Source organism: Rattus rattus, chromosome 8, assembly GCF_011064425.1.
Source record: "Rattus rattus isolate New Zealand chromosome 8, Rrattus_CSIRO_v1, whole genome shotgun sequence".
Taxonomy (NCBI): Eukaryota; Metazoa; Chordata; class Mammalia; order Rodentia; family Muridae; genus Rattus; species Rattus rattus.
The window spans coordinates 113,109,251-113,179,857 of NC_046161.1; the positions used below are offsets into that span (position 1 = coordinate 113,109,251).

Here is a 70,607-nt window from a genome sequence, read left to right on the forward strand (position 1 = left end):
GATAAAAAGTTGACTTGGTTTTTAAGAACACTTGGCGACACATCTGAAGTAGCACGCACAGCCTCTGTAAGATGAGGTCCGTGATTTCAGAGATGATGGTTTAAAGCACACAGAATCCACAGCTCTCTCCATCCTTTCCCCACAGGAATGGAAGGGCTCCGGCCAGGAGCTCATAGGAAAACCAGCAGCAAGGAGGAAGGAGAGGAGAGGGCTGGGGAGGGAGGTGGTGTCAGGAGCAAGAGGCATGGTCCCTACGAAGCCCAGAGGTGCTGTGCTGTGTGGCAGGCCTTGTCAGGGAGGCGGCAGTGTCTGTGATGATCTGTATGGAGCAGGGCATGGTCTCAGGTCTTCTGTCCCTTGGTCTGCACAGTTTCTGGATTTCTCCTTCAGTCGGTCTGCCTGGGTTTTCCTTGTAAGACTAAAAATGTTGTTTGTTTGTTTGTTTGTTTTTAATGAATGCAGAATTGAGGAACAGTTCTGACAGACTTGCTCGTTTAAATCATGTTGCTGCTGCTCCTTCAGGTTTGATTATTGATTAACCTTTGGAGACCTGCAGTTCCTTTGCTCACTGCTGTGACAAATTACCTGAAAATGAGGTCCATCTACACAATGGAGCACTACTTGGCTAGTAAAAACGACTTCACAAAATTCTTAGGCAAATGACTGGAACTAGAAAATATCATCCTGAGTGAGGTAACCCAATCACAAAAGAGCACACATGGTGTGCACTCACTGATAAATGGATATTAGCCCAAAAGCTCAGAATACCCAATAATTCAATCCACAGACCACATGAAGCTCAAGAAGAAGGAAGACCAAAGTGTGGATGCTTCAGTACTTCTTAGAAGGGGGAACAAAATACTCACAGGAGGAAATACGGAGACAAAGTATGGAGCAGAGACTGAAGGAAAGGCCATCCAGAGACTGCCCCCCCCCCAGGGATCCATCCATTACAGTCACCAAATCCAGACAATATTGTGTTTGCCAAGAAGTGCATGCAGACAGGAGCCTTGTATAGCTGTCTCCTGAGAGGCTCTTCCAGAGCCTGACAAATACAGAGGCAGATGCTTGCAACCAACCATTGAACTGAGAACAGGGTCCCCAGTGGAGGTTAAAGGACTGAAGGAGCTGAATGGGTTTGCAACCCCATAATAAGAACAACAATATCAACCAACCAGATCCTCCAGAGCTCCCAGGGACTAAACCTCCAGCCAAAGAGTACTCATGGGAGGACCCATGGCTCCAGCCGCATGTGCAGCAGAGGATAGGCCTTGCCGGGCATCAGTGGGAGGAGAGGCCTTTGGTCCTGGGAAGGCTCCATGCCCCAGTGTAGGGGATGCCAGGGTGGGGAGGCGAGAGGGGGTGGGTGGGGGGAGTACCTTCATAGAAGCAGAGGGGGTGGGGTAGGATAGGGGGTTGTGGAAGGGGAAACTGGGAAAGGGGATAACATTTGAAATGTAAACTAAAATATCCAATGAAAGAGAAAAGAGCAAGTTGAAGAAAGAGGGCACGCAGTCCTTCGGGGCAGGAGAGCCTGGTGGTGGGAGCTTCAGGCAGCCGGCCCTATCACACTGCACCCACAGTCAGGAAGCCAAGATGGCTGCTGGGCCCAGCTTGACTCTTCTTTTTAGGCTAGAGCCCCAGCTATAGATGGTGCTACCTATAGTCAGGTGGATCTTCCCTCTTCAGTTAAACCTTTCCAAACAATCTCTCACAGCACGCCCCCCCCCCCATGTGCCCTTTAGGGATTCAAAGCCATTCAACTTGACAACGGATGAAGCTCACAGGGCTCACCTGTGCTATGAAAATCTCGTTTTATCGCCTTTCTCTTCTTTGACAATGAGCAGTTTCTTCTTTTGTGGAATCCTGCCTGTTTCTGGCTCTCTTTGGAGTCTCTGGACAGTGATTGTCTGGAAAGCAGCAGCAAAGGGGCTGGCTGCCCACCTCACAGCAAGCTATACCAAGGCAGAGGTGCAAGATGGGCTACAGGAGCCAGAATGGGGCTCAGGCTGTGGGAGGCTGTGGTTGGAAGTCTTCAATTCCGGGACCAGCTGGAGCTGAATCTGTCAGCAGTTTGAGAGCTGGAGGCTGGGACGGCTGTGCAGGGGCCATGTGGGGAGGGTAGGTGGGATACACAGTCCTCTTCCAGGACAGGGTTGCTCTGTTCCCCACACAGAGGCTTGGTGTGTGTTTCCTGGGGTCCTGGACTCTGCTCAGACACTGGCCACCACAGGGCTTCTTCGTGGGCATCACAGAAGCTTCCTTTGGCCTCTGCACAGCAGACTTCTGCAGGCTTTGGTCTGGTTGGATCTGATGGTCAGCCATCCCCATTTCTCCCCAGATCCTACTGCAATTACAAAGACGCTATTGTATCCTTTCTTTCAGAAACAAAGTTAAAATCATTCCTCTCCCCTGGGAGCAGGTATGGCCGGCTGAGTGCAGTGATATTTCCCTGGGAGTCAGGGGAGACTTTCCAGGCTCCTCTGTTACATTCACTGACCTTGGTAGCAATGGATTTAGACCCTCACAGTACCCTCCTTGGTAGTTTTAAATCACAAAGGGCTCAGAAGGTGGGTTCTGATAGAGACTGCTTAGTGAGAATTTTGGTTTCTTTAAAAGTTCAGTTATGCTATTATGTGAATATGTTTTTATTTTAACCAGGTGTGGGATATGGGGCTGCTTCAGAATGTCCACAGCAGCTGACTCTGATTCATCTTGTGCTCTGGCAGTGGAGTGATTTTGCCAGCTGCAGATAGTTTACATTGGGAATTCTGGGGACTCTTTGGAGAGTATATAAATGCCAGAGCCCTGAGAGAGGAGGTGACTGCTGTCCTCTTTCCCCTCTAACCCTCTTTCTCATCTACCTAGTTTTGAGGAGTTGGAAGGGGTTGGGGTGGAGAAAGATAGTAGATAATAAGAACCCAAGAAAGTAGCCATTAAGTTCAGCTAAAAGGCTGCATTCAAACTCTGCCCTCCTGAGGCCTATGAACATTTAACCCCTCGCCTCGGTTTCCGTGCAGATCACTGTCTGCTGGCAGAGTTGGATACAGCCACACCCAATAATGGGACTAGGAATGTTGTTATCCTTACAGCAAAGGAGGCCAGAGGTTGACCTCTGTGCCTGCCTTGTAATGGGTCCTTCAGGGCACCAAGTGGGGTCAGCATATCAAGGTGCTATCCAAGGTGCCAGGAAGAAGGGGATCAGAGTAGAGACAACTGCTTTGATCTCAGCCCTGTTGGCTTTCCCCAAAATGATAAACTAGATAGGGTGCACCCAAAGCGATGGAGGAGGGGCACTTAGTCCCGGATTCATGACCTGTGGCCCAGGCATATAACTCAGGGAGCCCCAAGCTTAGTTGAAACATGCTAACACCTTTACTTCTTCAGAATTCTAGCTAAATCTAGCATTTCTTTGATGATGAATGTGGTCACCTGTGGCGTTGCCACCAAGAGAAGTCACTGACATTTTCTGTCAGGAGAGCAGAAACACCGTAAAGTACTCGCCACAGCTTTGAAAGCCCACTGCTCCCTGTGCTCAGGGTGTTCACCGGGAAATAGGGGTACACGTTTGTTTATGTTAGCACATTTTCAGCAGCTCATTTGATTGTCACCAATGACCTCCGTAACCCTGCGTCTTGCATTTGTGTTTAAGAATCCCCCATCCACGGCTTCATAGACTAAATAATCCCTGGTATTAGGAAATTTTAGACTGTTCCTATGTTGTATATGTCAGTGAGAGCTACTCACTGGGAGACTCAAAAGCCATTTGCCTGAAAGGGTTCTTATAACGGCCTCCACTCCTGGACTCTTAGACATCAGATGATAGATAAATACATCTGTCTCCAGCTTTTGAGAGGTTGTCTCTCAGTCAGGGTTTCTATAACATAACGTGGTTAGACACCATGACCATAAACAACTTGAGGAGAAGAGGATTTATTTTAGCTTACAGTTCTGTCACAGTCCATTGATGGGGGAAGTTAGGGCAGGAACCCTAACAGGACGGAACCTGGAGTTAGGAGCAGATACAGAGGCAATGGGGGTGCTTCTTACTGGCTTGCTCCTCATGGTTTGCTTAGCCTGCTTTCTTATAGCACCTAGAACCACCAGCCCGGGGTGGCCCCACCCACAATGGGCTGCCCCCCTCCCCCCCATCCCTCCATCCCCCCCCCCCGTCCCCCAATCACTAGTTATGGTAAGCACTCAAGGCTTACCCACAGGCCAATCTGGTGGGGAGTGTCTTAGTCATTGTCCTGTTGCTGTGAAGAGACAGTAAGACCATGGAAACCCTTATAAAAGAAAACATTTAATTGGGGCTTATTTACAGTTCCAGAGGCTAATCCATTGTCAACATAGTGGTGAGCATGGTGGTGTGAGTTGCAGGAGTAGCTGAGAGTTCTATATCCTGAGCCTTGGGCAGAGAGAGTGAGAGACAGAGTGGGGGTTGAGCAGAGACTGGATATGGGCTTTTGAAACCTCAAAGCTCACCCCCAGTGACACACCCCATCCAACAAGGCCACTCCTAATCCTTCTAATCCTTTCAAACAATTCCACTTCCTGGTGACTAAGCATTCAAGTATATAAGACGGGGTGGAGGTGGGGTGGAGGAGTGGGTAAAGGGGGCGGAGGATGGGGGGTGAGGGGGCATTCTCATTCAAACCACCACGGGGGTGGGGGCATTTTCTCAGTCGGGTTCCCTCTTCCCAAACGACTTAAGCAATGTCAAGTTGACATAAAACTACACGGCACGGAGGTTGAGGAAGAATTATTGTTTTAAGTTCAAGGCCGCCCTTGGTTACACCATGAGAGCTTATCTCAAACAAGAAACATTAAAACAAGCAAACAACAGAGACATATCTAAAGACAAAACAAACAGCAGAAGCAAAAGAATCTTCAGCAAGCCTCTCCTGGGTGCTGGGCACCATGCTGGCCATGGTGGGACCAGTCACCCTCAGTGGCAAGGACAGACAGATAGATGCCCAAGGCTTTGTCGGATTTCTTCATTACAGAATAATGTTATAATTCTGCTAAAACACTAAGGTTTCAAGACACCTTATTCATTATCTCATTGAACCCTTAATCCTTTGATGTGCAGGCTACAATTATCGGACACATTTTAAAGATCGGTAGATAGAGGCTCATCAGGCCTGAGTACCAGCCAAGTGAGTCCCCAGCCACGTGTCCCCTCTTCCCATGAGATACACTATCTTACACTCTATCCTACGCTCTCTCTTATAAACCATGGTTTGAGCTCAGCTCACTTATTTCCCCAATCGAATCCTCTCCTTGATTTGTGAGCTGCTGTTGGTGACTGTGCAAATGTCTCTTCTGATTGTCCTGGCCAGGACCATTCGCTTCCTCACGGTCTGCAGAGCTGGCAGGCTGTGCTTCTTGCTCTAACTCCAGGACAGACTCAGGCAATGCTGCTGTTTGCAGCTGTGTTACTCTGCAGGCTCATAGCATGATGTCTGGTCTGCACCGCCCTGTGGACCTCTGTCTGGTACAGGCATGGAGCCCTCATGGTAGCTAAGAGGCTGTAGCCACCAACCTCAGGCTTGGAATAAGGGGTAAGATGGCTGCAGAGGAGGCTTCCTGTGTTCTCTTACCTTTGGCTTTCTCCCGAGTTAGACAGCGAATTCCTGGAAGGCGGTAGCCTAATGTTTATGATTCCTCCCACAGTGCCCAGCACAGTGTGGTGCAACCACAGAAGACTTGTCAAAATCCTCTTCTCTCCCTTCCCCAACCCTCCCCTGCCTTCCCTGTCCTCCCTCCTCTCCCCTCTCCTCTCTCTTGCTTTTCTTTTTGAGACCCAGGCTGGCCCTAGACTGTCTCCCTCTGACCTCAACCTCCTGAGTTCTGGGACAGCCAGTTTTTTCTCTGTCTGGTTAAGACTCACATGCCTGATATTCAGGTCTCCTGGAGTTTCCTGGCGGGACTTTATGAGATACAAGAATTGTTGGTCTGTGGGTCTAGCACAGTAGCTGCCCATGAGTGGCAAATGAGCTCTTAGAATGTGGCCAGTGTTCCCAGGAACAAACACGCTGTTGTTACAGAACGCAAATGCAGATAGTACACAAGGCCAGTGGTTCTTGTACTCGGGGTAGCCAATAACTGTGCACTGAATGATTGGTGGACCAGGATGCAGCATTAGAAAGGGGGTGGGCCTGGAAGAGTGGACAGATCTGTATGTCTTTTGTCTTCTCAAGTGTAAATGACATCTGATGATGATGAAAAAAAGTGAAGGAAATGAGATGTCAAAGGCAGGTTAGTGCTGGAAGATGATGGCTCTATGTGTGTGCTGTGTATAGGTGCTATGTGTGGTATGTGGTGTGTGTGTATGTAGACATGTGTGTACTGTGTGTGCACATGTGTGTGCTGTGTGCATCTACTATGTGTGTGCACTGTGTGTTTGTACATGTGTGTATGTACTGTGTGTATACATCTGTGTGCACATGTGTGTGTTATATATGTGTGCTATCTGTGTGCATGTGTGTTGTGTATGTGCACATGTGTGTGCTGTGTGTACACATGTGTATGCTATGTGTGTGCACATGTGTGTGCACTGTGTGTGCTATGTATGTGTGCTATCTGTGTGTATGTGTGTTGTGTATGTGCACATGTGTGTATGTGTGCACATGTGCATGCTATGTGCTCATGTATCTACTATGTGTGTGCACTGTGTGTGCACATGTATGTGCACATATATGTACATATGTGTGCTATCTGTGTGCATATGTGTGTTGTGTATGTGCACATGCGTGTGTACACATGTGTGTGCACATGTGTGTGGTATGTGTATATTTGTGTGTATGTGTGTGTGCATGCATGTGCACACTGTGAGGGTGCTAAGGCAAGCCACCCAGTCATGGTCAGGAGGAGCCATGTTCCATTCTAGCTGTGAGGATGCATGCACTTGCCCTGGAAAATTGCAAATGTTGTTTTTTTAAATAGGATTTTTAACATCGGCTCAAATTTATTTAAAACTCCTTAGGCCAAACAAAACATATATCCAGGTCAGAACTGACCTGTGGGTTTGGTTCACAAACTTTGTCCTGTCCTGTAAGTTCTTACCACCTGCTGGAGGCTAGGGTGGACGTTAGAGTCAGAGGGAGTTGGATTATCTCCTGCTATCGTGAGTCCCTTCAGAAGGTGAGATTTGTGTTGGGAAGATGAAGTCGGGCCCCTATATCTCTGTGTCTGGGCCTCTGAGCAGCCAGAGAAGAAATATTTGAAGGACGGGGAGCAGCAGCCAGAATGCAAAATGTCTTTACTTTTTCAGTGACAATTTTCATTCTGCTCTACCCCAACCCCAGCCCCAGACACATGAGAGCAAATGTGTGGCAGAGGAAATTTCTTACAAATGACAGGTCTCCAGCATTCCATCTAGCTTGTGGTGTCCCCACACTGGTGCTCTTGTGAGCTGGGGCAAATGGTGCTACAGTTGAGTGTGGGGAAGAGGTTTCTAGAGCCAGCGGGTCATCAAAAGAGACTGTGTGAAGTCACAGGAAAGGCCTTGGTGAAGTCACTGTGCACCCAGGCTGAGATCGGAGCCTGATCTCCCGCAGATCCCCTCCTTTCATGAGCAGGCAGAGGGGTCACATTCCACCAGTGAGGGCGCTGCTGCCATGGAAACCCTGTGACTGACTGCTGTAGAATCTCCATCATGGTCAGAGTAACAAGACCAACAACAACTGGGACGCTATCTGGTTAATTTAGGTCTCCTATCCAAACAGTAGCCAGGCCCGACCCCTCTGAGATCAGACCAGATCTGGCAATTGGGAGCGTCCGGCTGAGATGACCACAGGTGGATTCATTTACTTCTGAGACAACTCTCTTGGCTGCTGAAGTCAATGTTGGTGATTCTTAGGATTCTCCCTGAAGATCAACCTCATCTGGTCCCATGGTGGTGTCTCTAGTTCACTGGAGCTGAGTAGGTTATATGAAGGCCAGGGAAGGGGGCCTTGTGAAGTCATAGGAAAGGCCTAGGTGAAGTTAGAAGAAAGGGCTTGTGAAGTCACAAGAAGGAGCTGTGTGAAATCACAGGAAGGAACTGTGAAGTCACAGGAAGGAGCTGTGTGAAGTCACAGGAAGGGACTGTGTGAAGTCACAGGAAGGGCTGTGTGAAGTCACAGGAAGGGGCTGTGTGAAGTCACAGGAAGGGGCTGTGTGAAGTCACAGGAAGGAGCTGTGTGAAGTCACAGGAAGGGACTGTGTGAAGTCACAGGAAGGAGCTGTGTGAAGTCACAGGAAGGAGCTGTGTGAAGTCACAGGAAGGGACTGTGTGAAGTCACAGGAAGGGACTGTGTGAAGTCACAGGAAGGAGCTGTGTGAAGTCACAGGAAGGAGCTGTGTGAAGTCACAGGAAGGAGCTGTGTGAAGTCACAGGAAGGGACTGTGTGAAGTCACAGGAAGGAGCTGTGTGAAGTCACAGGAAGGAGCTGTGTGAAGTCACAGGAAGGAGCTGTGTGAAGTCACAGGAAGGGACTGTGTGAAGTCACAGGAAGGAGCTGTGTGAAGTCACAGGAAGGGACTGTGTGAAGTCACAGGAAGGAGCTGTGTGAAGTCACAGGAAGGAGCTGTGTGAAGTCACAGGAAGGAGCTGTGTGAAGTCACAGGAAGGGAGTGTGAAGTCACAGGAAGGAGCTGTGTGAAGTCACAGGAAGGAGCTGTGTGAAGTCACAGGAAGGAGTGCACAGGAAAGGCCTTGGTGAAGTCACAGGAAGGGACTGTGTGAAGTCACAGGAAGGAGCTGTGTGAAGTCACAGGAAGGAGCTGTGTGAAGGCACAGGAAGGAGCTGTGTGAAGTCACAGGGAGGAGCTGTGTGAAGTCACAGGAAGGAGCTGTGTGGAAGTCAGGGGGAAGGGACTGTGTGAAGTCACAGGAAGGAGCTGTGTGAAGTCACAGGAAAGGCCTTGGTGAAGTCATAAGAAGGAAGCTTGGGGAAGGGGTGAACGTAGCAGGAAGGAGGACAGGGTTGTATGAAAGCTAGGGAAGAGAGCTCTGTGGATTCTGGGCTTCATGAGGTCTTGAATGTGGAGTTGCTTCTGGAACAACCAGGAAGTGTAGCACCTGCCTGGTTCTTGTTTTTGTTTGCCTGTTTGCTTACATGATTAGGAGGTGGCTTCTGACATTGCCTCTCAAACACCTCTAGGTAGGAAGGAGTCAGATCCTCACATTTCTAATTTGATATTGTTAGTCTTCTGATTGTAGCAATTAAGGAAAAACAGAGACAAGAGACACAGCAGTTTTTGTTTTGAATGAATGTATAGCTCAAACCATTTTCATTTCCTGTCAGTGATTTTTCACTTTTATGCCCAGGGATGGCCACACACCTCAGGTTTCTTTCCAATCTCCCGATGCTGATGAACTGACCAGGCCTAAACACTTAGTCTCCATTCAGAGCCAGGCCATTCCTGAAACCCAACGTCATCTCCACGAGTTGAAGCTGGGGTGCCTTCCCGGGGTATTCAACATCAGCTCAGCCAGCTGCCCGGGTTCCTGCCTGGTGCTGTCCTTGAGACTGTGTGAGCCTCCCTCTCCTCCCCTGTGGATAGCCTCACCAGTCCCTGGCTCATAACTCTGGCAGGAGGATCAACAACTTAATAAAAGCGAGTCCCCCAAACAGCCCCAGGGACACAGAGAACAGCAAGTGAACGTTCAGTTTCCATTCCTTAGCTTCTCTTCCTTCAAATTGCTGAGCCAGAAATTACAGGGGTGAAAGCCCTTTCCTGCCTTGGAGTTGTTGATGTGGAAAGAAAATCAGGATCCCCCAAGGGGCTGGTGCTGGAGCCTGGTCAGCTGGTGGCTTTGGAGACAGACAGCCTGGGACTCTGCCCGCAGTAGAAGGGACAGCTCAGCCCCCTGATGCCCCACGGATCTGATCAGGAGATGGTCTCTGTGTGCCTGGTGGCTCTGTGGCTGGGCCCTTCTCCTTCGTTTCAGAGGCTGTGCCCATACTGTATCCCTTGTTCTGTCTTAGAAAAACAAGGGTGTCTGGGTCCCACAGTCACAGAAACCTGCGACAATGGTGACATGTGGCTTTAATCTGTCTCTGAAAGCCAGCTCATGTGTTCCTTCCCACCCCAGCCAGATTTTCCTCATGACAGTTATTTAACTAAACCTGAGGAAAACGATACAGCGTCTCAACATTCCAGACTCTCTGCCAGCCCCAGGCTCAGTAGTGATGACTCAGTGGTCGGTGGTAAGGGCTGGAGGGGTCAGAAAGGGACGAAGGTCCAAAAACAAAGCTTGGCACATCCTTAGAAATGACCCAGAATCAGAGCCAGAGCAGTCATCTACTAAACACACACACACACACACACACACACACACACACACACACACACACACACACACACACCACAGCACACACACAGCACGGGACTTTTGCAGTTTAGTGGGGTCCTGCATCGGCTCCACCACAGGGCTCAGCTTCTCCTGGAGGCAGGATTAGGGAAATTGACCACGCTTACTCCACGCCATCACTGGGGGTGTCGGGCCATTGGGAAGCCATGGGACACTGGCTTGGGGGTCCCCAGGCCTGTGATGAGGCCCATCTGGTTCTCAGGCTCTCAGACACCTAGGCACCGCTGGGAGCCACTGAAGAGCTGAGAACAGAGTGAGGCTGGATCTAGCCCCAAGCTGGATGGAGGTGGGGGGGACACAAACATAATCACATAGGACTTACACACTTAAGGCACACTATGCACACTCACTGTTACATGACACACACACATATCAGGCACTTGCACGCACACACAAAATAAATAAACAAAACATATTAAGAATTAAGAAGCAAAAGACCTAGCTATGAGGGCAGCCCTACCCTTCTCCGGGGACTGTGTCTCAATTTTGGCCTCTCTCTACTCATCCCCTCTGGCAGCATTTTCCCACATGTGGTTGCAGGAACTCTCCCGCCTGTCTCCCCCTCATCTTCAGACAGAACCTCTGCAGCCAGGAGGCCTCCTCACTGCCCACACTTGAGGCTTTAGAATAAAAAAGCCTTTCATGCCCCTTTCTCGGGAATCTCCACTTTTTATCCTGACCTTACAATGTGTCCAAACCTGAGGGGGTGGTTTTCAAACCTCAAAAAGAGAAGAGCTCGTCTGGAAAACGGTGGCCTGTGCTAGTCCCCCTTCTCCTCTCAAGAAGCGACTTAAGGGAGGAGGGGATATTGACTCATGGCTTGAGAAGGGAGGAAGGCGGTCCACTGTGGCAGGGAAGCTCCGGCAGCAGGAGCATGAGACAGCCGGTCACATGGCATCCACAGTGAGGAAGCTGAGAAAGGACAGGAATTGGGGGTCAAGCCTCAAGGCCCACCTACCCCAGTGACCCTCTTCCTCCATCAAGACTTCCTAAAGGTCCTACAGCTGGGGCCAACTACTGAGGACCAAGTGTTCAAACACAAGTGTGGTGCCTATCACCCCAACAGGAGAGAGCAGCTGGGACCCCAACACTCGGGATGGGTGCAGTGGGGACCCCAACACTCTCAGAAGGGGTGCAGTGGGGACCTCAACACTTATGGGAAGGCTGCAGCAGGGAGCAGGGAGGGGTGCAGCAGGCCTATTATGTAATTTGACTCACTTAGAGATCATGTGGTCCCTCTGGGTGAACGGTAATCCAGTTTATCTTCTGAGTCACAGAGGCAGAGGTGTGTGGCTTCCATATTGTTCATGGCTTTTAAAGCTCAGACCTGGGCCAGGATGGCTGGATTGTGAGTTTTCTGCAGCTCAGGGAGGCTGTAGCTATTGGCCCATGGCATCTTCCCCAGGAACTGAAAGGCATCCCGGTGCAGGGTAGAGAGTGGGGATTAGAGAGCAGAGCAGAGCAGAGCAGAGCAGAGCAGAGCAGAGCAGAGCAGAGCAGAGCAGAGCAGAGCAGAGCAGAGAGCAGAGAGCAGAGAGCAGAGAGCAGAGAGAGAGCAGAGAGAGCAGAGAGCAGAGAGCAGAGCAGAGCAGAGCGGTTGCAGAGCTCTGCCTGGCGCAGCCCTTGCAGGGCAGACCATGCAGGCACCTGGATATTGAGATTCTGGCAGACAGAGAGGGAGGTCAGCTCAGGTTCTGCCCGTAGACTCTAGAATATTCTACATTACGATCCTCCCCCTTATCATGCACACTTTGTTGTTTAGCTGCACGATTGTCTTTGGAGATTTTTTTCTTCAGTTTGATCAAAGCCGCCTTTCTTTTCCCGAAGCTTCCTGTGTGTGGCCCCGCAGAGGGCATCTACTCTTGGCCATTCTGAGCCTCTCGCTCTGCACATTGCCAACTACCCCAGGTTTCCTGAGGCCAAGTAAGACTGACAGCAGGGTCCACCCCCACCCTTCCTGGCCATCTTAGAAGGGATTTATTTTTCCTAGGGGTATCCAGCCCTTTGAGAACACAGATTATGAATCCAACTTCAAAACACATCTTCTTTTTGTTTTTTTGTTTTCCTTTTAGAAGGAGAAAAATCCAAACGAATGTTCCCACGGACACTTTTGCTCTTGGTATTATCTGAGTGTTTCTCTCCCTGCCAGCTCACTGGGCCTGATCGCCCTGCTCTAAACTTTAAAAGAAAATGTATATAATTCCACCTTATCTAGTTGTTCTGTTGGCTAAAGGAGTTACCGAACCATGGAAAAGGGTTCTTCTCTCTCTCTCTCTCTCTCTCTCTCTCTCTCTCTCTCTCTCTCTGTGTGTGTGTGTGTGTGTGTGTGTGTGTTGTGTGTGTTTCTATGTTAGCTGGAAGAGGTGACCTGATCTAATGGTACTGGAGTTATAAGCAGCTGTCCAGTGTGGGTTCTGGGACCTGAATTCAGGTCCCCTGGAAGAGCAGTATGTGCTTCAACGGCTGGGCCCCTTGCTCTGATTTTCATACCGTGGCTTGGACTTTCTATGAATATTTTGTATTTGTATTTATTTGTATTCGAAATGGTAATAAGGACCATCGAATTGAAAGAAACGGGATCAGCACGAGATGGCAGCTGGAGGCACATGCGGATGTGGGGAGGTCTATTGTGAGGCATGGCGGGGTCACAGTTGTGTGGTGGCTTATCCAGAGAGGTCAGGTATGCCTCTAAGCATCAGTGAAGGCTGGCTAAGAAGTAAGCCAAGCTCTGAAGTAAGAGCGCAGCTGTCTGGGCTGTCATGCTCCCCTGGGAGCGGCAGCTATGTGTCCTGCTGCTGCTTCCTGTCCCTCGTGCTCTGTCCACTGCCATGGTGGTTCTGTGGTTTGGAGCTGGTGACTGTCCCGGGTCTCACACTATCTTTTTTTACCCCATTCTCAGGCGTCTTGGCTTTGGAGAAGGCTTCGTGTCAAGAAACGGTCAGTGATGGCCCTCTGCCTCTTGATGATACTGTCTGCAGTGGCTATCACTCATTTTCCTCCAGGACATCCAGCTTCTACCCCAGGACTTAGTCCCATGGAGCCTCGGGGGGAAATTGGTGTGTCTCACCCCAGGATTCAGCGGACTTTGAACTCAAGCCGCAGGCAGCCAGTGAGGAAACTGGGCCTCTGGACAGGACAGGCTTTGCCCAGAAATCCCATGTTGGTCTGTGCCAAGAAGCAAAGCCACAGAAGGCAAATGGACAGAAGCAGACAGCCACTGAGTGTCAGGAGAGGTGTCACTGTGACAGGAGATCTGACACTCAGTGCCCAGCATCGTGAGCTCCTAATAGAGGAGGAGGTCAGAGATGTGGGAGGAGCAGCTCTGAACCAGCCTAGCCATGATGGTTTAGTCCAAGAGACACAGAGCAAGACAGCCACCATGGTTACCCCACTCACAGGGAGCAGCCAGGCATCGATCCCGGCATGGAGAGATGCTGCTGCCGTGAGCTTTAGGCCACAGCCAGCAGACGGCACAGCTCCTCTGCCAGGAGCCAAGAACAACATCTTGACTGGGGCTGCCACCTCAGTGTCAGGGGCTCCATGGTGGCCTGGCTCTGCTGAGGACCTGCAGAAGTCCCCATGGTGTGGTACTGAGACCCCTGGGCTGGCCAGCACTGCAGCGTGGGAGCAGGTCCCACCATGGTTCACAGAACATGACGTGCAGACTCTCTGGCTACTGGCCCACGGGGAGGTGGTGGGCAAAGCGAGGGTCCCTGCCCATGGGCAGGTACTGCAGGTTGGACTATCTGCTGGGGATGCCCACCAGGACATCTCTCCTCTCAGGCTCAGCCAGCTCTGCTCCCAGGGTCTCTGTGGCCTGATTAAGAGGCCCAGGGACCTGCATGAAGTCCTGTCCTTCCACGTGGACCGTGTGCTGGGTCTCCAGCGGAGCCTGCCCGCCGTAGCCCGGAGCTTCCACAGTCCCCTTCTGCCCTACCGCTACACAGATGGCAGTGTGAGGCCCATCATCTGGTGGGCGCCAGATGTGCAGCACCTAAGAGACCCAAATGAGGACCAGAACTCTCTGGCCCTGGGCTGGCTGCAGTACCAGGCCTTGCTGGCCCAAGGCTGCAGCTGGCCAGGCCAGATCCCATGCCTGGGCATCCCCCATACTGAGTGGGCACGTTTGGCTCTCTTTGACTTTCTGCTTCAGGTAGGTGTGGTTGGGCAGTGGGGTGGAGTGTGGTGGAGTTAGGGAGTCCGAGGTGAAGGCCAGGATGCCCACTCCCCACAGTGCTAGCCTTTTGACCAAGCAACTGTTCTGATAATTTTCCTGCCTGTTTATCCTGTGGTACCCTAGAGCAGGTCTGTCTATCCTGTGATACCCTAAAGCAGGGATGGTCCATCCTGTGGTACCCTAGAGCAGGTCTGTCTATCCTGTGATACCCTAAACCAGGGATGGTCTGTCCTGTGGTACCCTAGAACAGGGCTGTCTCTCCTGAGGTACCCTAAACCAGGGATGGTCTGTCCTGTGGTACCCTAGAACATGGCTGTCTCTCCTGTGGTAACCTAGAGCAGTGCTGTCTGTCCTGTGGTACCCTAGAGCAGGGCTGTCTCTCCTGTGGTACCCTAGAGCAGGGCTGTCTGTCCTGTGGTAACCTAGAGCAGGGCTGTCTCTCCTGTGGTACCCTAGAGCAGGGCTATCTATCCTGTGGTATCCTAGAACAGGTCTGTCTATCCTGTGATACCCTAAACCAGGGATGGTCTGTCCTGTGGTACCCTAGAACAGGGCTGTCTCTCCTGTGGTACCCTAGAGCAGGGCTGTCTGTCCTGTGGTACCCTAGAGCAGGGCTATCTCTCCTGTGGTACCCTAGAGCAGGGCTGTCTCCCCTGTGGTACCCTAGAGCAGGGCTGTCTGTCCTGTGGTACCCTAGAGCAGGGCATCTTGACATTTTCCACTCAGGGACAGGATACATGGCTCAGTGGTTAGGAACATTGGCTGCGCTTGCTGGGCACCAGGACCTGGTTCTCGGGATTGTTTTGGAGGCTCACAGCCATCTATAACTCCAGTCCCAGGGGATCTGACACCATCTTCTGTCCTCTTCAGGCACCAGACATGCCCACAGCACACAGACAAACATTCAGGCAAAATATCTAAACAACAGCAAAACCCCAACCACTATCAAAAAAAAAAATCCATTTGTGACCCCGTTTTATCCAAGAAATTTACATGTGATCCTGAGTAAATGGGGTGTAAAATAGGTCATAAATAAACCATTTAGGGATGATAAATTATAAAGACATTTACTTTAAGCCATTCTCAGGTATACATAAAATCTTGTCATTTATTGAAGATAAAAACGAATGTGTGTGTTAATGAGAGGTACGTGCTTATTTACTTCTAAATAAAGCGTTAGACGTTGGCTTAGATCTTGATTAGGATTAGGGCATCTTCAATACCTCATATCTCGTAGTTGATTGACACTTTGATTCTGAGAATGCAGCTTTGATAAGTAAGTAGCATGAAAAGGCTGAAGAGGGGGCTGGGAGGGAGGGCTCAGTCACCAAGTGTGGGGGCTGGGAGGGAGGGCTCAGCCACCAAGCGTGGGTGCTGGGGAGGGAGAGAGTGCTTGCCAGGCAAGTGTGAGGACTGAGCTTGGATACCCAGCGCCAGCACAGCACTGAAAGACCCAGCCACGCAGTGCAGGCCTCTTGTCCCAGACTGTGTGGGACCAGGCAGCCAGGGCAATCAGTGAGCTCCAGGTTCAGTGGGCGTCCATGTCTCAAAATGTAACTGAGGAGGTCATTCAAAGTTGGCCTCTCACCCCCACACTCGTGTGCATTCACACATGCATGCCCACCTTCATGGCACACGAGAAACCCCCATGTGAACATGCACACACACATACACATGTACACATGCATGTACACATGAACACACATACACACACGCACGCACACATGCACGCGCTCAAGAACACACATTCATACAATAAATTAAAATTCCATTTTAATCTCAAGTTACAAAATCAGGACACCTCACCCAAATCCCATTGTTAAAATCCCAGGTCACCACTCTTTACAATTTTTGATGTACTTATTTTATTTCACATGCATGAATGTTTTGCCTGTGTGAATGTATGTTTACCACATGCATGTCTGGTGACCATGGAGGCCAGAAGAGGGAGAATATTGGATCCCCTGGAACTGTAGCCACAGATGATCGTGAGCTACCGTGCTGATGCTGGGGAGATCAACAAGTGATCTTTGAACCAACATGGAGACAAGAGGGCTGCATAATTTAAAAGAAGAGATAGAAGAGAGAAGAGGGGGCAAGGTGAGAAAGAATGGAAGGAAACTGTAGAGGGCCGATGCCTGTCAGCCTGAGCACTGAGCATTCGCTGTCCCCCACTGAGCTTCTCGCTTCTCTGCCTGGCAAGGGAAAGGCCCAAAGTTGCTGAGTGGAGGGGGTGAGGCGGGATCCCAGGCAGGGCTGAAGAGCAAGACGAGGGTCTAACTGCAGGCTGTGGGCACCGTCTGTTTAGTTGGCCTGCCGCGCACACGTGTGGCTGTTCTGGGCTTGCCCATGTGACACCGCCTGTAGGCAGGGAGCTTGAAGGATCTGGTCATTCACACCCACAACCAAGAAGCAGAGAGCAAGACATGCTTTGTAATGGCTGGTTCACTCTCTCTATTTCATACGTTCTAGAAATCCCTGTCCACAATGAGAATGGGACTTCCTCATTATGATGGACGGTCCCCTGAATCATGAGCCAGAATAAACCCTCTGTCTCCGAGGTTGTTTTTGTTGGGGTGACAGCAGTGGGAAAGGAAACCAGGGCATGCCCAATGGGCTGGAGGGGCTGACGTATCTTGGGGTTAAAGAATTAACTGCCTGCACTTGGACTCTTGTCCTAATGTCTGTCTGGGCCCTGCCTATGTCAGATGGTATCCCAGCCTGAACGGCTCTTACCTGCTAGACCATTGGTGGATGGACTCAACACCTGGTGAGGGTGTATACTAGACACCACAGTAGGTAGCAAAGCCAACACTATTCAGGAACAGACCCAGCCCCTCTCCATGGCAACCATACTGGCGGGATGCCACGTTTGCTCACATTCTAACCTTGAGCTGGCTGGGGAGATGGCTCAGTTGGTAAAGTGCTTGCTGTGTAAGCATTTAATAAACCAAGTGTGGCCTTGTGTGCCTGGAATTCCAGTGCTGGGGAGGAGGGACATCCCCGGGGTCTATTCAGAGAGACTGTTGGGTGGGGTAGGTGGACGAGGAACACATCTGAGATCGGCTTCTGGCTTCTATATGGACATGCATAGATATGTACACGCACGCACACACACACACGCACACACACACACACACACACACACACACGCACACGTTATTAGTGAAAAATAAAACTGAGCCATTGAGGTTCCTAGTTTAAGGTCACAGCCAGGGGACTGAGGCCCCGTCCAGCTTGGCTCCAGAGTTCTCTTCCCGTCTCACAGAGTCACTATTGAGTTGGCCGGGAATGGGGGCAGAAGGGGACGTTTCAGGGGAGCTGTGAAGCCGTGAGGCCCAGGGAGCAGCCCCTTGCAAAGCCCAACTCCAGCAAGATGCTCACAATAGCTTTCTGCTCTGCACAGAGCCCCTCTGTTCATCTCTGGGGCTGTCGCATGGGACCCCTCCTCAGCTGCCAGACTTTGCTGTGGGGATGGACATCTCTGCAGCCAAGGCACACACAGGTCAGCTGTGTGATCACACAGCACCGGGCTGGGATCACGCCTACCTTCCCCTAGTGTGCTGGACAGCAGTCAAGAAAAGCAGCTGTTTGGCTGACAGCCCCTTACTAGAAACCCCGGGAGGCCGCAGAATGTGCGTTTCTGCACGGGAACCAGAGGTGCTTTGTGACCCACGGCTGACCACAAACCCCAGACGCAGCTCACCTAGAATGGTCTACTATCAGCCTCCCTCACACTCCCAATCTGGGGGACCCAGAAGCCAGGAAGAAAGTGCTGGGGTCTGACACCTTCCCGTATTTCCCTGTGAAAGGGCTTTCTCTAATGGGTTTCCTAGGGAGTCTATTTCTATTCACTCCAGAGAGAGGAGGAGGGGGGAAGTTCCACTAAAGTCCCCCAAACCTGAGTTTACTGGGGTTGTTCACAGGAACATGGGGGAGGGGTTGGACAGTTCCTCACCCTCCACAACTGTTAACTGCTTATAGATCTGGGGGGTGGGGCTCATAAGCCTTGTGTTCTCTACCCCGCCTAGGGGGCTGTTAGAGACCCTCCTTGTGGGGACTCCTGTGGGTATTCACAACTACTCTTACCTAGAGCTTTCAATGACCATGTGGCACCTGGGGGACAGCTGCACACTTCAGTCTGCCTTCATGTGACACCTGGGGGACAGCTGCACACTCCAGTCTGCATCCATGTGACACCTGGGGGACAGCTGCACACTCCAGTCTGCATCCATGTGGCACCTGAGGGACAGCTGCACACTTCAGTCTGCATCCATGTGACACCTGGGGGACATCTGCACACTTCAGTCTGCATCCATGTGACACCTGGGGACAGCTGCACACTTCAGTCTGCATCCATGTGACACCTGGGGGACAGCTGCACACTTCAGTCTGCATCCATGTGACACCTGGGGGACAGCTGCACACTTCAGTCTGCATCCATGTGACACCTGGGGGACAGCTTCACACTTCAGTCTGCATCCATGTGACACCTGGGGGACAGCTGCACACTCCAGTCTGCATCCATGTGGCACCTGGGGGACAGCTGCACACTCCAGTCTGCCTTCATGTGACACCTGGGGGACAGCTGCACACTCCAGTCTGCATCCATGTGACACCTGGGGGACAGCTGCACACTCCAGTCTGCTGCATCCATGTGACACCTGGGGGACAGCTGCACACTTCAGTCTGCATCCATGTGACACCTGGGGGACAGCTGCACACTTCAGTCTGCATCCATGTGACACCTGGGGGACAGCTGCACACTCCAGTCTGCATCCATGTGACACCTGGGGGACAGCTTCACACTTCAGTCTGCATCCATGTGACACCTGCGGGACAGCTGCACACTTCAGTCTGCATCCATGTGGCACACAGCTGGGGGACAGCAGCTGCACACTCCAGTCTGCATCCATGTGGCACCTGGGGGACAGCTTCACACTTCAGTCTGCATCCGTGTGGCACCTGGGGGACAGCTGCACACTCCAGTCTGCCTCCCAGGCACATGCCACTGTCTGAATAGTGTAGAAGTCAGGTGATCCGTGAGTTAAGTTGGCATTTGAAGGAGGTTCATGGCCCCCAAAGCTAGGACCTAGAAGGCCTCAGCTGTCAGGACTCTTGTCTGAGCACTGTCTCTTCTCGGGGCCAACACAGTGGCTCCCATTGTGTCATTTGCCTCTGTCACAGCCTGCCCAACCCTGCCTCCTCACTGAGACCCAATGCTTTCATCTCAGTCCTCAGCAGCAGTCTGACACCAGGATCCCAGCAAGACTGATCTACCTGTAGGAGAGAAGGAAGCCATCCAAGGGAGCGTGGGACCCAATCCCACCGTGAAACTTTCGGGAGTGGTGGGAGATGACTGGTGGGTTCCAGGCTGGTCTGGGGAGGGTGAGTAGGCTAGGGTGCTTGTACTAACCCCCAACACACACACACACACACACACACACACACACACACACACACACACACACACACACACACGCCAAGTAGCAACTGTCAGTACTTTGTGAACACGTTTTGCTGTGTAGAAATCTCACTTTGCTCTGTGAAAATGATCAAGCTTTGCTTTGGGACTTGTGTGATTTTTTTTTCAAAAGGCCACCCCTGGCTTTGGTTATTTAAAAAAGTTCTCTTCTGTTTTCTTATGCATCTCGGATCCATCTGGAAGTATTTCGAGCCTAAATGTCCCAGTGCCATTTGTTGGAGACGAATTTCCTCCATTTGAAATGCTGCCTTTCCCAGATAGCCAGCTTCTTCATGTATGTGGTGCTATCTCCAGAGTGTTCTGCTCCAGTTAGCAGACTCACCATGCTTTCATTACGAGGGGCGTGTGTCTCTCTCACTGCTCATTTGCAGAATTTGCTGGGACAGTGTTTTCATGTGACTTTACCATTACTGTGTTACTTCTATTCTTTCATCCCCAAATCCTTCTGGGACTTCATTGGAATTAAATTAATTTTTTTGAACTGACGGCAACCCTAAAATGTACCACTCACTGGGCATGGTGGTGGCATACACCTTTAATCCCAGGACTCAGGAAGTAGAAGCAGGAGGATCTGTGAGTTCTGGGCCAGCCTGGTCTACATAGTAAGTTCCAGGACGGCTGGCTACACGGAGAGACCCAGACTCAAAACCAAACCAACCCAAACCAACCCAAACCAACTCAACCAACCAACCAACCAACCAACCAACCAACCAACCAACCAACCAACCAACCAACCAACCAACCAACCAACCAACCAACCAACCAACCAAAAACCAACTCAACCAACTAACCAATCAACCAACCAACCAACCAACCAACCAACCAACCAACCAACCAACCAACCAACCAAGCCTGCTTCATACTTGCCAGGGACAGGGTCCTAGTGCTCCATCCACCCACGTTTCTGAGAAGCATTTGCGTCTTCTTCAGTGGGTCTGCCCTGGCTAGTTTTATGTCAACTTGACACAAGCTGGAGTTACCTGAAAGGAGGGAAGTCAATTGAGAAAATATCTCCATGAGACCCACTTGCCAACCCTTCTCTTGATTAGTGGTTGATGGGGGAGGGTCCAGGCCACTGTGGGTGGAGGTAGCCCTTGGATGTGGCGGTCCTGGATTCTATGAGAAAGAAGGCTGAGCAAGCAAGAAAGCAGCATCCCTCCATGGCCTCTGCATCAGCTCCTGCCTCCAGGTTCCTGCCCTGACTTCCCTCAGTGATGGATGGAGTGTTAGCTACAAGTGTAAGCCAGATAAAGCCTTTCCTCCCGTGTTTCATCAGTGACAATGGCCCTAAGACCGGGTCTTCCTTCACTTTTGTCATTTAGTTCTTCTTGGATATTTCATCTCCCTGTGGCCATCAAAGACAGGATCTTTCCTTCCAGCATGCGCCTATGGTGGCTGCTCCCTGGCTGTGGAGGGGCTGTGACTTCTATATGGTCTTCCTGTTACCCTTCCTTACTAACTTATGTCATCCTCCACCTACCACGTGGGCAGGTGGGCAGGGAGTGGACGTGCTGAGGCCAGAGGTTGCCGGCTTTTGAGTTGCTTTCCTCAGGTGCCTGTTGAACTCATTGGCCTGTAGCCAGCCTCTCAGGCCTTCCTGGCTGGTGGTTGATCCCGGAGAGCCATTGTCTTCCCTTCCCCCACACCGCACACAGGTGCACACAGGTGCACACAGGTGCACACAGGTGCACACAGGTGCACACAGGCGCACGTGCCAGCAGGCCTAGGGAATCCGTTGGCTTGATTTGTTTTAAATTTTGTTCGTGTGCATGCGTATGTGCACAGGTGTGCACATGTGCGCGTGTACCTGAAGAATGCACTCTGGGAAAGGTAATGCTCATATGAAGGAAAGAGTGAATCCCACCCCCAGCAGAGCCTAGGACACTTGGGCTGCCAAGGAGGAAAGAAATCGAGGCGGGTCCCATCTGAAGGGCGTGGGCCACAATAATACCAGACATCTCTTCTGGAATCCGTCTGGCTTGGCCCAGAAGCCAGATGAGTCTAGTCAGAGGAACAGGGCCACCCACACCCTGTGCTGCCCCCACCCTCTGGCCTTCCATCTCCGTCAGATGGGCCTATGGCCTTCCTTGGCCAATTGCAGTGCCTTGTCCCACCCAGATATTCTGTTTGGGACATGACAGAGCCAGGCCTTCCCTGAAACCAGGTGGTAGGTATGATGGGCCAGTGACTACAAGCCTCCCTGGTGACCCTGGGACCTCAGGCCTCCTTGGTGACCCTGTGACCTCAGGCCTCCTTGGTGATCCTGTGACCTCAGGCCTCCTTGGTGACCCTGTGACCTCAGGCCTCCTTGGTGACCCTGTGACCTCAGGCCTCCTGGGGACCCTGTGACCTCAGGCCTCCTGGGGACCCTGTGGGCCTCCCTGGGGACCCTGTGACCTCAGGCCTCCCTGGTGGTGACCCTGTGACCTCAGGCCTCCTTGGGGACCCTGTGACCTCAGGCCTCCTTGGTGACCCTGTGACCTCAGGCCTCCTTGGGGACCCTGTGACCTCAGGCCTCCTTGGTGACTCTGTGACCTCAGGCCTTCTTGGGGACCCTGTGACCTCAGGCCTTCTTGGGGACCCTGTGACCTCAGGCCTCCCTGGGGACCCTGTGACCTCAGGCCTCCTTGGGGACCCTGTGACCTCAGGCCTCCTTGACCCTGGGACCCTGTGACCTCAGGCCTCCTTGGGGACCCTGTGACCTCAGGCCTCCTTGGGGACCCTGTGACCTCAGGCCTCCCTGGGGACCCTGTGACCTCAGGCCTCCTTGGGGACCCTGTGTGACCTCAGGCCTCCTTGGGGACCCTGTGACCTCAGGCCTCCCTGGTGACCCTGTGACCTCAGGCCTCCTTGGGGACCCTGTGACCTCAGGCCTCCCTGGTGACCCTGTGACCTCAGGCCTCCTTGGGGACCCTGTGACCTCAGGCCTCCTTGGTGACCCTGTGACCTCAGGCCTCCTTGGTGACCCTGTGACCTCAGGCCTCCTTGGGGACCCTGTGACCTCAGGCCTCCTTGGGGACCCTGTGACCTCAGGCCTCCTTGGTGACCCTGTGACCTCAGGCCTCCTTGGTGACCCTGTGACCTCAGGCCTCCTTGGTGACCCTGTGACCTCAGGCCTCCTTGGTGACCCTGTGACCTCAGGCCTCCTTGGGGACCCTGTGGGGGGGACCCTGTGACCTCAGGCCCCTTGACCTCAGGCCTCCTTGAGGACCCTCCTCAGGCCTTCTTGGGGACCCTGTGACCTCAGGCCTTCTTGGGGACCCTCACCTCAGGCCTCCTTGGGGACCCTGGACCCAGGCCTCCTTGGGGACCCTCCTCAGGCCTCTTGGGGACCCTGTGACCAGGCCTTCTTGGGGACCCTGTGACCTCAGGCCTTCTTGGGGACCCTGTGACCTCAGGCCTCCCTCCTTGGGACCCTGGGACCCAGGCCTGTTGACCTCCTCAGGCCTCCTTGGGGACCCCAGACCTCTCAGGCCCTTGGGGACCCCTGTGACCTCAGGCCTTCTTGGGGATCCTCCTTCTAGAGGACCCTGTGACCCTGGCCTCCTTGGGGACCTCCTCAGGCCTCCTTGGGACCCCTGTGACCTCAGGCCTCCTTGGGACCCCAGTGACCTCAGGCCTCCTGTGGGCCTCCCTGACCTCAGGCCTCCTTGGGGACCCTGTGACCTCAGGCCTCCTTGGGGACCCTGTGACCTCAGGCCTCCTTGGGGACCCTGTGACCTCAGGCCTCCTTGGGGACCCTGTGACCTCAGGCCTCCTTGGGGACCCTGTGACCTCAGGCCTCCTTGGGGACCCTGTGACCTCAGGCTTCCTTGAGGACCCTGTGACCTCAGGCCTTGAGGACCCTGTGACCTCAGGCCTCCCTGGTGACCCTGTGACCTCAGGCCTCCTTGGTGACCCTGTGACCTCAGGCCTCCTTGGTGACCCTGTGACCTCAGGCCTCCTTGGTGACCCTGTGACCTCAGGCCTCCTTGGGGACCCTGTGACCTCAGGCCTCCTTGGTGACCCTGTGACCTCAGGCCTCCTTGGGGACCCTGTGACCTCAGGCCTCCTTGGGGACCCTGTGACCTCAGGCCTCCCTGGGGACCCTGTGACCTCAGGCCTCCTTGGGGACCCTGTGACCTCAGGCCTCCTTGGGGACCCTGTGACCTCAGGCCTCCTTGGGGACCCTGTGACCTCAGGCCTCCTTGGGGACCCTGTGACCTCAGGCCTCCTGTGACCTCAGGCCTCCTTGGGGACCCTGTGACCTCAGGCCTCCTTGGGGACCCTGTGACCTCAGGCCTTCTTGGGGATCCTATGACCTCAGTCCTCTAGAGGGACCCTGTGACCTCAGGCCTCCTTGGTGACCCTATGGTTCTCAGGCCCCCTTGAGGACCCTTGTGGTCATTCTTCATGCTTCATTCATTCTTGTGTCCAGAAGTGTCCTGTGTCCTCACTAAGTCTCATCTTGTGTTGAATGCATTCTGGGTTTGGGGGTCAGGCTGTTTAAATTACTTATTTGTTTTACTTCAGTCATTTGTGTTCTTGTCCAAGAATTTACAGCTCTGAATGCCAGAGAATATATGCCTGCCACACTGCCTTGCCTGTCTTCATGGTCACAGCCAGCTTCCTGGCTTGAAATCCAGGGATCACCATTTGTAGCAATGTGGCCTTCAGCACAGTAGCCCGTGTCCCTCCATGGCTCACTTCATAATTGGGATGAGTGTCCCTCTCAGCCGCCTCGAGGGACCCAGAGCACTGTGCTGGGTAAAGCGTCCACGTGGCACCTACCCAGTCTGGGCTTCGCAAGGCCTTCGCCACTGAAGGCTCCAGATTGAATTACAGTCTGCAGCACAGCCGGGCTGGCTCAGTGCGCTGGAGCGGCGTGGAATCATCGTTTCTTTGGGTAACTTCTCATTTTTTTCGAAGAGTGGAGGAAGGGTGAATTCCTGAAGGAATCTGAGCTGCCAATGGAGCTGAGGGGAAAACAAAGCAGACAGAGTGGCAGAGTAATCAGCCTGGCACCTCGGCGGGCACGCTCTTTCTGCCAGGCATCTAGGCGGGCAGACATTTTAGGAGGCCAGTGTTGTCTGTGTTACGCTGGCTGGCAAATAAATGCTGCATAACGGGAAATCTGGATGGAGCAGCCCGAGACGTGGTCAGGGCGGGCTTGGCAGGAGCAGAGGCCTCTGCTGGCTCCGACCGTGTGTGGAGGGAGGGCAGAACACGGACCAGAGCAGTCGCCGTGTTCCAGCCTTGATAAACCGCTCCTAGCAATGCAGCAGGCATGGTTTCTGCTAGCCTGTCCCAGTTTGCTTTCTATTACTGTGATAAACACCGTGACTGAAGCATCTTGGGAAGGAAAGTCACGGGGCAATTCAAAGCAGGAACCTAGAAGTCAAAACTGAAGCAGAGGCCATGGAGGAATGTAGCTTGTTCTCCGTGCCTTCCTCAGCCTGGTTCCTTAGACAACCCAGGACCTCCGCCTGGGGGTGGAACCACCCACGGTGGGCAGGGCCGTCCCACATCAAATGTTAATCAAGAAAATTCTCCCATAGACTTGCCTACAGGACAGTCTAGTAGAGGCATTTTCTCAATTGAGGGTCCCTCTCCCACCACCACCACCACAACAACATCACCCTAACATCACATACACCATTGCTCTGCAAATGCTAGGCCTGCATGTAGTCATGCCCCCAAAGTCCTTACGCCACAGTGGACTCTGGGCCTTGGGCCTACTGCCCTGAGGGAGCTGAGGCCTCCCTCCAGCTGGGGTAGGATTCGTGCCAGCAGTCTATTTGTGAGGTGGTCAGTCCCAGGAAGGCTGCTGCATAGTGAGGAAGAGAGGCAGAGCAGGAAGAAAAGCCAACTGTGACCATGAGCACCCGCAAACGAGACCAAACCTTGGTGAGCGTCTGTGTGAGACTACAAAGACCTCTGCACACATCAGCCCCCGAGGACGGTGTCTGCACACCATCCCCGACAGCTCATTGGTTGGATGGTGCATCTCCGTGAAAGGAGCAGTAGTTCTGTGTTACTTCCAGTCAGCCACAAGGCTCCTCTGAACTTGGGGATGGGATGACGGGGACCTTGCAGGTGAACCCAGGCTCACGGGCTGGACCTCGGGTCTATCTATTAAGCCCGAGCGCCTAAGCGGCCTGGACCTGGAAGGGAGAAAGGAGCACAGCACCGAGCGTCGGACTCTGACGAACAAGGCTCTGCTTGACTCAGGAAGGGAGGGAAGAGCTTCGGAGAAAGGGTGAAGCTGCAGGGTCTGAGGAATCAGGACAGGAGGGAGAGTGTATGGTCCGGGTGGAGTGGGGTGGGGGATCTGGGTCCATCTGCACTTGTGACTGGCAGTCTAAGAAACCTGCTGGCAAGGCTAGCAGACATGATTCAGTGGGAAGGGGGCTCCCATGCAAGAAGTCTGGGTGCATCTGATCAGTGTGCAAGCCCAAATAGCCCACGCCCTCTCTGAGATATGCCCTGCTTCCTGGAAGAGTAGCAAGGGTGAGTTCCTCACAGGGATCATGGGATCCCCATCATGCTCATGATGGATCTCTTGCTTTGCTCATCATGCCCATCACGGATCGTTTGCTCTGGCCTTAGTCTTGTTAGTTAAGGTTTCTGGAAAGGATTCCAGAGAATCAAGGCCCTTGTAACTGTGGAGGCTGCACCAAGCCTGGGTGGTGACTGTACCAAGCCTGGGTGGTGACTGCATGGTCCACACCTGTCATCTGCTGCTGCTCAGCCAGCCGGGACTATAGACCTGATTTATCCTCCTTCCCTTTTCCACATGCAGCCCCCAGTGTCCACAAACGGGGGACCGCACCTAGGCTTCAACAACTTAACTTCAAACCCAGTGGTGTGCTTTCTCTTATATGACATGTGTCTGAGCTCAGGGTGATGCAGTTCCTATCTTGTAGGTCTGCCATGAGGAGGGAACAAGGTAGAGGTGGCAGTGATGGCAGTGCTGGGCATCGAGGTAACATTTGTTCACAATCAGTAGCTCTGCAGCACCAACCTGCTGTCCATCAACTCAGCCAGACAGGAGCCGGGGTCCTTGTTGGGTCCTGGAGTCCTGGCTCTGGTGGCCTTCATGGGCTAAGGTCGGCTACCCTTCCTACCAGGCCAACTTAAGAGATGAGTCCTGGTAAAATGCAGAGAGGGGCAGATAGAGGGATCCCGGGACCCCAAGGCCATCTGACGGAGCGTCAGGCTTAGATGCTGCTAATTAAGAATTCTTAAAGTTTGAGCAGATGCCTGCCTTTCACTGGAGGCCAGTACAGAGCTGGCTGGCACAGGCAGCCCCTAAAGACTGTTCTAGAGTGTCCCTGGGCTGGAGCGGAGCCCAGCAAGCCAAATGGCCTTGATATTGTGTCTGGAGAAGACAGGTACCATCCTAGCTTTCTCTGCAGGTCCATGACCGCCTGGATCGCTACTGCTGTGGCTTTGAGCCAGAGCCCTCGGACCCCTGCGTGGAGGAGGGGCTCCGAGAGAAATGTCAGAACCCAGAGGAGCTGCGGCTGGTCCACATCCTGGTATGTCTCCGGTGCACGCACAGTCCCTCGTTAGTGAGCCCTGGGTACACCGCTCTTCTGCAGAGGATGTGCTTGATGCCTAGACACAGGGGTTCCCAATCCTCTCCTCCCCTCCCCCTTTGGCAGCAAACCTTGGCTTAAATAACACTTCTAGGAAACCAGATATATAAAAGAAAAAAGGGATATTTGATATGTGGCTGGGGCGGAGTGGGTGTGTGTGAAGCCCTGTTTTCACTGTGCCTCAAGACACTTCAGGGAACTTTGAGGTCTTTTAGAGGTGGAGTTTGATAACTGGGCTCTGAGTGGAAGGGAGAAGAGGCGGAGAGAGGGCATGATTGGGTCGTGAAGGTCAAAGTTCATAGGAAGTAGCATGGAGAATGTAGGAACACTATGTGCTTGGGGTGTGGGCCAGAAGAGATGGGTTCTTATTCCTGAATACACCAAACCGTAAAGGCATGTGCACAAGCATGTGTGTGCACTGTGCGTGTGTGCACATGTATGAGTGTGCGTGCAGGCATGTGTATGTACACGTGTACATGTGTGTGTGTAAGCATGTGTATGTATGTGTGTGTACATGTGTACATGTGTGTGTGTGCACGAGCGTATGCACCTTCACGTGTGCCTTCAGGTGAGTGCATGCGTGTGGAGCAGCAGTTCTCATCACCTTACTTTTGGAGACTGGGTCTCTCACTGAACTCAGAGCTTACCGATTCAGCTAGACTGGCATTTAACCTCAGGGACCTCTCTTCTCTGTTCCTCAGACAGGGGTTGCAGGCACACACAGTGTCACATGGGTTTGTTATGAGGGTTCTGAGTTTTCAGGTCCTCATAACAGTTTTATGCTCCTAAGGCTGCTGGGAGGATCCACAGAGATGGTACACAGTACAGTGTACAGTAAGCCCTCAGCCATGGGATCACGTGGATAAGTGGGGTGGGGGTGGGGCAGTTACAGCACAGGCAGCTGAGGATGCTTATGGAGTCCCTTCAAAATGACTGAGTGGTACCAGTCACACCCTGCCCTTACCTAATAGCCGTCCCCGTCCACATTCTTCCTCTGAGGTCCGGAGCAGTGATCCATCTCGCTTGGTGTACATAGACAATGCCGGCAACCTTCAGCATCCGGAGGACAAGCTTAACTTTCGGCTGCTGGAAGGCATAGATGGGTGAGGATCTGGGGTGTTGGGTAGAGGGTGGGGGGGATGAGGCTTGATGGCCCTGCTGTAGACAGGGGGAACCTTTAACTACATCTCCTGAGATGGCTAAAGTTGTGTCAGACCAAAGCTAGAACTGAGGCTGCAGAGGGCTGCAGACAGCAGAGAGGGGATGCAGACAGCAGAGAGGGGCTGCAGTCCTCGGGCCTGTCCTTCACATCAGAGGACTTCTAGTTCCTGCAGAATACCAGCTGCCCTGCTTCCGAGTGTGAAGGCTAGCTCGTCCTCGGTCTGGGTAAAAGAGCTAGGTAGGGACCCATCCTTCCTTCCTCACTCCTAGGAGGCAGCTCAGGCTTCTCAGCCCCTTGGAGGCCCCAAGTGTGCCTGGCTGAGCCCAGAGTAGTTGAGTTGGCTCTCCAGGCTTCACTGTAGGATGGGACCCATCTGAGAGAACCCTCTGCTTTCAGGGCACGGCAGGTCAAGGATTCTCTGATAAGGAGCTGTAGGCACAGACCCGGACTGCCCTGGCTGACTGTGCTGGGTTCCCCAGCTGGGCAAGTTCTGGATTCACAGTTTGTGGAGACTCTGAGCTAATTCATGCCTTTCCTTTCTTGCACGGGTTCTGGGGCTTTGGATCCAGGTTTCCCGAGTCTGCTGTGAAGGTTCTTGCATCCGGGTGTCTTCCGAGCCTGCTGTTGAAGTCACTGCAGATGGACCAGGTGTTCTGGGAGAGCCAGGGTGGGGCTGGAGGTCTGAAGCACATCCTTGAGACACTGGAGAGTCGAGGGCAGGTCCTGCTGAGACACATCCAGAAGCACAACCTCACACTGCTCAGGGGCAAGGACCTGTGAGCCCATGGCTGGCGGGACCGAGCACACCTTCCTGGAGGACTTCACACAATGTAAACCTCAGCTGGTGAGCGTCCCTCTCAACGACAGCGTTTCCTTGAAAACAGTTGGTCATCCCGACGACAGTGGGAAAAGCCAGAGCCGGAAGAGCCTACAACACCATGGGACAGTTCACAGGCCGAGGATGGTGGAGGGCCTTCAGACTACATTTTCACCTCCGGCAGTTTACTCCCATGCACCAATAAATATGTCCAAGGATGTTCTGTGAGCTGTCCCCTGCACATGTACATGCAGTGCTGTGTGCATGCGTGCAGAGACATGTAGGTATATGCCTGAACCTGGGATGCCGTGCATGCTAGGCAAGAGCTCTGCCAACGGAACTACATACCAACAGAGAAGTCTAGTTTTTAAGATTCATTTTTTAATTTCAAAACTTATTTTTATGTGCATGGGTGTTTTGTGCAACACACACACACACACACACACACACACACACACACATACATGCACCACATATGTGCCTGGTGTCTACAGAAGCCAGAGGAGGGTGTCAAACCCCAGGGACTTGAGTCACAGACAGTTGTGAGCTGCCATGTGGGTGCTAAGAATTGAACCTGGATCCTCTGGAAGAACAGGCAGTGCTTTTAACTGCTGAGCCATCTCTCCAGGCACTAATTTTATTTTTATTTATGTTTATTTCTGTGAGTATGTACCACCTGTGCGCAGGTGCCTATGGAGGTTGGAAGAGGACATCAGATTCCTTGGAACTGGAGTTACAGGGGGTCGTGTGTCACTCCATACAGGCGCTGAGGACTGAAGTCTTTGTAAACCCTTCCAAGAGCAACTGATGCCCTAAACCATTAAGCATCCCTCCAGCAGGGAGAAGCCTATTATAAAACCTGAATCCCCTTTATTACCATAGCCATCACCTTCCTTCCCATGCTAGCCATTGTGTGTCTGGGCCAACTGTTCTGTGTTTGTCCCTTGCTTGGTTGTGCACTAGAGAGCTTCGAATCTGCACTCAGCCATTAGGGTTGTCTGTGATTCCTCTCAGTCCACCATTTGTGACTTGACCCGTTTGTCTTTTGTGCAACAGGAAACTGTAACTCTGTGTGGTCCAATCTGTTCATTTTAGCCTGCGATCTCTCAGGGCTCCTGCCTTAGAGAGGCCCTGCTCCTTCAGATCACTGAAATGTCACTTGTGTACTTCTTTTACTTCAGGGCTCATTTGAATGAATTCCATTTGAGAGAGGTCTGTGTTGGGAGACCACTTAAGTTCCATGGCCCCAGATTCCATTCAAGAGTCTATTCTGTTCCCGTCTGAAAGTGTACCCTCATCAGATAAAAACGGAGCACACAGAGGCCCATTTGTGAACTGCGCTGGGCTCCACTCACAGGGTTTCTTATGTCCCTGCTTCAAAACTGGACACTGTTCTAATCCAAGTTCCTGTATTGTGCTTGGTAGTGCACGTACCCCCTTAAACATCTCTTTTCTGTATACGAGTGCTTTGTCTGCACATACATTTGTGCACCACACACACACAGCGCCCGGGGAAGACAGGAGATGTCGCTGAGGCCTCTGGAACTGGAGTTACGATGGTTGTCAGCTGCCTCGTGAGTGCCAGGAACTGGTTTGGTTCCCCGGACCTCCGTAGGTTCTCTCTTTAAGCCCTCTAGATAAACATTTTTATGCCTCTTAATAGTTTTATGTTTCAATTTCTCCTTATTTAGGCTGTTTAGGACTTTGGTTGGGTGTTGCCTTCTGAGATTAAAGAAGGCTCAGCCATGTGCATATCTCACTCCTGATTTTAATGAGAGTGTGTCCATGGCTTCACTGTTGTGTATGAGCAGGGAGAGCGCACCGCCAAGCACTGAGGTCAAACGTGGGTGTTACAGACATCCCCACAGCCCTCCTCCTCACCGCCTGGGTGGGACTTGGCCCATGCATCTGCACATCAATGAGCTCCACCAGCATTCTCCCTTCACAGTCCTGACACTATCCTACCGTGTCCTCTCCTTTGAAAGTCAAAATGAAAAGTACTGAGAGCCAACTCTGCTTGTTGCTATCCAGTAAGACTTGTCCAAAGGCGCCCTCTCTCTAAGTTACAGCTTAAGTCAGCTCCTTAGGCCACTCCCAACTACAGGCAAATACTCCCAATACGCCTGTTAGCTGACCCCACAATGAGATGATGAAACCCCTGTGCTGAAAACACCCAACACCTGTCCCAGGCCACCGAGAAGCCAAGATGGACCTGGAGTTTCCCAGCCCTCATAGTGTAAGGTGTCACGCAGGCCGTGGGTGGGGGCACATCAACCACCTTACGAGGCTGCAGACAGCAAACAGCCAGGCAAGATGGGCCCACGGATGCTTTAGGGTCTGTTGTGAGGAAACCAACCACATCCTGGTTGGCTTTGAGAACCGTTCCACATGAGGGGATCCCACAGGTTTGACGCCAGAACCTGTTCAAAAGCCTGTGTTTGGGGAGGGCACGGGCTCTCGTAGGGAAGCTACTGCTGCAGGACTTCATGGACATGACATGCATGTGAACAACTTCATGCCTACGGATCAGTGCTGCCGTCGGCTCTGCCAGGCCTTCCTTTTACAGTGGCCAACAGCACCTCGAGGAACTGGTTACAGTGCTGAGAGTGACTACTGAATGCTCATTCGTGGGCGGCTATGTCACCCTCTCCTAGGTGTGAAACACGGACTTCTGGGTCTGACTAGACTTCTGTACTCTTGAACTCACAGCAGCCATGACGATCAATCATGATCAGGCCAATCTATCCACCAACATGGGAATGGGAGGAGCTCCTGGGGCCGCACCCCGAAACGAGGATTTATACGGTTGGTGGATGGAAGGAGACATTTTCTTTAGTTGTGCAGTCAGTCAATGGTGAGGAGCCCATGCAGACAAACCCTCACCCAGGTGCTTGTCAGCGACCCTAAGAAACTCACTGACACACAAAGACACAAAGGGACTTGAAAATAGGAGGGGTGGGATGGAGCAGGAGAAGCTCGGAGGGAGGGGACAGGAAAGGTTACTGAGGGGAAGTGTTGAGGTGCACTATAAATATGCACAGAACATCGTATGAAACCTACTTGAGGTGTAATCTGTGCGAGCTAATAAACATCAGAAGACGTGGGCGAGATGTTCATAATCATTTAATGACGGCTCCAAACACACCTGTCACTCAGTTACAGATGAAATTCGCAGAGATTATCTGCCTAGCCCACCAACCACACGACCACCGTTTCTAGAAGCCAGGACCCGCACCAAGGCCACAGCAGGAAACAGCATGGTTATTAGCAAGATCAGATCCCCGGGACCCGGCTGTGCCTCCTCCTCACCACTAAGGAATTCCTCCTGGGTGGGGCTGATCGGTGTGGCACAGGGGGCAGGCACTATCTCTTCAGAGCTAGGGGAATTCTGCAAACAGCACACGTCGGGAAGCAGGCTTGGTGCAAGCCTACTCAATAAATAGATACTCGATCACCACAGTTGCTAGCAGAACTGTGAGCCTGGGAAAGCAGAGCCACGAGACCCCTCCTGAGGCCTGGCCATGGCCTGCTAGCTACGTGCTGCACACCAGCACATCTGCAAAAGGTCCCAGGAGGCTCCTGTTGAAGATGCAGCGGACCCACACCAGGTAGGTGGTAAAAGGTTTGATGTTCTCCGTGAAGGTGTGGTTCTGCAGGGTCAGCATGTAAGGCACATACGTGTTCTCCCCTTGCTCCTGCAGCCACACCTCGTACCTCACCTCCCTCACTTTCAGGTACTTGAGGTTCCACGGGATCTGCCAGGACACAGACAGGCGGGCCTCCGTGGCGCCCTGCACCGACGCCTGACATCGAGCCTCCCGTACCTTACCAGGGTACAGGCTGATTGCCCACCTCTGCCTCCGTGGCCCCGGCCGGCCCTTCACCACACGCCGAATGGATTGCATGAGGGATGGGATGTCCACCCTGGTGTCCTGGTAGATTCGGAATAGCCACTCTGGGTTCCGGCAACACAGATGCCGGGGAACCTCTCGGCTCTGTAGGATGCGGGCCTGCTCAGCCCGGTCCAGGTGGGTGATTCCCCCTTGGTCCCAGGGTCGCTCGGGGTGCGTGACTGTGTTCTCCCGGATCATGTTTCTCCAGGCTACATACTGCAGGTCCATGCCAGGCAGTGTGGCCAGCGTCTTATAGGGGGTGTAGTGGTCAGGATTGACAGCGTACGGGAAGAGTTCAACCACAGTAGCCCCACGGGGCAGGAAGAGGGCCGTCACCAGCTGGGCCCCATGCATGCTGACTAACATGGAGGCGTTGCTGACCAGCCGCACGACATCGGCAAAGGTGTGGTCCTCCAGGGACACGGTCACTGTCTTCATCTGGAACTCTTGTGCTAGCTCCAGCAACAGCTCTGCCTCATTCAGGATGAGTCTATTCTGGGTGCGGCTGAAGACCAGAATGTATTCCTCCCCGAGGGGCGCCCCCACGTGGCTCACGTTCAGCCTTTCAGTCATGAAGCGGGTGAACTGCCGGATCTCATTGCCAGAGACCAGGATGTTGGCCTTTGGGCCCTGGGGCTGGACAAAGCCGTACTGGTACCAGGTGGTGACCTTGGACAGGCCCACGAAAGCGTGGGAAAAGCAGAGCAGCCGGCCCAGGGTCTTGAGCTGTGAACGGAGCAGCGGCTGCTTGGGGCTGAGGAGTTTATAGAGGTCAAAGTGGGCGCCTTCGCCCCATCCCTCCATAAAGAAGAGCCGGGCCTCTTGGGCCAGGCCGGGGAACTGCCTCAGTGTGTAGAAGAGGGGGAGCAGGTCATCATGGAAGACGTGCATGAGGTTATCGGGGTTGAAGCGGTTGGCGATGAGGGCCACATCAGGCACGAACACTGGCTTTGGCATGAAGCGCAGGGCTGCGGCAGGCAGCTCCACGAAGTTGAAGTACTGGGCATTATGGTCCTCCACAGTGGACAGGTCCAGCAGGGCCGGCTGGAAGCGCCGGGAGCCCAGGTTGGGCAGCATCACAGACGAGTTGCCGTGGAAAAAGATGAATTCTTCGGCCTCATTGGAGTAGCAGAGCCACTTGAAGCGGCAGATGCGGTCCGTGTGGGTGCGGCCCGTGCACACCATGTGGGTGCCACCCTCCATGAGGATCTGCAGGGCCTTCGGGTAGTCGATCCTCAGCCCTGGGACTGGATCCAGGGACTGCTGTCCAAGGGCTAGCTCCTCCTCTAGCGTGGCCGCATGCTCCCGCAACCGCACGTGCTTCCACAGGACCGCAGCCAGCACTGATACCAGGAGGGCGTTGAATACTGCAGAGAGGTGCATCCTATCGCCACCAGGGGGCCTCAGCGAGATGTTGGCTGCTGGGCAGTGCCACAGCCCAAGTGGGCTTCACCCATCCATCCCTAAGTGTGCTGGAGGACCAGAAAAAGCCTGCAAAGGGTGAGAGAGGAGTCAGCCCAGCCAGGACTCTCAGCACACTCCCGTCGTGTGCTTCCTCCACGTCCACCTACTTCAGCAAAGCTCCCCAGTAACATGTTGTGAGTCAAATCACAGGTTCTGGGCTCTTTGAGTTATTTTTGTATGTGTGCGTGTACAACATTGGAGGCCAGAGGTCAGCATCAAGTATATTTCCCTGATTGTTCCTCACCTTGTGTTTTGGGGACAGAGTCTCTCACTGAACTTGGTACACACTGATTGAGCTGGACTGGCTGGCCAGGGATCTCCAGGATCTCCCCCGTCCCCCAGCTCTGCCTCTTCAGTGCTAGCATTAGAGATCACCACCATGTCCAACTTCTTATGTGGGTGCTGGGTCTGACATAGATCCTCAAGCCTAACGGGCGTCCCACGAGCTGTTTGTTTAGATGAACCGGCCCCCAGTCACCCTTCTAATCACACAGGCATCACTCAGCTGCTGAGCTGGGAGGATCAAGATGGCCTCTCAGCTGTTGCAAGAAGAGCAACTCCTCTACCTGGATGCGTGCCCTGCCCTCCCCACTTCATTAGTAGCAGCTGAATCTGTCCCGCCTCAAGGTAAAGTACCTTGTGCCTTCAGCAGCCTCTGAAGGTGTCAAGAGGAGTATCCCATGCACACCTGTGCTATGGAGGGAAGGCATTGCCACCACCGGAGCCCTGTAGAACTTCAGTGACGTATGGGTTTTGGGCCACATCTATCTCCAAAGAGAACCCCTTACATTTGTGTAGTAATTAGTGCCAATACCGAGGCATTTGGGGATTGAGGGTCAGGCATGTTCACTCACTGCGCCTCCTGAGTGCCTTTCTTTTGGAATTCAGGCACCTGTTAGTAAGAGCAAGTGTCTGGCGGCCTTGCCACGGGCTACGATGATACACCGGTTGAAATTCTGGCACCCAACCGTTTTCTGATGTACAAAAAGAGGCATTTTGTTCAGTTCGGTTCCCTAAGAGGTGAGGCCTCCAGTGCAAGGAAAAGGGTTGGGATACCTCATAGTCAATAAAGGGCCACAGAAGCCCTGTGCGTTCAGATGCACCCAAGGCACTCTCCTGCCTTCATGATTCAGCACCAAGGCTGGCCAGTGTTAGGCAGGAGTTGGCTGGGACTTCCCATCACTGTTCCTTGAAACAGTGTTTCAAATCTAAGCACAGAAATCTCCCCAGAGAAGACAGAGACCAGGGATCGAGTGTGGCCAGGTGCCACCAAGGCACCCTGGACTGGGGCAGCACCCACCCTCCCTTCCTGGGTCTCCGGGTTAGGCCAGCAGTGGGATGGTCATTTCTGTCTATGTCCACTCTTCCTAAGAAGTTCCTTGGTGTGTTCACACTTCCTCTGAGCCCTATGTTGAATCTCCTGGGACCCAGAGGAGGCAGAGACGTTGCCCTTGGGGTGCCAGAGAGCTCACTTCTGGATTTCTGGCTTAACCCAGTGGCCTGCTGTCTAAGAGGGACTGGTCAGACTAGGTGAAGAAGCCAATCCATGTTCCTACCCAATGGACAGGAGGAATGGGGTGTCCCATGGCTACCAACCACAAGCAAACTGGCCTGAGGGCACAGACAGTATGCTAAGGACTGTACACAGGAAAGACACAGGGACCCTGATGTCTCCAAGCTTTCTGTTGAAAGAGAACTTCATTTTTGAAGCCAGACTGAGTTGGGACTCTGGCTTATCACAGACAGGCACATGACAGGAGAGCACAGCTTTCTGAGTGATGTGCTCAGCCCCAGCAGAACGATGCTGTACCCATTTCCCTGCCCTGCGCCCCAATTCTCCTTAGAAATCACCTGACACAGCAAACCAGTTACAGAGCATCAGCAGCTAGACACCAGTGCCATCTGCTGGAGAGAAGCAGGACTGCAGGAGAAAGCAGGCGACTGTCAGCTCCAGTGTCTATGGGACCCTGGCTGGAGAAGGGAGATAGGACTTGGCTTTCTGGACTCTCAGAGGATCAAAGGTATTTCTAGTTAGATGTGAGTACCCGTCTTGTGCCTTCAAATATGGCACTGGCAGAGGGTAGGACAGATATGGAAGGGGATGGGAAGCCCTGAGAGTAGAGAAAACATTCTGTCAGAACCTCCTGTGGTCTGAAACATAGAGTGGACTGACTGGATGTCAGCCAACTTTGCAACTTACAGTCAGGCAGCCCAAACCAAGGCCGAGTGACTGGAACCAAGAGACTGAGTGTAGAGCTAACCCACACTCCTCCCTGCTGGGACCCTGAGGAGGCTTGTTCTCTGAGGGCTCTGGGCTCACCCATGGGACAAGGCTGCAGCTTTGTGGGTTAGCCTTTCTGACTGCCTACACTCACTCAGGTGAGCCAGGACTGAGGACAGACAACAGACTTGTTCACCATCCTTGCTTTAGAGTATCCTTTCTAATGGGGCCCCGTATTTTGTCACTGTGGAGGAGACAAAGTGTGGGGCAGTCAGTGGTCATGATAAAATTCTGTCTTTCTCACATTCTCCTGCATGACCCCACACCACTCCAACGGCACTGTAACATTCTACTTCAGTCGGCAAGATCAAAAGTTTTGGCAGAACCAAGATATCAGACAGAGGCAGGGAGAGCTTTAATCAAAGGTAAGTGGGGGCCAGAGCCACCTGGGAAAACATAGTTTGTCTCCATACACTGTCCCTAAAAACCTATGCTGTGAAAACCAAAGGACACCCACCCTCTGGGCTCCGAGTGCCAGAGCTTCTGAACAGACAGGCTCTGGACAGGGTGAGGGTCTGTGATGGACATCTCACACGGAGAAAGTAAGCTTGTCTGCCTGTTTCCAGCTTGGGCAAGGCCACCATGAACATCTTAAAATAAGAGCGCTCCAGCCAGGCCCTGTTCAGTGTCTTTGCACATGTGGCACCCATGACAGCCACACCTAAAACAAAACCCCTGCCTGTACCATGCCAGGAAAAGGATCCCTAATTCAGAGCATCCACACACCCCCCACGCATGTAAGAGATCTGTAATTCCCTTGCACGAGTCTCCCCGACTGCTGGCTGGGGGCTGTGACTTTTCCCTGCTGATTTTCCCAACCAAGTCTTGTTATAGAGATGGGAATAAAACCAAGTCTGGATGAGGGCATAGAAGTTCAAATGTGGCAGCTCTAATCTCAACACTATTCTGAGAGCAGATGGCCTCAGAGCTTCTAGTAGACTCAGAGCATGATTCTGTCCCTTAGCAGAAGAGGCTTCTGTGGTCTCTGCTCTCTGCCATCAGGAAGGGAGAGGACTGCAAACAAACTTGGGAAACAAACGTGTGTGAATGAGTAAACACGCGAGGGTGTGCATGCACATACGTGCACACGCCTGTGGAGGCCAGTGGTCGACGACAACTACTTTCCTTGATCCCTCTGTCTTACTTAATTTTTAAAGACCTTTTTATTTGTGTGTATGAGGGTTTTGCCTGCATCTACATCTGTGCACCACCATATGAGAGCATGGGGCCCTTGGAGGTCGGAAAGGATACCCAATGCTCTGTAACCGGAGTCGCAGATGGCTGTAAGCTGTCATGTGGGAACTGGGCACCCAACTTGGGCTCTTTGCAAGAACAACAAGTGTTTTTAACCACTGAGGGATGTTCTTGTCTGGATCCCACACCCAGTCTCAACACTGGGATTATGGAGGTACAAGCCACTGTCCACGGCTTTTATGTGGGTGCTGAGAATTCAATCTCAGGATGCTTTACCCAAGGAACCCAGACCCCTAGAAATAAACTTCCTCCATGGAAAAGACACTGGCTATGGAAGGGAGGCACAGCACCATGGCCTGAGTCAGGTCATTTTCAGGACCCCTTCTCTCTGGTGTGGGCGTCCCAGGCAAGGGGGAGATGGAAAAGCACTGCTTATATCCCTTGCCCTGTTGCTGTGTGCAGCAGCCTGACCTGTGCAGCCGGCCTCCCTTCCAGGAGAGGTGAGGATGATGTCCAGGGGAGGTAGAGCATAGGGAGCCCCTTGAGAACCCCACGCTCCACCTCCATGAGAAGCCTGGCTCTCGTGAGTCTGTACTGGCAGCTTGACAGAATCTGGAATCACCTTGGAGACAAGCCTTCCTCAATAATGCCTGCTGAGGCCTGGAGCTGTGACTCGGTGGAGAGCTGCGTCCTCAAATCTTTCATGACAAAAGCTTACTTCCTTCATCGTCCCAATGGTAGGCGATGGATGGATGGATGGATGGATGGATGGATGGATGGATGGATGGGGACAGGCCCCACACGGAACATGATCAACCACAGCATGGTGTGCTACCAGGAGCAGAATGGACACCAGCCAACACTGCTGAACCTGCACTCCTGCTTTGCAGGGCAGCTCAGGGTGGGTCATGGCTCGCTAATCTGACTTCCCACTGATTGTAAGTACGAGACAGAGTGTGTCGAGGTGACTGGGACAGTATGTGTATGTATATATATATATATATATATATATATATATATATATATGCATACCCAGTATATATGCATGTGCAAGTTTATGTCTAAAGACATGTAAATTGTGTGATAATGTGTGTGACTCTGTGCATGTGTATGTGTGTGTGTCTGTATCTGTGTGTATCTGTGTATGTGTGTGTGTATGTGTCACTCTGTGTATGTATGTGTGTGTATGACTCTATGTGTGTGTGTGTATCTGTGTATGTGTGTATCTGCGTGTGTATGTGTATTTGTGACTCTGTGTGTGTATGTGTATCTGTGTGTGTATGTATGTGTATGTGTTTGTGTGTGTGTATGTGTGTATGTGTTTGTGTGTGTATGTGTGTGTATGTGTATGTATTTGTGTGTGTATGTGTGACTCTGTGTGTATGTATGTGTGTATCTGTGTGTGTATGTATGTGTATCTGTGTGTATATGTATAGTGTATCTGTGTATGTGTGTGTGTGTATCTGTGTGTATGTGTGTGTATATCTGTATGTATCTGTGTATGTGTGTATCTGCGTATGTATGTGCGTGTATTTGTGTGTGTATATGAATATGTGTATCTGTGTATGTGTGTGTGTGTATCTGTGTATATGTGTGTGTATATCTGTGTGTATCTGTGTATGTGTGTGTATCTGTGTGTATGTGTGTGTATATATCTGTGTGTATCTGTGTGTGTGTGTGTATCTGAGTGTATTTATGGAGTACAGAATCGTAAGCCAAATGTGAACAGAACAGGAAGTGAGGTTCTGCACAGGCCAAGTCTGTGCATGTGTCAGACACAAATCTGGAGAATGACATTGCTACCTCAGAGTTCTCTGTGGCGGGTGAGACTTGAGGTAACACCTGACCTGATCCAGTGGCCAGAGCAGGGCACATGTGCTGAGGGGCAGTGACAGCTGCCGGTGACTCCCATCTGATGCTCCCTCTGCTTCACCGTGCCACACAGTCACCTGCAGACTCTGCTGAGAACAGGTTCAAGGCCTGGTCTGGTTCCTTTCCCTCTTCAAACCTCTCTCCATCTGAGGACTCCAGGATGTCTTCTTCCTAGTGGAAATCTTAGTGAAGTGTGGTTAGGGTGAACTCAATTCAGTGGCTCAGCCAGGACACATCTTGATAGAACAAGACTTTTTCCTTTCGTTTTTAAGAAAGGAAATGGATAGGAGATTTAAAAATATCCTCACAAGGCCTTTAAATATAAGGATGTGCTCCACTGACCCCAGGCGACTTCATTGAACTCGCAATAATGCTGATACCTGCAGACAGCCAGGCAGTAAGGATAGGCTCTAGTGCTGACAGGACTCACTTGACATCTGGCACAGGCTCCACTCCCCAAATGCCGTGGCCAGCACCAGACGCAGAAAAGCTCACATGGGCCTTACAGTCTGATAAAGAAGAAGCATCAGCCCAGGGTTCCTAGATGAGAGTACAGGTTGCAAACTGCAGATCAGGAACCAGGGGGAAAGGGAAAGGCGGGGTAGACCACATGACCTCCGGCCTGAGATGGAGGCAGTTACAGCTCAGCTTGCTGAGAGCCTGGCAGAGCAGCAGACGTCTGCTCAAAGCCTGGGGCCCACTTGAGGCGATGGCAGCTAACCACCACGGGCTGGGGCCTTAAACAACAGAAACATCCTCACAGCACTGGAGGATGGAGTCCAACGTTCATGATCGTGGTCAGGGATTCGACACAGCTCAGTCTCTCCTGCAGGTAAAATGTGAAAAGCCCTCATCTGTAATTTTGGGCAACTGTAGACAAGAATGGACCGGCTGTCCTCACACCACCTGCCAGGGTCCTAAGCTCTGGCCCAAAGAGCGGCAGGAGTGTCAGAAACAGCTGTTGCTCCCGGCAAGAGCAGGGCTCCTGGCTAAGTTCTACACTAACATTGCAACAATTTAACTTTTAAAAGCTGTCCATCTTTATGACTAGAAATGGTAGCATCCCTTCTTTGACACTGAGAAATACTTTTAGCCTAGACACAGCATGTGTTTCCTGGTGGACTACCGAGGCTTTGGATCCCTTTGCTCTGAGTGGGCGAACTCATCCTACGCACCCCACCAGGTCAGGCTGCCCTCAGAACAGTCTCCTCCAACACCCCCATCCCCCACAACCTTCCAGTTTAGAGTCTGGTGTGTTACATGACGGTTGTATGTGCACCGAAACTACATGATGTGGGAAATCATGCTCATGTAAAGCACATTAGTGTTCCTGGGAGCTGTCACCCTTGAGTAAGATGCGGCAGCCCCAGCACCCTCGTAACACTAGCAGTTAACTAAGGTGCGCTGAGCAGTTCTGAGCTCGTGTGCTTGTAGTTTTTGTTTTGTTTTTAGATTTTTGTTTTATTTTTAATTGGAGGCACAAAAAGTACAGTTGCCATGGAAGCCAGAGGTCAGAGGTCAGAGGTGTTGGCTTCCCCTGGAGCTGGAGTTAGAGATATTAGGGATCTTGACCACTGAGCCACCTCTCCATCCTTCACTCCCTGCCCTGTTCACATTCATACACTAATATCTCGATCTGGAAGAGACCCCCTGAACTCAGAACTGGCCTGTGAACCCTGTGTTAGCAGCTAATGTGAGTTCCAACTCCTAAAGGAAAAACTCCCAAGGGACTCAAGTTCCTTTGCTCTGGTGTGATGGCGATTAGCCCCTGCCCTGCCTGTGCAGAAGGAAGGAGGGCTGGGGTGAGCTGGAGGTGGGCTCAGCCTTCCCTGCTGGCCTGCAACCCTCTCACTAGGCACCGTTCTCTAGTGATAGAGATATCTGCTCACAGCCTGGTGCCCCCCTCTGCTTGACACAAATGGGTCACTGGAAGCTGACTCGACCTCCTCTCTGGTGACAGAGCAGCACCACTGTGGTCACACACAGGGCTGAGGATGGGAAAGGAAGGGTGTGAACCTGTACTCAGTCCCCAAAACATCCATGTCACATGGGACTTAGACCCCAGTGACAATGAATCCATCAAGACTCCAGGAGAAGCCCATGGTTGGAGAGACAGATATGGACACCAGAAAGTGTCCACCACATACAGGTACAACAGGAGACCCAGAGAAGCTCTACCTGGAGGTGGTTGGGCGAGTTCTGGGCAACAGCTCAGAGGCCTGTGGGTTGGTAATATGGCTGTGTCCAGCTCTCTTGACCATCCAGCAAACCACGAGACCTCTATGTCTTGGGGATGCTTTACTGGCCTAAGCAGAGCTCAAGGCATGCACAGGTCACTGAGAACTTCAGGGTGGAGACAGCAGGGAAATGAGGCTGCCAGGAAGCCCGGCTGTTAGCATTCTAAGCTCCGCCCCACAGTTACCTGGCAACAGCCAGGTGTGCCTGACTCACATAAAAGGGGCTGCTTATCCCCTGTTCTCTTTCTTGCTCCTCTCTTGCTCTTACCTTCCTGCTCCCACTCTTTCCCCAACTCCCACCCCCACTCCACGTGGTCATGGCTGGCCTCTACTTCTCTGTCTCTCTCTCTGTCTCTCTCTCTCTGCCTCTCTTTCTCTCTCTCCCTCTCTCTCTCTCTGCCTCTCTCTCTGCCTCTCTCTCGCTTTCTTCCTTCTACTAACTTCTTGACTCCCTTCCCCATGCCCTGAATAAACTCTATTCTTTTTTAAAAAAGGATTATTTATTATTTACTTTATGTATATGAATATGCTGTTGCTATCCTTAGACACACCAGAAGCCACCATGTGGTTGCTGGGAATTGAACTCAGGACCTCTGGAAGAGCAGTCAGTGCTCTTAACCTCTGAGCCATCTCTCCAGCCCGTGAACTCTATTCTATACTATACCGTGGTGTGGTTGGTCCCTCAGGGGCAAGGGATGCCTCAGCACACCCCAACGAGGCACTCCCTTCCCCCACACCTCACCACACCTCCATAGAACATATCTTCCTCTTTATCTTTTTATAAACACATCACTGGCTTCACCAGAGAAACCCCCCAGGCTCAAGGGGAACTTAAAAAGCCCTATGTAGGCAAGACCCTGGGTGGCTGTCAGGCATCTAGGGAATCTGCGACCTGCGACAGGAGAGTGGAAACCCTCAGCTTGGGTTTCCTGTGGTCTCATCTCTCTGGCATCTCCTCTGTCCTAATGACGAGGCCGCTGCCGTCCGTAGCTTATGCCCACTCCGGTTACTGGGTGCAGGGTCCTCTGCTTCACCACAGTGACACTCTTCATTATATTACAGATGGTGAAACAGAAGGTGCTCAAGCTCTCATGAGACTCCTGCTCTGGGGGCTGGCTCCAGTGTCTGCAACCTCACACTTATGGAGATTACAGGAAACCTCTGCTTCATTCTTACCTAAATTCTTCCCTAAGTCAACACATCTATCGTGCTCTGTCATATATACACTCTTTCCTGAACTGTCTAAAAATGAACTAGGTGCAGGTGGGGTGGCATACACGTGCAACCCTGGCATTTGGGAGCAGAGACAGGAGGGTTTAAGACCAGCCTGGATACTTAGTGAGACCTTGTGTCAAACAAAACCACCACCAAGAATATTCTGCTGATATCTTCCTCTCTAGCCATAACTACTTAAGTCTGTATTTCTGAAAACGATGTTCTCTTATATAATGCAGATTAAGAAAATTAATATTGATACTATTTTTGTCAGTGGTCCCTATGCCGTGTCCAGAAACCAACCCAGGACAAAAAGTCACATCTTAACTCCCAATCTGGGACAGCTTCTCTACGAGCTTGACGGTTTGTTTTTATTTTATGCATGTGAGGGTTTTGCCTGCACGTGCGTACTGTACTATGTGTACACCCCCATGGATGCCAGGAAGGGTGTTGGAGACTCTACAAGTAGTTATCGATGTCTGTGACCCACTGTGTGGTCCTAGGATCCAAACTCCGGCTGTCTGCAAGAGCAACGAATGCTCTCTCTTAACCTCTGAGCCGTCTCTCCAGCACCAACCTTAAGTTTTAAGCCAGACAGATATTTGCTGGCATGTGCCTCGGTCTGGGTTTACCTGGTGTTTCTTCATATCAGAGTCTACACTCTTGACCCCTGAGTTCACTCTGTGAACCTTTGTGAGACATTCACCTAGAGGCAGCCCAGGTGGGGAAAGATCTAGAAAGTGTCCCCTATGTAGGACTGTAAAGAATCAGGCCACTTCCCTGGGGAAAGGAAGCCCTAGGACCCCACAGGGTTCTAGAGCAACTAGGGGTAGAACTCAACTCTTTCTATGCATGCGGCCCACATACGAATGGCCCAGATTCCTAAGAACCCATGTTTTAATAAAACTTCCAGATGGCTCTGCCATGCTCTCGGTTTCGATGTGAAGCTGCTCTAACACCATCACACGGCACCACAATGCTCCGAATGAATTTCTATCACCACAAGGAAATGACAGCTCCAGCCTAGGTTCCCCTCCCATGACTAAAGTCCACACTGAAACTTTCTAGAAAAGCTACCTCGGCCTAGGTAGACACCATGGCTTGTGGCAGAAAAGCAGTGCAAGGTAAAGCCAGGTAAGAGGAGGGAGGCCTGAACAGCCACCAGTGAGGGACACTGGCGGTGTCACGTCATCCTGCTGGCCTCTTGAGAAAAAGCTGGACAGCGTCTCTAGGTCCTTAGCTGCTGCATTTCCCTCCCACACAGCTTCGGGTGGCTCCCGAGGCCACCTCAGGATGTGCCCTGGTCCCTGTTCACACCTCCACTGAGGCCCCTGGGTAATGTTCATCACTGGCAATCCACAGAAAGCCTGCACTACCGTGACAACAGCAGAAGAGACTCATTCAGCAGGCCGGGGGCGTGACCTCCTTCCTGAGGCGTGACTCAGGCCCAAGTGCTCACCATGGCAAGGAACGCCCGCCGATGCTCTACACAGTGGAGAAAAGGACCAAGTGTTAGCATGAGGCTACACCAACAGCTGTCGCCACAGGCAGCGTGGAAGACCTGGTTTGCCTACAGACACGTGGGGCCTGAGGGTGGCCCTGGCAAGAATGTGAGAAGCCAGGGAAAATGAACGAATTATCTACATCTTGTCCAGACCAGGGAGAGACTGCTGGCCTCCAGTGCAAGGGGGAAGGCTAACTGGACCACCACCTCGATTCATCTGCTGAGGCACAGCCTGGGGGGTTCCCAACTCCCTGTGGTGGTGCTGGGGGTTGAACTTGGGCCTATGTATTAGGCAAACCACTGAACTACAACCCCAGACCTTAATTTTCTCTCAGTATGAGAAAATTGCACCTTCAGGTCTTGTAGTCCAATCGAGGTGGCCTCTGACTCCAAAGGTCGTTTTTTAGGTCCCGTGCATGTCCAGCCGTCATCCTATCTGAGGGTATCTCCAGCACTGGAGCGGGGCAGAATTCACAGCAGTGAGGTTTTATGACTCAAGGGCTGAGCAGATGTGGAAGGCTCTGGAAACACAGACCCACGGGCCTTCAATGGTAACTTAGCAACTCAGGGCTTCTTGCTGTAATTACTCTCACCCAGCCAGGCAGAGGAAGCGCCTGGCTATGGCTGGTGGCTCTCACCATAAAGGGGCAGGGTGGCAAGCTGGGGTGACAATTATCCCCACTGCCTTGGTGTTGGGCTGAGAAGGTTAAGCCATCAATACACAAATCACAAAACCACCACCTTTTAGAACTAAAAAGAGCCCTTGGAAAATGAACTCTCCCAAGTCTTCATTTTATAAGAGAGGTCTCTCAGGCAGCCAGGGATACAGTGGTTGCATGGAGACTGCAGCAGAATTCCCTCACCTCACACCCAAAGAGCTCTGCTCCCAGAGCAGGGTCCTACCTGAGATGCACATGACTCACATGTTTTTTCCTAGCAGATAAACAAGCCCCCCTCCGACCCCTAAAGCAAGCCTTCTAGGTCCTACCCAGGCTGTAGACTCACACACCCACACAGTTCAGAGCTAAGGTGCCTCTTCCCAATACTTCACCCCTGGCCTCACCCAGGGGACCACCTCCTACAGAATGACCATCCATGGGACAACGGGACATGTGGAGTCAAGCTCTAACCCAAATGTGTGGCTCAGACCCCACTGTAACACAGGAATGTCTGCCATTCGTCCTAACTGGGCCCTAGGACAGGAGAGCACAGAGGCAGCAGGGGAGAGTGGAATGGCCCAACTAGAGAGGTCAGGTGAGTTCCAGCCCTACCACTTAGCAGCGAAACAACACCAATTTTTAACTGCTTCGAACCTCCGCTTACTGGTCTGACAGGACACTTGTACTATTCCACGGAGGAGGTTCCAGGTTTGTGGACCCAGCGACCCCACAGAAGCAAAGCTCTGCGGATGGCAATCATCCAAGTCTAAAAGACAACAGTGGCATAAAAACCCATTGACTGACTCTATGCAGGCAGCGCTCTGCGTACGTGGCCTCATCCCTGGTACAACCTATGTCACTGCTACATGTACTGTTCAGTACGCTGCAGCTGTTCTGGGATGGGGCTGAAGTTCAAACTCAGGCCTTTATTGCAAAGCCCATGGCAGCACGTCTGGATCCTTCCTTCCCCGCCCCGCAGGCCGCTGTTATCTCTCACCCAACTTGAGAAAACCCTGGGGATCATTTTAGCATTTCCTGAGGGAGAGTGTCCCTCCAGACAACCAAGCTGAGGTGACTGACAAGGCCTCTGGGGAACAGAGTGTGGAGTAATTTAATATTCTGGCTCTCTCAGTATTCTCTAGAAGCCTCTGCTTATTACTGCTATTTCAGAAAGCAAGAACTTGCCAACCGGAAGGTTGGTTAGAAACACTTTGTCAGCTTGGGCTGGCGGCTAGGGAGGATGAAGCAGGAAAATCCTAGGTTAGGTGTGCCTGGAAACTTAACGAGACTGAATCAAAGCGAAGAGTAGAGAGAGAACGGGGTGTACTAGCACCCATGTGGCTTGGGATTCACCCTTAGCAAACAAACAAAACACTGACGGCCTGGACAGTCCAGCACACCAGGACGATGCTCCACCAGGGTGAATCCACTCACCGGCTCTCTCCTTTCCCAAGGCCCCCAGGGGCTCTCAGTTCTCAACTGAGGATAAAGGACCCAATTCTCTCCTAACTCTGTCACCAGTTGGAGCTCTGATCCTTCGTGTGGAAGGGTGGGCTGATCCTAGAAGCGGCTAGTCTGTGGAAAAGCCAGGACCCGGAACCGGAACTCCAACCTTTCCTTTTCTATAGATGGTGGTCGTGCATGCTAACATTTGATGCATCGACTGTGTTCAGAACCCAGACAGAAAGCTTCGCCAGCATCACCTCGTGGAATCCTCACAGCAACTCTTCTTACAGAGGATGAAGGAGGGGACCAGAGAAAGTGAATGAGTTACTCAAGGGGACACTGCTGGTAATGGAGCCAAGATGTGTCCGGAGCCGTCGACACATGGAAAATGAACTGTGCTGATATTCACCGATCCCAGAAGCCTAAGATCATCTACCCCAGCAAGCTCCGGGGGCTGGCTGGCATAAGGTCAGAGGATATTGGCTGCCCAACACCTGCAACATGATTCTAGTCGAGGGCCCAAAACTTTGACCCCAGACTCCCACTAATGATAAGAAGAAGGGTTCCTACAGGCAAGCCCATCAGGGTTCTTCGTCAGTGCCCCCCCACGCCCACCCCCAGCACTGTCAAGCAGACAAACTCCTAACTCCAACCACCCAGGTGCTTCCATACGAAGCCCCAACTGCCTTAAGGGTCAGGGACGGGCCGACCGAGGCCCCGCTGCAAACGCAGCTGGCGCAGCCCAGGCCCCCACTGCTCATCTCTCCTTGCTTCACGCCACCTGTGCCAAATGTGCACCATTCTTTCCCAGGCACAAGCATGTACGTCCCCGATGTCAGCGGCAGTGCAGGCTCCAGCTGAAAGATCCAGTGCGCCACCGGGGCTGGGCTGTTCAGGCCCACCCCTCCCACCTCGGCGCCTGCTCCAAGCGGCGTCTACCGCCCTGGGTCCCGCAAGCCTGCCGGCCTCCCCTGAAGCCCAGGGCCGGGCACCAAGCCCAGCCCGGCCCAGCGCCTCACCTGAAGCCGGGCTCTGTGCCCGGTCCGCTCCGAGCCCGGGGCCCAGCTGCGCCACAGACCCCGCGCTGCCCACCTGCCGGCCGGGTGTCGCAGGTGTTCCCGGTGTGCTTGCCCTGCTGGCGAGCTCAAATTCTGGATCTGGAGCGCGTGCGCGGGCCTCGGGACCCGCCTCTCGGACCTTGGCCAGGATCGCCTCTTAGTCTCACAGAATCTTGGGAATTGTAGTTTTCAAGCGAGCCGCATGAGCGAGACTAGGAAGACCAGAAGCTCTACTTGGTGTTCGGTTTGCCCAATTATGAGAGTTCTGATAATAAATTTAAATGCAAGATACAGCAATATCCATACGTAATCTATGGAAAAATAATCCATACCTTGACATGCTTTTAAGACTCATGAAGAGGCTGAAAAGATAGCTAATAGCTAAGAGCACCTTCGGGTCTTCCGGTGGTCCCGGGTTCTGTTCCCAGTACCTGTGTCCGGCAGCTCAAAACCGCTTGTAACTCCAGATCCATGGAATCTGAAGTCCTCTTCTGGCCGCCGAAGGCACCGCTAACAAAAATGTAGTCACTGCAGATGAGCACAAAAACTGAACAGAGCTGTTCGTGGTCATTACTGTAGGTTTCAGTTAACTTCGGATCGTCTCCCCTCAAACCCGAGGCAATGGATTTCTCCTCCCTCGCCGGGCTTCTTGTCAGATGTCTTACCATGTCTGCCATATGCTCTTTCTGGGCACTGCCGTTGGCTTTACAACCATACTGGTGGGTGAAGTTATTATGAGTGGGTGTCGGAGGACAATGTTGGAGCTTGGATTTGACATCAGGAGGATCTGACTGAAACTGCTTGATTTCTCACTTGGGAAATGGAAATCGTGACACTTCTGACAGGATGCCCCAAATGTCACGTGGAGCCTTGCCCTTTTGAGAACCGGGGTGGGGGTGGGGTGGGGTATATATTAAGGGACCCTCTGCACTCCTTGTTTTTCATTGGTCCAGTTAGCTCAAAGCCATCCCAGAACTTCAGTTGGCTTCACCCTCAATGGTTGTAATTGCAAACTCACCCAAACTAGCCTTTCTCTCTCCCCCTTCCTCTCCCTCTCCCTTCCAAACAATGCCCTCTACACACACACACACACACACACACACACACACACACAGAGAGAGAGAGAGAGAGAGAGAGAGAGAGAGAGAGAGAGAGAGAAGAGAGAGAGAGAGAGAGAGAGAGAGAAAAGATCAAACAGATTGTACTGAAGAACTAACACAGAGAGTTGGAACAATGCCACTCGCCACAAGGCAGATCATGTTTGGACTGGGCACCATTTGCCTGTAACCATGAAGAAGGCTCTGATGCCTCCTGCTTCCTCTAGTCCCTGTCTGTGCTGTCTGAATTCCTCTCTTTTCTACCCTCCCCATTTGGCTTTTTAAAAAGCCACAATCTCTTCTCTTGGTCTCATAGAAAGTGGCCCCTGGTCTGTGGAAGCTCTGCATAACTGGTCCCTGGCCCCTACAGACCTCAACTTTGCCCTGTCTCAGAGGGATCTTCGTCTCAGGAAATGTGTCTTCCCCTGTCTGGCTTGAGCAGAACAATATAGGTTAAGGAACATTTGGTGACATGTGGGCTCACTAGGATGAGGAGGAACAGACTGCACCTAGGGTCTGCTCTGATGACAATGTCCAAGAACCACGCCACGCTGTCGATAAGGGGGTCAGCGTTCTCTGACATCATTCCCCACGCAGGAGCCATCACACGGAGTGCTCTTCCTTCATCTGAGTCGCAGTGCGCATGCGCTGGGCAGAGCCTGCATCTCAGGGAGACTCCTGTCTGTAAGGAGCCCCGAAAACTGAGTCCATGGCTCCTCATCTCCAAGGTGGAGGGCATAGCAAAGGGGCTCTGAGATGAGAGTAGAGCTAGGTAGTCTGCTGTAGCTCCTCGCTGAGCAGATCGTACCTCCAAAAGGATTCTTCCTTTCATAAAGGGAGTTTTGTCGACAGGTTTGCAACATGGCAGGTAGAATAAGCCTCTGGGACAGTGTACGTTTTAGCCTGTGGGGCTGACCTGTCAAAATTGGGGAGCGTTTCCGAGTGAAGATGTTTCAGAAGTGAGAGAAGGGAGGGAAGGGGGAGGAGGGATAGAGGGAGGATTTCCCTCTGTAATCTCCTGTTTTTCCAAATGGCTTTGACATCGACTGGCATCTACTTGTTGAAGTTTCTGAGCAAGCGCCTGTACCCGCCAAGCCACTCGGTCCTTTCTCCAGGATCCCCTTTAGTCAGGACTATTGTGTATTTTTATCAGCTTTGTCAAAATCACACTGTCCACTTGACCGGATTCAGAATAACCTGGGAGATTAGTGAGGCACACTTCTGGATGTGTCTGTGAGGACTAACTGAGCGGGAAAGATTCTGATGAGTGAATGGCGCTGTCCTGTTGTCTAAATCCAGTTAAACTGACAGTGAGGACTAACCATTGTGGTCTGTGCCAGGGTTCCTTCATTCATCCACTGTTCAGGGCGTCTGCAATGTGCAATCGCGGACCACATGACCTCACACAAGGCATTTGTGCCCCTTGTCGGTCAAAGTGAAGGTGAAGGCTCACTGGCTTTGCTTTGTCCATTTTCCGAGAGACGCTTCCAGTGTGATTGAATCCTGTTGGTTCACAGCCAAGCTGAATTAGGGCAGTCGCCTGACTGACATTCTGAAGGACTCTGGGGTTGGTGAGGAGGCCTCTGTCCTGCTCTTTGGATTGCCCTCACCGTCCCCTCTTGGTCCTCAGGAGACACTACAGCCCTTGATTTTGTCAGCTGGAGACCGGTCTCCTTAATTTACTTTGTCCTATACTTTGTGCTTCCATCAAATACCTGATCCTGGGTTGTGAAAGAGACATTTTGTTAAAGCAAAAATAGTAAGAATGCTGATATGCCCATGTGGCTGAGACAGCAGAGATCTCACCAATGCTTTAAAATTCACCAGTTCAGAGAGGAAGGTCACGTCCTAAGAGGGAAAGAGAATTCTCAAAACGAGCCCAGGGCAGCTTGTTAGAGCAGAGATGTCGCTGCTTCCCTGAGGTGGGAAGGAATCCAACATTAGCTGCCTGTCCCCTGTGCTTTCTCCTCAAAGGCTCAGCACAGAGCTCTTTCCGGGCTCCTGCCTCAGTTCCAGGTGTTCACAGCCCAGCTAACATATACAATGTTACATGAAACCTACCTGAAGGAATCCAGCTGCATGTGCGCTGGTCCCCATCTTTCCCCCTATGCTGTGTCATTCTTCAAAGTTGGATTTATTGAAAGGTGGTAACAGGGAGCTACAACTAAGGAGTAAGAAGTGAGGCAGAAAGGGAAGTGGCGCAGCTCAGAGCCCTGGAGGTGGCAGAAGAATGTTCTTCAGTCATTTACTTAATGAGTGGGAGGGGCCAGGGCTATTTCTGGGAGCATTAGCACTTCCTTCTCCTCCACATGCACTGATTGAAAAATCACAGAGATACTGGGCGTTGAAGATCGACGCCTTAGGGAGCCTTCCATACCCTCAGAGGCTCTGCAGAGGGAGGCGGCTAGGCACTAACAGCACCTGCTGCACTGGCTGAAGTGTCTCCACTACTGTATCCCTTTGCAGGGAGCCCTGTGCCACACACTGTGTCTGATGCAAAGAACAAGGCAGATACTCTGTGGCTGAGCTCAGGTTGTGGCTGGGAAGACCAGGGTTCGTCAGAGAAACACCCCCCCACCCCACACACACAATAACACCAGTGACTACAGAAAGGACCCCTGGGGGCTTGGGGAGGGAACAGCTACAACGCAGACCATTGTTAGAGAAACTGGAGTTTCTCAGAAGGTAACACTGCTGAGGCAGAAGGGCTATGGGGGCTGCACCTAAGGTAGAAAACAAGGGTGCGGAAAGGCCCTGTGGCACCAGGAACTGTGTGATGCAGCTAAGAAACTGGGAAACAAGAAGGACTGGAGCTCAGTGAGACAAGATGGCTAGTCAGAGCCAGAGAATGCAGTCATGGAAGCTGCCCTCAAGGCTTGAGGGAGACCACAGAAACAGGTTAGGCTGGGACAGCACACAATTGTATTTTATGTTTTCAGTTTCCACTGTAGCAATGTAGACATGGCAGAATTTACTGTATCAGTTATTAAATGGGCAGTTCAGTGGTACTGAATACATTGTAATGGGTAACCAACTCCAATGTCTATCTACAGAATCCCTTTATCTTGTAAAATAGACACTTTGAAACCCCTAGACAATAACTTCCCATTCTCTGTAGGTCTCCCAACACCAGACACCACCCTATGCTTTCTCTGAGCCTGTCTACTCTCTGTGTCTCAGGTAGAATGAGGCAATATGTGCCTTTAAAAACTACTCTGTTAATCCCAGCACTCAGGAGACAGAAGCAGGTGGATTTCTGTGAGTTGGGGCCAGCCTGGTCTACAAAGCAAGTTCTAGGACAGTCAAGGCCACATAGAGAAACCCTTTGTTGAAAACAAATAAGGAGACAAACAAAAAACTACTTTATTATATTTGTTTGTTTGTTTGTTTGTTTGTTTTGTGTGTGTGTGTGTGTGTGTGTGTGTGTTTGGTGCAGCTTGTGTCTGTGGGCGTGCCTGTGTGTGGGTATGTGTGTGGTGTGTTCCTGTGTTTGTTGTGTGTGTGTGTGTGTGTGTGTGTGTGTGTGTGTGTGTGTGAAGATGTGTGTATGGTATGCCTATGTGTGTACTTTGTACCTGTTTGTGTGTGTGTGTGTGTGGTGTATGCCTGTTTGTGTGTGTGTGGTATGCCTGTGTGTGGTGTGTGCCTGTGTTTGCATGTGTGTATATGTGTTTATGGTGTGCCTCTATGTGTGTGTTGTGCCTATGTGCCTGTGTGTGTGGTGTGTTCTTGTGTTTGTGTATGTGGTGTGTGTGTGTGTTTGTGTGTGTGTGCCTGTGTATGATATGTGTGTGATGTATGTGTTATGTATGTTGTGGTATGCAGGAGTCACTTCTCTTTCTACTATATACATCCAAGGGATTGAACTCAGGTCACTAGGTTTGACAAGTGTCTTTACTTAACTGTCTCTTTGGCACAGTATTTCGCTTTTTTCATTGCCTTATTTCTCCTAGCATAATATTTTGAAGTTCAATATCAGTAAATGTTTATAGGTCTTGTTGTTTGTTTTTGTTTCTTCAGACAGATTTTTTTTATATAGCCGTAGCTGTCCTGGAACTCACTATGCAGTTAAGACTGGCTTTGAACTCACAGTGATCCACCTGCTTCTGCCTCCTGAGTGCTGGAATTAAAAGTCTCAGATAACATGTCGGGCAGATTCTGATTTTTAAAAGACAAATGCTTAAGAAAACAAGGGTCAGCTGGGCAAAGAATGAGGAAGTGGAGAAGAATAGTTTCAGGCTGGCCACCTACTTACATGGCACCCTTCCATCCCTCTACCAACACTGCACCCTTCCCCATTCCTCTGTCCATACTACACAGCTCCCCATCCTTCTACCTATACCACACTCCTCATTACAGATGCTTCAGCAGAAGCAGCTCAGCGAATGGATTTGTAATGAGAGGCAACTGTTTTCTAGTTAGACTCTCCACACGGAGGCTGTTTGATCTCATCAAGATGTTTCCTCGTCTGTAAAATGGCAACGAGGACTACCATGATGCCCTGTAATAACAGCGTATTTTCCCTGTTGGGCTGGGAATGGACCACGGTGTCACCCTCACATCTTACAATTTCCCCACAGGACAGAGCATTAGGGGGACATACAGTAACATTGTGCTGTAGATGGTGGGACTAGGGCTTCATAAGTTACCCCAGTGTCTGGTTCACAGTGCCTTTTACTTTTGTTCATGCACATCCCCAGCAGCCTCTGTAACTATGCCCTTAGTCTCACTTTTAAAGACTATATTCTTGGTTAGTATGTATTCTGTACAGAACGATGGTTTTGTTGTGGGATTCTCATAGACATGTGCTGTGGTTTGGTTTTTATTCATCTCCATTACCATCTCTCTCCTCGTGCTCCCTCTCTTCACAGGAGTCATGCATTTGTATTTTTAGGATCATAAAGGGAGCAACATTTGTTGTTTAACTCACACATCTGTGTGTCCACAGAGGCCGGCTCTGTGGATCCCCACAGGGCTTGTTGGTTGTGCAGAGGTTGGCTGAAGCAGGATGGTAAGAGTCAGGGTGGGATTGCGCCACATTCCCCATTGCCTGGGGACTTGGGAGGTGTTCCTTTCACAGACATGACAAGTCTGTGTCCATATCAGTATTGATCCATATTCTGCATGTATTGATCATGGAAGTTTACAATTCCAGTGGCCCTTCTGAGCTGGGATTGAGGCATTGCTACTCTAACAACAGCCAGACACGGTGTTCCACATCCAATCAAGGTGTGGTGTGTGCACAGCACAGAAACCTGCAGACAATAAATGGCCCTCTGCTCTCCCTGGGGACGTTAAGGGCATATGCTGCACCTAGCTGGTGGTGGCAGCCAGCACACAGGTACAGGTGGCTGGATCTCTGCTGATAAAATGACACATGAGTTGAGGTCCTTCTGAAAGGCTTGAGCTACTCAGGGTGCTAGTTTGGAAATAAAGAGTGCCCAGAGAAGGTGTGTCTTCTCTTCCCAGTGAAGCACAACACATACTTGTTATAGGCATTGGCAAAGCCATCAGAGCTAAAACGATATGATCTAAAGTCACCCTTAACACCACCGACCAGGCAGCCCTTGGGTAGATTTTTAGCAATACCTTCCTTGAAGGTAGGAACTGCACGTGAAAATGAGGGCACACTGTGCACCCTGTTTTGTAGCCCTTGCCCCCCTCCCAATATGCAGTGTTTGGCAAGATGCTGGGATGTGACCTTAGTTCTCAGGGAATCACAAACGTTGGAATGAGGGACCTGACTCATCAGCTTCAGCCAAAGCCACTTTTCTTTACACACCATGGAAATGGGCACAGACATTTAAAAATTATCCTTTTCTATGCTTAATAAGCTCATTTTTTTCTGCTATGGGTACATGATTTACTTTCTCCAACAGTAATATATTTTACTCCACCGAGATGAAGGGAACTTAGCAGAGTTGTAGCCCAATCCCTTTACTCTGAGTCAGAGAACTGAGTTCCAAGGTAGGAGACAAAGCCAGACTCTAATCATAGAGCCAGAAAATAGTAAGCTAAGTTAGATGCTCTCTACTGTGTGTCCAGGAATAGTACACACAGGTGGGTCATGTAGCAGTTCTGAGTTTTGTTTTATGAGGAGCTTCCATATTGATCTCTATCCTGGCTGTTCGAGTTTATAAATTCCCATCAACACATCCCATGCATTTTTTACTCCCACTTCCTTGCCTGCATTTGTTTTTAAATCTATGTAGCCCTGGCTATACCGGAGCACACTCTGTAGACCAGGCTGGATTTCCTTGCCTTGAGCTCTCCAGCTACACTTTCTGTCTTCTTTCCTTCACATTAGAATCTGAAGTTCTTCCGGAGGCACAGTGTGCTGGGTACTGCAGAAGCAGCCGAGCTCAAGGAGGCCCTAGTTCAGGACAATGGACAGCGACCACGTGCTCTGCGGCTGCGCCCTCCCCACCTGCCTCAGATCTGCTGAGGGCTCTGTTAAAATAAACAACCTCCTTTCTACTTAATTTCTTAAATTTATTACAATAAAGAAAGTTCAGGAATTTTCAGGGACATAGAGAAGAAATCAGGCTTGTGGTAGGGCTGTGGGAGCCAGGAGAAGACTGAGCAGCTGCCAGAGGTTCTGGGTGCCACTGACCTGGGCAGCTGCCAGCTTGTGTTCTCAGTACAGGAGCAGTGCATGCTGGGAATACACTGTGTTCTCAGTGCAGAAGCAGTGCCCCTGGTCAGGAGATGATGAGGCAGCCGAGGCAGAGTCAAACTAGTTATCTTTACAAACAACTGACATGTAAGTACTATGGTCCAGCATTTTCATGTCCATAAAAAAGTGTACCTAGGTCTTGAGTCTTTCGTCATAGGGCCAACATCAGAATGAAATGATATGAGCTAAGCTTGTTTTGTGCCCTGAATGTCCAAGAGTTTTATGTTCTAATGCCCTGAAGCCAGCTGCATGTTTGGGATGACCATGATGTGTGGAGACAAGGTAGTGATAGAGGGTGAGGAATCCTCCCCCACACAGCCTGGGCAGCACTCACTATGTCTGTGCCACAGGTGGAGTTCACTAGCCACACCAGGGCCTTGTGCAGGAAGGGTCTTCACACTGGGCTGACGACACCACTTTGAGAATTAGAACCTGAGATCTGTGCTGTGCAACACCGGTGTCACCCAGTCTCTGGCAGCTGGTGAGATGTCAGAGGCACATGTGATTTTTCTAAATTTAAGGTTTAAAGCGATACTCATTTTGTATCTAAAACATCTAATATTTGGATTCATTTGAGTACACAAATCAGTGTTTTAAACTGTAAGCTTTATACATTCCCGATATAGATAACACATTTACAAATTAAATGATTAATTGAGAAGTAAGATAAAGTAATCTCAGAGTTTGAGAGGCTGAGGCAGAAGGATTGCCATGAGTGGGACTCCAGCCTAGACAGTATATTGAGTTCTAGACCAGGTTGGGCTACAGAGTGAGAGTGTTTTAAAACCAAACCAAACCTGAAATGTGCAAACAACACAATGCAAAGATATAGCATAAAAACAATGTAAACTCTTGTTCTGTTACATTGTAACAGTGTAAAATCTTGTTTTTGTATTACATTGTAACAGGTTCCAGACCTTAGCAGGACTGACACCGTGATAGAAGTACCACTCAGGCTACAAAACTCAGCACATAAACAACGCCACCTGCCAAAAACTAAAACAGAGGCCTCATCCATCAAAGTCTACAGTTCTGGGAAAGTCTCTAAATGTACTAACACTGCCTTTGGTCTTTGTAGTTTCCACTTCTGGATAAAGGCCTAGAATATGGTTTTTATGCTTAAAAGCCACCCTGAGAAAGGCTCAGGATTACTCTGGGATCCCAGTGTAGTCACCAGCAAATACTTCCTATTGGTTTAAACATGCGTCTTAAACATAGCCTTCTCTGGTAAAAACCCCACAACAACATGCTGATGTAGTGAGATATATATTTAAATATGCATTGCTAAAATTATTTTTGGATATGGGAATGTTTGTAATCCTGGCATTCAGGAGGCTGAGGCTGGAGGATTGAGAGTGCAAGGCCAACTAGACTAAAAACATATACACACAGACAGACATGGAATTGTGATAGTTTCTTTAACTTTTTAAAGTGTGACTCCCAGAAGCTGCAAAGCTGCACCAGGGCTTGCACTGGGCTTCTGTAAGAGAGCAGCAGCCTGGCAAGCAACGGGGGAGCATTGCTTCTTGTTTCTTACCAAGAAGTTCTTCTGGGGTCTGACCAGTTTCTTCCTTCAGAGTTAGTAGCACAGGGTACTTGTCCTCTGCTCCCTGAGATGAACAAATGAAGGATGGGCACCATGCCCCGGCTTCTGAGAGTCCTGAAGCTCCACTTCCCTCTTCTGCTGTGTATCTGTCCACAGGCTGCACCCAGCTGGGAAATTCTGTTCCCCTCCAGCTTCTTTTCAGTCATGGCAAGAGGACCATGGGTGTGTCTTTCACGTGTTCAGCTCCATGAGCTCAGAGCCTAAGCCAGTAACAACTCAGTCTCTGGTTCACCTGTAACCATGACAACTCCATGGATGCCAGTTGCCAAGGAACACATTTTGACCTGATGTCTTAAAAAGAAAGAATAGAAAATCATTCAGCTTTGTCTTCTCAGGAGACTATCAGAGACAGGCTCTCCGGTGCTGTGCTTGAAGCCGGGCTGCTCATTTAATTACCTTTGCTATGATTTCCCCGAGGAGCTATTTCTGCCAGAAGTGAGTTTCCAGAAAGGTGGTGGGGTGTGTGCACAGAATGGTGTCAGGGGACTCAGGGGCTCACACACCCTTGGGCTGTTCCAGGATCTGAACTTCCATGATATCTGCTCAAGCCCACCTTGCTTCCTCCACATTAGCCCTCAGACAGGAACTACCAGGATCCTGGTAGGAACTTCCAGAACTGGAGGGGACACTGGTGGCAAAGTAGAAATGGTGTGAGGTAAACCCACTGTGGGTTCAGGGCTTGGGCTTGTCTGCCAGATTCATGAAGGCAGAACAAACTGGGAAAACAAAGAGAAGGTGGTGCAATGGGGAAACCATGCTAGCCCCCATCTCTTCAGCTTCTTGAAGCATCCCTCCCCCATGCTACCTTTGCTTCTAAAAAGGAATGTATCCCTCAGTCTGTGTGTGTGTTAGACAGAGCTTGTCACCAAACCTGGAGCTTGCTGTTCCAGCTGGAATGACTGGCCAGTGACCCCCAGGGATCCTGCTGTCCACTACCCAGCACTGGGATTACAGGTGCACGCTGCCACAGAGGAGGCAAGCACTTTACAAATCAACCGTCTCTCGGCACCTTGGTTCTTTTAATATGCTATGTTTATACATTTACTAAAGTATTTTATTTAGAATAGATACTGGCTGCTACTCTAAACAAGGACAGCAAAAAGTGTCACTGGGCCTTTCCCTAAGAAGACAGGAGGGTCCAAGGATCTTCTAGAGCTCAGGAGGGGTTCCTGACACTTGAGTAGTAGCAGTGGGATTCTACATCTGTGTCAGTGTCCCGCTCCTGTCCCTTTATACCTGATGTTGCTATATTTCAAAGCTTCCAAGACTTTTTACCCATGGCCCCTTTCACCTGATAATTTTTTTATACAACCCCGTGTATATAGGTATATAAAATGGATTTACAAATCAGATTTTACTGATAATAAACCATAAAGAAATAGATTTAAAACAGTCCTTTTTTGGGACCATTGAGATGACTGTGCATCAAGGAACCTGACGCCAAGCCTGAGGACCTGAGTTTGATCCCTGCAGACCTTCATGTGGTGGAGGGAGAGAACTGGGTTCTGCATCCACAGCATGACTTGACATGCACCAAAACCCCAAACAGCATAAAGTACTCCTTTGATATATACATATAATTTTATCACTCATACATATAATTTTACCATTTACGAAAGATAAAAAGCAAATTTGCATACCAATGAGACGGATATCTTGCTTCTCTTACACAGAACATCCCAAGATACACTAATTTGATACTTACATGCTGGTGAACGGCGGCTGGAAAACTTTGCCAGTTTTTTCATAATACAAGAGCATAGACATCCGTGTGTATAGTGAAAAACACTGAGGTTCAGGGTGTCGAATCCCAGCAGCCTGTTTCGGACAGGGGCCACTGGTGAGTGGCACGGTGCCAGGTACAGTGCAGTGTCCACACACTGTATGTTCAGAGTCCAGGCTGGGCTGGACCAGTAGCTGGGCTGGCTAGCCCGCAAAACCCAGAGCTCTGGCTGACTCCTCCTGAGCATGGCTGCCTACCATCACAACCCTCCGCTTTTCTTCTTTCTTTTTTAATGTTTGTAACATGGGTTCTGGGAACCAAACTCAGATCTTTGTGTTTGCAAGGCGAGTGCTTTCTCAACTCAGCTAACGTCCCAGCTCCTGATGCTCACAATCAAATTGCCCGCAGAGACCCAAGAAAACCTTTGCCAGCTCAGGATGATTTGTTATAAAAGTCGCAGCCAGAGCCAGCAAACCACAGTTCCCTCCTTGCGTGCCTCTTAGTGTGTGTTCAGAGCATGCCCCAGACACAGCAGAGGTGGCTGAATCCTCACCAGCTAGCCAGGCAGTTCATAGGCAGGAGCAGAATGGTCCCTGGCCTCAGCCTGCTGTGATTCAGCAGGGAGGGAAATGAGGACAAAGAAGGCATTGAGGGTAGAGTTGTCTTCCGAGTGTTAATGCATTAGAAACGCAGGGACTCTGCATTGAGGTTAGCTGTCCCCTCCAATCTCTCTGAGGTTATTTTTGTGTGTCCCCCACCCCCACCCTCACACAGGGTGGAGAGGGTAGGCTCAGAAAAAAGCAACTCTCCTGCTCTCCGTGGTCCCTCAGCCTGCCCCTTCCCAGGTGTCAGCTGTCATATTTACTGTAGCCCCAAGCAGCTGCAGGGTAACACTGGGTGAGTTGCAAAAATACATGACACAGAAAGCCACACACACAAAGCCATACTGAAATAATTCACTGGGCTCCCTAAACCTTGTGGTTATTTAAAGCTGCTGGGGTTTTTCTAACACTGTCCTTCCTGATGCAGCCCAAACACCCCTGCAGCTCTGCTCCTGTTACAACCTTCCTTCCCACAAGAAAATAAAGGAATAGTGGACAACGAAGCAAGTGGCCAGTGAGTCATCGGTGGCCTTGAGGACAGGCAAGTGAGCAAGGAGCATCCTGTCACCCAGGCCAACTGTGCAAGTGATGTCATGGACGGGGTGGTGTCAAGGGATGCGTCCCTTCGGAAGCGACGGTTTGATTGCTGTTTTCTAATCGATAAGGGCCTGACAAGGTTGCTCTACAAAAACTCCCAGACTCTGAGCTGATGGTTCAGGCCCCAGGATGTCAGTAGATACTTTTGCAATAGGGCAAGATAGGTTTCACTTCCGGTTTTCAAGCTAAGACCAGGCTGCCTTCTCCTCAAGAGCCGCCTCGGTTGTTCAGTGAGGGTTACATTGTGTTCAATAAGTGAACTAGATAAGTGATGTGGAGGGTAGGGTGGTGGGAGGCTGAGTTCCTGGAGAGGAGAGTTTGCCAGATGCTGCTACAGCTGCTTGGAGTGTACTGGATGCTCACTGAGTACTTTGGGGGGGGAAAGTATCAGTTAAATTTTTTCTTTGAGGACATGGGGGAAGGGTATTAGAACTCCTGAAACCACACATACCAGGCAGACAGATGAGCTATGGCAGCAGAATCAATGTCTCCTGACTCCCTCACTTTGTGCCCACGATGCACAGATGGGATGGGACATGCATGGTGCACCAGGCGAGGGGATCCAGGAGTCTTGTCACCAGCCTTGGTTGGGAGAGGCCCATTGCTCACAGACACCTCATCCCTGCCAGCTCACCATCCTGATGGAGGACACAAGGTAGGTGTGCACACACTGCAGGACAAGCTTGCCAGTGAACACAAACTAACCCTGACTTTGAAATAAGCAGCAGGATGGAATGGAATTTATGTTAGCAATCACCAAATGTATTTGGCACCCCTAGTCACATATCAATAAAAATGTGGGACAGTAGCCCTGAAACCCGGTGGAGCACTTTACTTCAGCCAGCCAGAGCCGTGGCATCCTCTGTCAGCTAGCAGTAACGGCAGGAAACACTGCATCTCCAGGAAACTACCCCAACCCGGAGCAGAGGCAAAATGGTAGCTGCTCCACAGCCCAGCGCAAGCTCTCCTCCCGGCGTTTCCTGTTTGTGTGCTCACCTCCCCGTGGGTCTTAGTCCTCAGAGCCCTTCCTGTTAAGGTTTGGATGTGGGTGAGCGTGACCCCAAAGCCTTTGTGTCAGAAGCCTGGTTCTCCACATGACACTGTTGGAAGGTAGAACCTGTCACGCCACCCAAAGCATTCATTTCTTGCTTGCTTGCTGAGCAACTTGGGAAGCTTGCTCACTCCAGGGACTGGACAACTAGGTCATTCTGTCCAGTTCCCACTTCTGATGCTACAATTTCTGGTCCATACTTGAAGATGCCTGGAATCTCTAACTCCATTTCCTCCTTTGCTTAAGTCCCGTAAGTGGATGCTGCTCTTTTAACTGGATTAGTTAAGTGCAGAGTGCAGAGGGATGGACAGGGAGGTTAGCTAAAGGGAAGAGGTCACAGAGCTGAGTTCTAAAGTGAGACTTATCAAGGGGCAACCGTCCCGAGTACCCCCCGGAGGAAGCACAACATGCGGAGTCAGAGGATGGGAGAAGGTGGGACAGGTAAGCAGAGGCTTGTGGGGAAGGTCCCTCGTGTGTCTAGAACTGAGACATTGCATGTAGATGTCTGAGGACAAGCTCACCTTTCCCAGATGTCACGATGGCAGCCGGGACGGGGCATGGCCGTTTCTTCCCTGAGGGATGGTGTGCTGGAGGGTGTGGCAAGGGGAAGGAGACAACGTTGGACAGGCTATGAATTGATGGGTGTGGAAACACAGGGATGAGAATAAATGCAGAGAAGGAACTGGGGTTTTATTAAGAGGGGTTAGGGTCCATAGCTGCAAGAGGCAAGAGCTGAAATCCAGATACCATTGCAGAAGAAAAAGGGGCAGTTGCCAAAAGAATGCGGGACCACTAGGTGTCAGTAGTCAGCCCACTCTATGACAAGAGGAGACAGCTAGAGGAACTACGGATGTCAGCATGGCACCGGCTGGTTACTGCCTGCTGCCCTCTGCTGGCATATCGTGGAACTGCACCTCGGCAACAGGTTCTTTCCTCTAAACTGGCAGTCAGTTTGCAACCTAACCCTGTTTGCAAGGACACTGAATCTTACATCTCAAGGAACCAAGGCCTAGGAAGGAGAGGGAATCGCTCTCTGTCTTAAATCACGTTAGCGGATTCGAGAGTCCTGTTCCACCCACAGCCATAGGTAGCGTATCGCACGAAGCCTCTGAGAGCGCACCCCCGTGTGTTCAATTGCAGCATTGCAAAAACTTGTCCATCCCCAGTGCATGACTCTCCCCTGAAACTGTTCACCCTCCCAAACAGGGTGGATTCCAAAAATTTGAGCCCAGAAAGAACAGGGAACTGTCTGCAACTGGATATAATCATACTAAGCAAACTGATTCAGCCTCAGGAAGACCAATACAGCATGTTCACTGTGGGTCCTATATAGAATCATAAAATCATATAACCAGATGACATGGGAGTAGAAACAGAGCTATCTAGGCCTGGGGGCTCAAAAAGTTGGATACATCACGAAGATGGCAATAACTATAGTATAAATAAACACGAGCGTCATAACGTATCAGTAGAGGGAATGTCTTCCTGGTATCTCAGGCACACTTCCGGTCATTGATACTCCCAGGTTCTGGGCCATTGGCTCAGCCAGGCAGACTGGTCTCCAGCTTCGAGTGCCTTAAATCTTCACACCCTGTGCCAGAGATAGAACCAGACCCTATTTCTGTCTCTCTCTCCCCAAGGCGTGCCATAGTGTCGGGATGACATCGAGTCAAGTGAGAATATGCTCTCTTCTGGACAGGGTGATAAACTACGGGCCCCAGAGGCCCTAGAATGGCGGGAGTTAGTGGAAGCCAAGAGGGAGGGAACATGAGCTTCCTGTGTCTAAATGCTGATGGGGGTTTCAGGCAGTGCCTATTGGGTTGTAAAAGTCCACAAGAGCAGAATTGTCTTTCTTTCAATATTGGGGGTTAAACTTAAGGCCAGGAAAAGTGCTCTACCACGTACAAGCTATTAATGATTCGAGGCGGGAGCTTACATATCTATCCAGACTAGGTTTGAAGTCACTCTGCTGCCAGGCAGGCCTGGAACCTGTAGCCCTTCTGCCTCCGCCCTTCCCCCTTTCCGAGTGATTGCTATTGCAGGTCTGTACCCACAGCCCAGCCCCATAGGTACAGCCTTGAAGTCCAGGTAAGAATAATATACCACTTCCGGGTTGCAGTGACAGACACCCAGGGAATGGCCGTAAGCTGTGTGCTGTGTGAAGAAGGGCAGAGCTATGGAGCCCACGAACAGGAAGATGGACTGGAAGACGGGATGAGGCAAGGGCCACATTTACTGAAAGAAAAACTACTGGTGAGCAGCGTCAGGTCTCCAAGACAACCGTGAAATCCAGGAGAGAGGCAAAGCCGACTCACTCTCCAGGCCCTACGCTTTTCCCTTCCTTCCTGCGTACACAGCTAGGCCTTTGAGAGAGATGGTCATGTGACTGTCTTCCAGCCAATGAAATAGGGCAACATTTTGAATGCCTACTCCATTGTGTGAGCCCTTCCGTGTTCTCCCGTCAACTCAAGGACGATGCTCACGGTGATGTTGGGAGCTACGGGGCAAAGATGGAGCTCGTAACATCAGCTTAGGTCGCTGCCACACTGTTGGGGACCCGAGGACTGTCTGCCTCTTGCTATGGGAGCCAAGGAGCAGGATAGAAGCCAGGGCACTGTGGCCTGGGACTGTTCACAGATCTTTGATCTACCAGATAAGCCTTCTAGCCACTGAATAGCAGAACTGGAGTTGTCCTCTGTCCTTCGGACAAGCCATCACCTTGAAACGAAGGTGTAGGTTGTGTCTGACGCTCCCTTCTTCAGACAGCATGGGGCTTCAGATGTCAAGATCAGGGCAGGGAACTTTTATCTTCTCCCACTTGAAATCCCAGGTCTGGAAACTTGTGAGGCCCGTGTCGTGAGGCTGGCAATTGCCGGGGGGTGATGTAGCCTTGAGCTTTTCTCCCTTCAACCCAGTTCTTGAAATAATGACTGAGACTTATTACTTGTGAATAAACATCTAGGCCACAAGTGTGGACTTGTTCCCCAACTGGCGTGTAACTCAATTAATCCGTTTATTCTCTGAGTGCCACATGGCTGGTCACCTCTTCTTAGCTTCATGTGTCTGCTTCAATATGTCCTCAGAGGCACCTGACCTGACTCTATCCCAGAGTTCCTCTCTCCCTACCCGAACTCCCACCTCCTATTTCCTGCCTCAGCTAACAGCCACCAGCTTTTTAGTGACAGGTGATGCTTCCATACAGTACAAAGAAATTCTCTCTAACTTAGTTCTATTGTGAATCCACACCTGAAAAGTGGCCCAAGCTGCAGGCACAGCTAGGAAAATCCTTCAGGGAAACAACGTTCTCCTGTGCTCACAGGACTGAAAAACTGTCACTTCCTTCTTTGGGTGCTCCAAGGTCAATGAGAACGATTTTAACTCTCACTTCCTAGAGTTACTGTGAGCCCTCAACATGGCTGGCTTCTCCTGCAGGCCACTGAAGACAGTCCCTGAGGAAGCCAAGTGTTTTCCTAGGTATGAGGTCTCCGAGCGCCATCTCTTAGTCACAGCTCACACAAGGCACAGAATCCTCTACTCTGCTCCGGTTCTCAGTATGTCTGGCTTTGCAAGAGGAGAGGAGATGTTAAAAAAAATATTCTCTGGGTGTGATGACATGCTCCTATAATCCCACACTCAGGAGGTGGAAGAAGGAGGATCATGGGTCCAGTCCAGCCTGGGCTACATAGTCAGAACCATCTCAAAAGCAAACCGATCAAAAAACAAAACAAAACAAACCCCCCTCACCTTCGTGCATTTGCTTTGCCAGTGTCCAAAGGAACATTCATGCCACTTCTAGGTTCATCTTCAAAGCAAAACTCAACGATTCTTGGGTTTATTTAGTCCTCGTTAATTTTAAAAATAACAAGTATTTTTCCAAGTTTAAATTTTTTCCCCCTCTCCTCACCAATTTACTTATCTCCGTGGCCTGCCACTCCCTGCAAAGGTCCAACAGATGCTAGAGGGGGTTTGGAAATAACTCAAGATTCTTTGGCCTTTGTTAGATAGTGTGTGTGTGTGTGTGTGTGTGTGTGTGTGTGTGTGTGTGTGTGTGTGTGTGTGTGTGTGTAAAACCTGCTACTTAGAATCAGGGGCCACAGAACAGTGCAGTTCAGGAAACATCGGTTGACTTGATCATGAAGTCCTTAGAAGGGATGGAACACACAGAACCGAAGTGTCCACAGGAGTTGCTCTGGGACTCTGCTTCCTTCTCTGCTTGTTTGAGGTTGCACCAGTTTTCTGCTTATTTGAAGTTGTACCGGTTTTCTGCTTATTTGAAGTTCCACTGGTTTTCTGTTTGAGGTTGTACTGGTTAGTTTTGACAACTTGACACAAAATGGAGTCACCTGAGAAGAGGTAACCTTGTTGAGGAATTACCTCTATCAAAGGCAGGTGCCTTTGGCTTGTCTGTGGGGCAATTTCTTGATTGCTAGTTGATGTAAGAGGGCCCAGCACACTGCGGGCGGTACCATCCCTGTGCAGTTAGGCCTGGACTGTGTGGAAAGCAGCTGAGAAAGCCTGAGAAAGCAAGCCAGTAAGCAGAATTTCTCCACAGGACCTGCTTCAATTCTTTCCCTGGATGATGGACCATATATAACCTGTAAGGCAAACAAACCCTTTTCTCTCTCATTTGTTTTTGTCAGTGTTGTATCACAGTGACAGAAAGAAAACTGGAACAGAAATTGGTATCAGAGAGTGGGGTATCATTGTGATTGACAGAGCCATGGGCTAGGAAAGGCCATTGAGAGCTCAAAGCTTTGTGAGTGTATGGGGAAAAGGCAGTAAACAGCATGCCTCTGTGGTGGTCTCTGATTCAGCTCCTGCCTTCGGTTCCTGCCTTTGGTTCCTGCCTTCGGTTCCTGCACTTGGTTCCCTGCCCCTGGTTCCTGTCCTTGGTTCCTGCCTTTGGCTCCTGCCCTCAGTTCCTACCCTCAGTTCCTGCCTCGAGCTCCTGGCTTCCTTTGATGATAGACTGTTACCTGGATTTGTAAGATGAATAAAATCTTTTCTTTCCTTCTCAAGCTGATTTCAGTCAGTGTTTTATAACAGCAACAGGAAGAAAACTAGGACATAGGCTTTCATTCTTTTACAATAAATATGCTATGCTTTTATATAAGAAATAATAGCATCTTAAGATTCACTAAGATAAGTCAGGAAAGGACCAATACCAAGCAAGACCATTTTCTGTGCCATTACAGGATGCTGGGTGCTCCATGAAAAGTGGCTTCGGATGAACTCAGCAAAGCCACTGGATTCCTCCCCTGCCCAGAGCCCTCCTGTTGCTGTATCCTCTGACCTTTGGGTGACATTTCCAGCCTCCCCTATCCTCTGACCTCTGTTCTGAGTTTCACTCTCTGGGCTGCTTCTTGGCGCGATGCATATTTTGGAAACTCCTGTTTCTTATGGAGCAAAGAAGTCTACAGTGATTCCAGAATTCCTCCAAGGACTCAGCTCCTGGTTGCTCACAGTGCCTGCTGTTTTAATATGGTGTCTCCTTCCTCTCTTTCCTTTTCTTCCCTCCTGTTTCCTTCCCTTCCCTCCCTCCCCTTCCATTTCCTCCCTTTCCTTCCCCCCCCCCTTCCTTCTCTTCCTTTCTGTTCTCTTCCCTCTCCTCCTTTACCCCCCCTTCCCTCCCCCTCCTCTCTCCCCACTTTCTCTTCCCTTCCATTCTCTTCCCCTCCTCCCCTCCCTTGCTTTCCCCTCCTCCTCCCCCTTCCCTTCTCCTCCCTCCCCTTCCGTTCCTCTCCTCTCCCTTCCCCTCCTTTCCCCTTCCTCTCCCCTCCATTCCCTTCCCTCCTGTTCCCTTCCCTTCTTTTCTCCTCCCTTACCCTCCCCTTCCTCCCCTCTCCTCCTGTCTTCCCTTCCTCTTCCCTTATATTCTATTCCCCTCTATTTCCACTCCTCCCCTCCCTCCCCTCCTTTACCTTCCCTTCTGCACTTTCCCTAGGGAAAAACCTTGCAGGATTTTCTCTCCTGGGTCTCCATGATTATCTAAGAGGACACTTCCGTCTGGGTCCTGACAGGGGGCAGCATTTAGTTTTCTATCAAGACGAGATACACTCCTAGCTTGTTAGTGATTCCAGCTCAAAATAAAGAACAACATTGAAATGAGTTTAATTCCCAGGAGGGAATGAAAGGCTGTGTCAGCGTTTCCATGGTGAGTGTTGTCTTCTGGGGATTTACCTTCCAGCTGTGAAAATCTGCTTTATGCTAGAGCTTAAGCCTTTGGTTGCTTAAAGGCTCTATATTATTAAAGAGTCTACTTTTGACTAAGTTGAAAATGTGACTCTGTAGAAATGACTCAGAATGTTCTCTCTTCTGCCCCTTGGCCCATCTGCTGCTGGCCATGCTCTCTGCCAAGCAGCACTGATCCTTGGCAGAAGTGCGGCATCTGGCTCTCCCTGCCGTGTGTGGTCTGAGAGGGCAACGCCGAGGATCTTGGCTTTTCTGTACAGTTAAAATGACACCTCTGTGGGGTTCCACCCATGTCTATCTGTAGGTGTTTCTCTGTGCACTAGTCACTCACTGACCCCAGGTCTTAGAATCACGGAGGAGAAGGGCAAATGTCGGCAAACGCACTAAGCCCTCTTGGCAACTCAGCCTGTGATGTCTCTGTGGGTCAGAAGAAACCCAGGTTGAGATGACTTGTGAGGATTCCATCTTGCAGCAAGAGCTCTTACAGTGTGAGGGAGATAAAGGGGCTCTGTCTCATCAACCGAGAGAGAGAGAGAGAGAGAGAGAGAGAGAGAGAGAGAGAGAGAGAGAGCAAAGCAGGCTCACTTTGAGACTTCAGCGTCAAACTCATCAAGCCATGGCTGCTTGGTTTTGAGTAAGAGCACATTTGCAGACACTTTGTCATGTCCTTTATTTTAAACAGAGTGTGAGGGGTGGATGGACACTCCTCATGATAAAAGGAAGGGGTTGAGAGCAGAGACTCAACATCTGAGCTGGAGTGGAACCTGATTGGGTTTGGAGTGTGTCAAAAAGCTCCATGAAAATTCATAACTATCTCAATTCAAGGCCTGGGGGATCCATTGTCCTCTCTTGGCCTTTGCGTGCACCAGGCATGACAGCAGTGCACATACGTACACCTAGGAAAAACACATGAAAATTTAACATGTAATATAAAAATCTAACGAAATTTTAGAAATAATTTTTCTAAAGTTTCATGGGAAAACATTGATACAAATAAAGTTGACCAAAAATTTATGATGAAGAATAAACTTTGACATCATCTGAGGATCTAGAAAGTCATGATATGCAGGAAGGTGCTGTGCCTCTGTGTGAATGAGTGTGTAATTGTGTATGGATGTGTGTGTGAGAGTGAATGTGTGAGTGTGTGTATGTGTGTGTGTGTGTGAGTGTGTGTATGTTTGTGAGTTTGAGTGAATTTGTGAATTTGTGTTTGTGTATGTGTATGGGAGTGGGCATGTGTCTGTGAGTGTGAGTGTGAGTGTGCATGTGAGAGAGTATGTGAGCAAGTGTGTGAGCAAGTGTGCGTGTGAGAGTGAGTGTGAGTGTGTATGAGAGAAAATCTGAATGAGTGTGGGTATGTGTAAGTGAGCATGTGTGAGTATGAATGTTTGAGTATGTGTGTGTGTATGAGTGTGTCTGTGAGTGTGTGTGTGTGTGTGTGTGTGTGTGTGTGTGTGTGTGTGTGTAAGCCCTATGCTTCTATGAAACTTTTCACAAGCAAGAGGGGAAAGCTCTAGCAAAAGGCACACCTCAGGCCACACAGAGCCTCTGGTCCAGGGTGAAGGAACTATGGGCTCCCCACACTCAAAGCAATCCCTGTCTCCTCATTAGCTGATGGCTGAGTGGAGCCAGCAGAATCTCCTGTGGCCTTCACCGCAAGAAGTACAGACGACCTCAGTAACCTGTGGGGGCCACAAGGCACAGACAGCAGCAGCAACAACAAGAACCCTAGAAAGACAGCTCAGTGGTCAAGAGCACTGGCTGCTCATACAGAGGACCTAAGTTCAGTTCCCCACTGTAGCTGCACTGTCCTGGATTAATGCCCTATCCCGGCCTCTGAGGTGCACAGAAATGCATGCAGGTGAGACACCCAATGCATATAATAAAAATAAACATTTTAAAGGATCTCTGAAAATGGAAACATCTATGTTGTTACTGTTGCTCCACATTGTTCTGCCTACTCAGTGTTTTTTTAATCATGAGACATGCAAAGAAACATTAAAATATGGTAAATTTCAGGGGGCACATGATAACTGGAGACCTACAAAGGTCATACCTTGAATTTTTAGATGGAGACTCTAAATACGCTTCTATAAATTATTCAAATTATTCAAGGAAATGATGTCTAAAGAATGAAAAGAAAGCATCTGAATAGTGTCTCACCAAGTAAATAATTCAAATGAAGACATAGAAGTTATTTTTAGGCACCAAATAGAAATTTTGTAGTTGAAACATAACAATAGCTAAATGTAAATTTCACTAGAGGGCCTCAGAAGCCATTTGAGCTCATAGAACAAAGACTTAAATTTGGGCTGGGGAAGGGGATGGCTCAGTTAGCAAAGTCATGAGGACTGGCTGGTTCTGTGTCCACTCGACACAAGCTAGAGTCATTAGAGACAAAGGAACCACAGCTGAGGAAGTGTCTCCATGAGATCCAGCTGTAAAACATTTTCTCAGTTAGTGATCCATGGGGGAGGGCCCAGCCCATTGTGGGTGATGTCATCCCTGGGCTGGTGGTCCTAGGTTCTATAAGAAAGCAGGCAGAGCAAGCCATGGGGAGCAAGCCAGTAAGCAGCACCCCTCCATGGCCTCTGCACCAGCTCCTGCCTCCCAGTTCCATTCCTGTTCCAGTTCCTGTCCTGATTTTCTCTAATGA

General features: G+C 50.9%; 2 protein-coding genes across 4 annotated transcripts; one reads left to right on the forward strand and one right to left on the reverse strand.

The window, feature by feature from the left end:
* The first annotated feature begins 13,268 nt into the window (after positions 1 to 13,268).
* On the forward strand, positions 13,269 to 30,736 carry Gask1a (golgi associated kinase 1A). Of its 2 annotated transcripts, none has more exons than XM_032911233.1 (4): positions 13,269 to 14,516; positions 27,423 to 27,545; positions 28,605 to 28,708; positions 29,337 to 30,736. In XM_032911233.1, exons 1-4 carry the CDS (start codon positions 13,308 to 13,310, stop codon positions 29,545 to 29,547), a joined length of 1,647 nt encoding a protein of 548 aa, XP_032767124.1. In that variant the 5' UTR covers positions 13,269 to 13,307; the 3' UTR covers positions 29,548 to 30,736. The 2 variants fall into 2 exon arrangements, with proteins under 2 accessions (XP_032767124.1, XP_032767125.1); XM_032911234.1 differs by having other exon boundaries at positions 30,251 to 30,491.
* A 1,953-nt stretch (positions 30,737 to 32,689) lies between these two features.
* Positions 32,690 to 48,498, reverse strand: Pomgnt2 (protein O-linked mannose N-acetylglucosaminyltransferase 2 (beta 1,4-)). 2 transcript variants are annotated; one of them, XM_032911236.1, is made up of 3 exons: positions 48,369 to 48,498; positions 36,793 to 36,862; positions 32,690 to 34,968 (listed from the first exon to the last, which is right to left on the reverse strand). In XM_032911236.1, exon 3 carries the CDS (start codon positions 34,858 to 34,860, stop codon positions 33,118 to 33,120), a length of 1,743 nt encoding a protein of 580 aa, XP_032767127.1. In that variant the 5' UTR covers positions 34,861 to 34,968; positions 36,793 to 36,862; positions 48,369 to 48,498; the 3' UTR covers positions 32,690 to 33,117. The 2 variants fall into 2 exon arrangements, with proteins under 2 accessions (XP_032767127.1, XP_032767126.1); XM_032911235.1 differs by lacking the exon at positions 36,793 to 36,862.
* Between the last annotated feature and the right edge of the window lie 22,109 nt (positions 48,499 to 70,607).

Excerpts from the sequence above, each read along its gene's own strand:
- Pomgnt2 (XM_032911235.1), bottom strand. The coding sequence starts at position 34,860 with ATGCACCTCTCTGCAGTATTCAACGCCCTCCTGGTATCAGTGCTGGCT.
- Gask1a (XM_032911233.1), top strand. The coding sequence starts at position 13,308 with ATGGCCCTCTGCCTCTTGATGATACTGTCTGCAGTGGCTATCACTCAT. Across the intron at positions 27,546-28,604 it reads TGCGGCTGGTCCACATCCTG|GTCCGGAGCAGTGATCCATC; the intron begins GTATGTCTCCGG and ends TCTTCCTCTGAG. Across the intron at positions 28,709-29,336 it reads CTGCTGGAAGGCATAGATGG|GTTTCCCGAGTCTGCTGTGA; the intron begins GTGAGGATCTGG and ends CTTTGGATCCAG.